At 37.5% G+C, this 60,035-nt stretch overlaps 2 protein-coding genes across 2 annotated transcripts in view; one reads left to right on the forward strand and one right to left on the reverse strand.

Annotated features, from left to right (window-relative positions):
* TENM1 (teneurin transmembrane protein 1) overlaps window positions 1-22,129 on the forward strand; it is a 231,736-nt gene extending 209,607 nt beyond the window's left edge. Inside the window, exons 17-21 of the mRNA XM_019657906.1 lie at window positions 8,631-8,927; window positions 14,062-14,449; window positions 15,575-16,795; window positions 17,360-17,502; window positions 18,973-22,129. Of these exons, the coding sequence (XP_019513451.1) occupies window positions 8,631-8,927; window positions 14,062-14,449; window positions 15,575-16,795; window positions 17,360-17,502; window positions 18,973-19,728 (2,805 nt within the window). The 3' untranslated portion in view covers window positions 19,729-22,129. The remainder of the gene's footprint in view (window positions 1-8,630; window positions 8,928-14,061; window positions 14,450-15,574; window positions 16,796-17,359; window positions 17,503-18,972) is intronic.
* A 14,155-nt stretch (window positions 22,130-36,284) lies between these two features.
* Window positions 36,285-56,017, reverse strand: SH2D1A (SH2 domain containing 1A). The gene is made up of 4 exons (XM_019657908.1): window positions 55,772-56,017; window positions 46,016-46,079; window positions 39,639-39,780; window positions 36,285-38,034 (listed from the first exon to the last, which is right to left on the reverse strand). Exons 1-4 carry the CDS (start codon window positions 55,993-55,995, stop codon window positions 37,994-37,996), a joined length of 471 nt encoding a protein of 156 aa, XP_019513453.1. The 5' UTR covers window positions 55,996-56,017; the 3' UTR covers window positions 36,285-37,993.
* Window positions 56,018-60,035: the final 4,018 nt, after the last annotated feature.

A 60,035-nucleotide genomic window follows, 5' to 3' on the forward strand; every position in this document is an offset into this window, starting at 1 on the left:
TCTGGATGGCCGCTCACGGCAGCTCTTGGCAGCTCATACCATCTGCCAGCTGCTCTCGCTTGCTGCCAGCCACTCATGGTATCTCATGGCAGCCCACTGCAGCTCCACTGCAGCCTACACCATAGCTGGCGACACAAGGCAACCCAGCTCCAGGTCGAGCTGTTGTTCACCATCTTAGCTGTAGAGACCATAGCATCACTGGCCCTAATGTCGAATCTGAACCAGGGCCCTGCTGCTCAGAACTGGTGTCCCAAGCCAAATCTTAACCAATGCGCCACTCGGCCAGCGCAACATGGCCTCTCCTTTAAATCCTTCACTTAAGGGTTCTGTTCATCTAGTGTTCAGGGGACTTCCAAGGTTGAATGTTCTATAAATTATTTGTAATTTTGGTGTGATCCTGGGAGGCAGTTGGCACAGCGTCCATCTATTCTGCCATCTTACCGGAAGTCCCTCAGAAGCTTTTTAGTTTGATATAGACCAAATTATTTAATTTAGCTTTCACTTCCCTTGCCTTTGAGTTCAAATTCATAAAATGCTCTTTGAACCCAAGGTCCATAAGTTTAGTACCTATGTTTTCTTCTATGCAGTTTATTGTTTCAGGTCTTATGTTTAGGTCTTTGATCCATTTTGAGTTAATTTTGGTACATGGTAACAGATAGCAGTCTGGTTTCATTCTTTTGCATGTAGCTTTCCAATTCTCCCACAACCATTTATGAAGAGGCTGTCTCTTCTTTGTCGAAAATTATCTGTCCATGTTTAAGTGGATTTATTTCTGGGTTCTCAATTCTATTCTATTTCTCTGTGTGTCTGTTTTTCTGCCAGTACCATACTGTTTTGATTATTGTTGCCCTGTAGTACAAGTTGAAGTCAGAAGTGTGATACCTCCAATATTGCTTTTTTTTTTGTGGGTTGCTTTGGCTATTTGGGGTCTTTTGTGGTTCCATATAAATCTGATGAATTTTTGTTCTATTTCTTTAAAAAATGCCCCTGGGATTTTGATGGGGATTGCATTAAATCTGTATATTGTTTTGGGTGATATGGTCATTTTAACTATGCTTATTCTTCCAATTCATGAACATGAAATGCCTTTCCATTACTTTGTGTCTTCTTCAATCTCTTTTAAAAATGTCTTATCGTTTTCACTGTATGGTTCTTTCATATCCTTGGTTAAGTTTATTCCTAGCTATTTTATTATTTTTCTTGCAATTGCAAAAATAATTATTTTTTATTTCTTTTTCTGAGATTTCATTGTTAGTATAAAGGAACGAAATGGACTTTTGTATGTTGATTTTGTAACAGGCCACTTTACTGTGTTCATTTATTATTTCTAATAGCTTTGTGATGGAGTGTGTAGGGTTTTCTATATATATCATCATGTCATCTGCAAAAAGTGACAGTTTAAATTCTTCATTCCCTATTTGGATGCCTTTTATTTCTTTCTCTTGCCTGATTGCTCTGGTTAGGACTTCCAATACTCTGTTGAAAAGCAGAGGTGATAGGGGACAGCCCTGTCATGTTCCTGAACATACAGCAAAAGGCTTCAGTTTTTTACCATTAACCTTTATGTTAGCTAAGGGTTTGTCATATATGGCCTTTATTAAACTAAGGTATTTTTCTTCTATACCCATTTTATTAAGTGGTTTAATCATAAATGAATGTTGTATCTTGTCAAAATTTTTTCTGCATCTATTGATATAATCATATGATTTTTGTCCTTTATTTTGTTTATCTGGTACATCACACTTATCAATTTGCATATGTTGAACCATCCTTGTGCCCTTGGGATGAACCCTACTTGGTTGTGATGTATAATCTTTTTAACAACAGTACTCACTTTTCAATCAGTTCTATTGGTGACACTAAGACACAGACTTCAGTGCATGTTTTTCTGAACAGTCACTAAGGTTTTCTACATGCACAAGTCAATTTGTATGTTTTGATTCTATTGACTGGTCTCTAACAGAATATTTACCAGATATGCCACCAAATTGAAAAGTTGAACCAATTCAAATAGCCAGACTTCTCTGTGTGGGCAGCAGTGAGGGTTTCTATCAGAGTTCTAGAAATGGCATCTCCTCAGATGAATCCTGGATGGGGAAGTTAGATGATCTTGTTTTGATACCCAGTTTTACAACTGTCTTAAGAAATGCCTTTATTTTCTTCACCTGTGAAATAAAGATGTTGTACTAGAGAAAAGTAAGAATTATCTACATATGGCTTACCAAGCTCATGGATTCAAAACAGAAATATTTTATCAAATAAGTGATCTCTTCGTAACGCCCCCAACTTATAGCCTTGATAAAACATTAGGAACCAAATCATACACTATGTGACTGGGATTTTCCATATTTTAGGATAATCCATCCTATGCTATGTGACTTTTGGATTTTTCACATTCTGTGATAACCCACCCTGTTTTCTCCCCTCCATATGCACAGATAATGAAGAGAGACTAGAAACTGTAATTTATACCTCATATCCCAAGTTGTTCTTAATGTTGAGAAGCTAATTGTCGTTAAACATTTTGGGGCTCTTTAGAGTTAAGAAGTAAAGTGTTGTTTACTTAATACTATTTATAGTTGGCCCATTTCCCATCCTGTTGTGGAGTTAAGAAGATTTTTTGAATGACATGTTAGGGCAACAAATTCAGGGCCTTCTCCTTGATGTGACACCTAGGATGCTTCCTGAGGTCCTGGGACTGGAAAATGGAGCGTCTTACTGACGAGGTGGTGTTACTGTGCATGTCCTTAGAAATATAACAACAACAATCCTATACTTATGTTTACTGCCTTGGAGTTCACAAAATGCTTTCTTTCAGAGCCAGAATTTTATTTGGTCACCACAACCATCAATTTTTTTTAAAGGTTTTATTGGGGAATTGGGGGAGGGGAACAGACAAGTTGCTGTCCTTTTTATGTTCTTCAGTCTAGTTGTGGAGGACGTTGCTTCACTGGCCCATGTTAGTATTACCATTGCACTCTTCCAGGATGAGGCAAATTGGTCGCCGGCCTCTGGACGGCCGCTCATGGAGGCTCTTGGCAGCTCACACCAGCTGCCAGCCGCTCATGCTGGCTGCCGACCTCTCACGGTAGCTTATGGCAACCCACTGCAGCTCTACTGCAGTCTATGCCATCGCCGGCGACTCACAGCAGCCCAGCTCCAGGTCGAGCTGCTGTTCACCATCTTAGCTGTAGAGGGCAGTGTCACTGACCCTCATGTGGGATTCGAACTGGGGCCCTGCTGCTCAGAGCTGGCGTCCCAAGCCAGCTCTTAACTAACATGTCACTCGGCCGGCCCAACCATCAATTTTTGTTATTCCTAATTTACAGATACAGAAAATAAGGCCCAGAAAGGTTAAGTGATTTGCCCAAAGTCAAACAGCTATTAAGGATCAGAACCAGACTAAAATGCAGGTCTTTGCCTAGCACAGAACGCTTTCCACTATATCGTGCTGTGCTGCCTTACTCCTTAAAATAATTAATCTACAAATTATTGCCCCACTCAGTGGAGCCACCTTAGCAGGACAGGATTCCTTGTTTCAGTTGTTATGAAAAGAAACAAATAATCAAACTCTAATGTACTGAAAAGTGTGGGTGTTGCAGGACAACTGGCTGGCCTCTAGGCAGGGAAAGTGCAGAGGGAGGGAAGAGGCTATTTAAGTGATTCATTCTTACCAGTTCTCCCCATCCTCATGTATTTTTGTTTATACTGCTGTGTCAATTTCCCCAGGTTAGGCATATCCAATTTAATGGAATGAATATGATCCAAAAAGGTAGGTGTGGATCTAGTTTTGACAAGGGAAATTATCTTTCCCTCCTGACTTTATTATTTCACAGAGGGTGCCCCTTCTCTTCTGATAGCTTTCAAGGAATAAACTAACGATACATGAGATGTAACTTTTTCTCTTCCTGGGCCAAATATGCAGTGACCCATTTATAAGCATATATGTACAGAATAAGCCTCTCTGATGTCCTCAAGTACCTCAAGACTTTGGACTGAATCATTTCTTTCTCCCGATGGAATTTCCCTCCCAAGTTTGTCATTCTGGTGGGGTCCTGTGACTTAAACCTATCAGTCAGCTATTAAAATTATTTCTTCTGGCTTTTGTTATGGTTTTCACCCTGATTCCCTCTACCTTGGCCATTTCCCTGACTGCCTATAATTTTCCTATCTTACTGTTATATGAGACTTATCCCAACATTGGAAGCCAGAGCCCTTTATACGATTTTGCAGACTGAGATGTGAGGTTACAGCAAAACTTCAGAACTGCGGCCTCCTTTATCTAAATACATACGTATGTATTTATTAAGAATTATAAAAATTACATATATATATATATATATATATATATGAAGCCTACCATTACAGAGTCATAAAATCAAGTCAGACGATTATGTGTTTATAAGCAAAATGAAAGAAACACCAAACTAAAACCCTCAGAATTGATTTTCTTTTCTATTCACAGATAACTGAGTATGGGGTAGGTGGGTTTTTAAAGGCAACATGTGAATATTCATACATGATCTGAGCTCTGAAAGGGGAAACAAGCCCAGATGAAACAAAGGATCTCGGGCTGACAAATGATGGGGAATTTGGGAGGCAGCCAAGAGGATTACAGCATCTCTCTCCATTCTCAGAAAACGCCTTTGCTGTGACAGGGCACTCAGCTGCAGACTACTCAGAGTTGAAGTTCACATTTACTTCACACTGTCTTAACTTCCTTCTCCCTAGTTTTGCTGGAAGGATGCATTTTGTGGAATTTTAGATAAGGATCCTGCTTGCAGATAGATTAACCTTTTAAAAAAATATGTCTGTGCTTCTCAGTCCTAAGTAACAGTGCATCTACCCCTAAGGAATCGCCTGGAGACTGGTGTATACCTCCTGTATACATGGGAGGTTCCAAGGAAAATTAAGTTATTCTTCTAGCCAACACTTTAAATACTATCTCCAGCTAACAATAAAATAAGCTATGGGGGGAGCAGTTATGAGAGATTATCAGGAAAAGCACAGTAAATGAGTGTGGTTGTTATGCAGATTTAGGTTGCTGCCTTCTCCATCTATAAGAGTTTCTAGAGATTAAAGTCATCCTCCTCTTCCTGGTACAGAGAGGGAGAAACCTTTACAAATGGAGATTTCCCTTATACATGTAAATTGTTCTCACCAAAGGGTACCTTGTACTCAATTTTCAGAGCTTTTCCTATGTTTGCTGTTTCTTAAAAATAATCAGCCTATAATAATCCTTATGCCAAAGAGACATTATTTTGGGATAGCAAATTCTGCTCCCCTTCAGAAGAATGAGTAACATTTTGAGGAAGGATGGGTATGCCCATAATTTTGCAGGATTTTCCCATCTATAAAATGAGGGATGTGGACTATGTAATCTATTATTATCTTTAATCATAATTACAGCAGCTAACATTCAGAGTTCTTATTATGTATATTGTGTCTGGAGGGGGAGAATTCTTCCCCTCTACCCTTTTTAAGTTCTTATGGCTGGACTAATAATAAAATTGACACAAAACCAGATTAACGGGAGAAAAACCAATTTAATACATAGGCCCAAAACAAATATCAGCAGTTGCCTATAGACCAACCTAATATATCTTCATCCTACTAATTGAATGAGTCTCAAATTGGAAGGGCTGAAAAGCAATTGGAACAAACTCTTAGGAAAGAGCCAGAAAAGGCTCAGGGCGGAGCCAAATAATACTTTTATTTGGAGCTTCTTCCTGTAACCGCATTTCACAGACACTTTGATTTCTGCTGACAACACAATCCATGGATCCCCAAGGCACAGTCTCTCCTCTTTCCTTTCTGGTCCAAGTATGAACAAAAAGCAATCCCTTCTGCTTACTTCTCCTTAGCAAAGCTGAAAAAACTTAAAGGAAACCAAAAGATGTATTAAAGAACAGATATTTCTTCCCCTATTAAAAATTATCAAGTCCAGATTTCTTACCCCAATGTACAGCTAACCATTTTCCAAACTCAAAGATCTTGTTCAATGTGCAACCTGTCCAAAAACACCCTTTTTAACTTGGGGCTATTCCAAAATTTCAACCCTTTCTTTGCCCCTCTCTTTTCTGGGGCAAAGACTGGTGTAAGCTGTTCAGAGGAAGAGTGTAAATAAAGATGAACAGCCCACACTTAGATCAAGGCTTATTATTGTCTTTCAGGAAAAACAAGCACTTGTATGAACATGGATCTTCCCCAAACTTGCTCATGACCCCAGCAGTCTGAGGCAATCAGCCTAGTTCAGATTCCTGCCACAGCGACTGGAGGCACATAAGTACTCAAGAAGGAGGTGGGAGACCTCACCTGGAAAAGCCTTCTTCCTAGCTTTCCCACATGTGGTTTCCACAAGAGACGGGGAGTGGGGGAGTGGACTCTGCATCTTCAATTCCTTCATCCCCTTTCAGCTCTTAGCCAAATTTTACATTATCTTCCAAATCTGACTTTGAAACTAGTGTTTCAGCAACATCTGAATATCAGAGTGCATTCTCCAGAAACAGAGAAGTATGGTTGCCAAAGTTTTGACAGGCAGAGTAAGAATTTCAAGCAGAGTTATCCTTTGCTTGCTTTGTAGTGGATTTTAAAAAGTAATCTCTGCTTGTGTAGCTGTAATGGCTTTATTAAGAAATGTGTTCTTGAGTTGTAAACTTAATCTGTCAGACAAATAAAACCACAACTTTAGTTGAACTGAAAATCACTTGTTACTTTGGCTCTTTAACTATCATTATAACATAAGTTGTAACTGTTACAACCATCTCTGGAAGTACATGGATATTTTATAGCTATTGTAAATGAACGGTATTGTGGTTGGAGATATGTGGCTATAAAACCACAGGAAAGGTAGTTGAAGAAAGAACACCTGGTTTCATATAGGTTTCCAAGCCCTGCATATCAACAGACAGAAAATATGTGCTTCTCTATCACCTTTTAGATGACAACAGCAGGTTACTATATATGTATGCCTTACAACATTGCATGCATTGGCTACAGATGGTTTAAAGTGTCATGATTTCCAATCTGTGGCTCTATTACTTAAATGAAACCTATCCCTGAAACTAAGAGCACTTCCTTCTAAATAATTTGAGTATCTAATCGCTAGTCTTCTGGATAGAACCCATGGCACAGAACATTTGCTAGATTCTATTTTTGCAGAAGCTCAAAATTAAGGACAAATATAATTAGCCTCAGCTGGTTGATGAAGAAACTGAAAGCAAAAGAGGTTTTGGAAAGCAAAGTGACACACCCCAATGGAAAAATGGGCCAATGTCATGACCAGACAATTCATACAAGACATTCATATGGCCAATAAACATTAAAAGGAGTTCATTTTCACTAGTAATCAAATACATGCAAATTTAAACCATAGTAACATACTATTTTCCCACTCTCATAGTGGGGAAAGTTTACCAACAATGATAATACTCAATGCTGATAAGAATGGAATGAGATAGACCCTCCCACTACTAGTTAATGGTATCATAAATTTGTACAACCATTTATGTGCACTATAAAGTAATATCTCAAGTTGCATCAGGAGTCATTAGTATGTTCTTATCATTTGCTCCAGTAATTTCACTTATAGTGTTCTGTACTAAGGATATATGTATTTATAAAAGTGTTCAACAAATGAGAAATACAAAAGAAAAACAAAAACTCTAGTTGCCAACAATAAGAGAAATAATAAATAAATGTTGATTATGTAGGAAGATATTATGCAACCATTAAAATGCACATTTTAAAAATATTTAATAACATGAGGAATGCTCAAGATAAAACATTAACTGAAAAAATAGGACATAAAATTTTAAGTACAATTCTAGTTGTCTTCTTTAAATTTATGGACACAGATTATGCAAAAAAAAAGTTGGATAAATGGAATGAAGTGCAGCAAACCATTAGGAGTGATTCACATTGGAGGGTGCAAATCTTCCAAGTTTATTTGTAAACTTGATGTCAAAATTGAATTCTGTGCTTTAACCTCATTTAGTAGCACCACCCTTACAAATACTGTGGGACCTACCAACACCTACCATATTTACCTACTGGTCTCTGAAAATATTGCTGAATGGGGTTCCATCACTAGGGGACAACCTGAGTTTCTATGTTCCCCTGTGATAGATGTGAAGTAGTGTACCTCTGAGCCCAGATGAACAAGGAAGCCAAAGAAGTGAATCTGTATAAATTAGAGGCTGGTCACTATATTCCTTTTTTCTAATTTTTAATTGTGTAAATAGTTCACCATTATATGTTCTAGACACTTCACTGGTAAAAAGGGAAAAAAGGGGAGAAGGAAGTTCTGCTCCTTAGTAGGCATCTGACTCACATAAATGAAAACTGTGTCAGTACCCGTGAGGCTTGAGTTGGGAGAAAACAATCAATAACCTTATACTGAGTATCTAGCACATGCCAGGAGTTGAGACATAACCCCAACCCTCCAGGATTGTACAGTCTGGTGGGAGAATAAAGATAAGTATCATCTGAGGAAGGTAAAAGTCATGTGGATTCAAAGGCAAGAGAGACCCATTGTCGGAGAATCAGAAAAAACTTTGTGATTGTGAATGCACTACATAGGGGGAGCCAAGGCAGTGCTTAAAATGTATTTCATATCTTTTTTTTTGTAGGCCCATAACAGAAACCTGCTCTCTATAGATTTTGATCATATAACTCACACAGGAAAGATCTATGATGACCATCGGAAATTCACCCTTCAAATTCTTTATGACCAAACTGGGAGACCTGTCCTATGGTCTCCCGTAAGCAGATATAATGAAGTGAATATCACATATTCTTCTTCGGGACTGGTGACATTTCTTCAAAGAGGGATGTGGAATGAAAAAATGGAATATGACCAAAGTGGAAAAATAATTTCAAGAACTTGGGCTGATGGGAAAATTTGGAGCTATACCTACTTAGAAAAGGTAAGTATGTAGGGAAAATAAGCTGGCTCTGAATTTCTGACTGAGGATATTGAAAGTGACCCTAAGTACCCAACTTGGGGAGGACCTGTGGGAGAAAAGTCTGTGTTCTGGGTGTTCTGCTGTGTAGAAGTAACCAACCAACCAACCGACCAATAACAAATATATATATATATATATATTATAATAAATATAATAAATATATATATATATTTGTTATAGATATAGATACAGATATATCCTATAAAAATAAGCTGTTTTTCAGCTGAAAAAATTTTCTAACACCACACTCTGCCAGGTACTTCAAACTGAAGTCAAGATAATGGCTTAGCTTTCTCCTCATTTAGGCATATTTGTTCATGCTCTTGAAAAGGTATCTTTATTATTATGAAAGCTCATACTGAGGTAAAATGGGTAGACACATTATAAAATTGTGTGTTAATGTATCTCAGCTCTGGAGAAAGGCCTCTTAAACAGAGGATAAGGATTTCTAATTTTGTTAGGATAGCCAGTGAAATTTTAGTAGTATACACTTGAAAGCCAATTTTCACAATAATCAGTCTGAGGGAATGGCGGCAGCGGGACTTATTGGTAATAGTCCTTTGTGTGCAATGAGTCTCCGGTAGCATCTGTAATGGGAATTTGTAGCCTTTGTCTGTTAGGAATAGACAAGGACTTTAATCGTTCCACCAAAACCATTTGTCAAATATCAGGTTCCACACACCAAAATAGTTTCTGGCCAGATCAGTAGCAGAGGACAATAAGAGAAATTGATCTCTATCTGACTCTCACTTTCTAATGACCTAAGATAGTGTCTCTTGTTTCCCAAATCTATCTATCAAATGAATTTATCAGTCCTGAATTAATTTCTGGGGAAACTGAAAAATGCTTTCCATTGGGAAGTCAAGAGTAATCATTCCAAGGTAACTTCTAGAAGTTCTTAGAAAAGTCATAGAAGCTCATAGCTCACTTGGCAAAATTTCACTATTTTCACCCAACAATGCCAAGCCTTTCTGATATACCCCCCCCAAAGTTTTCTCCTTTTTTAAGTGTGCCAGTGGTTGTATTGTATGTCATTATAAAACTATTGTAGTATTTCTCAGCCAGTCACTGGGAAATTTGCCAAGTTGGAAATGCCTAGGTGATAAAGCAGACCCCACTTGGGAGCCAGGGTAAAGGAGGGAGTCCTCTGCTCTACCCACCATGAGTTCTTTTCTGCTGAATAAATCGATCAAGTTTATAATCTCAAAACACATAAATATGGAATGGTTCTTTCCAAAAATCTTTTATCATGAGATTGATTTTAATAACATTATTATTACCAGTTAGACAACTAATTCACTGAATAAATGTGATGACTAAATGAAATAACATAAAGCTCTCAGCACATCTAGTCATTCAATAAAAGTCAGTTTCTTTCCATTTAAATATAGCACATTATAGTATTTATTTTCAGGCCGAGAACTTAAATGACTTAACTGCTAGCAATTACTGATACTTGAAGATAAATTAAAACAGGAAAGAACAAAAAGAAGGAAGGAGGGGAGGGGAGGGGAAAGATGGGAGGAAATTAAACATCTTTGAAATTGTGATTCCAGAAAAAAAAGGGAAAGAAGATTGAATTTGCCAAATCCAATTTACATGTAACTTTTCCAGTGAAGTGATGAGGTTCTGTGTATTCCTCAGCTTATTTCAGTCTTCTCTTTAACATGGCCTTTGCTGGCATATTTTTTCAAGTGTCTGGGTCAGAGCAAGAACAAAGAGGCTGACTCTTGTAGTATTTTAAAGTAAGAATTCTCAAACTTTGGGGGCCAGCCAACTGGCTCAGTTGGTTAAGAGAACGAGCTCTGAGCAACAGGATCTCCTGTTCGATTCCCATATGGGCCAGTGAGCTGCGCCAGAGCTGAGCTGCCACTGAGCTGCCAACAGGTGGCAGGATGGCTCAGATGGTAAGAGCATGTGCTCCTGAAAACAAGGTTGCCAGTTTGACTCCTGCATGGGATGGTGGGCTATGCCCACCCGCAACTAAGATTGAGCACGGCACCTTGAGCTGAGTGGCCGTGAGCTGCCGACAGGCTGCAGGATAGTGACTGGACTTGGAGCTGAGCTAGCTGCGCTCTTCAAAACTAAGACTGAAGGACAACAACTTGGCTGTTCCCCTTCCCCAAGTCCCCAAAACTTTTCCCCTTCCCCAATTCCCCAATAAAATCTTTTAAAAAAAAGAATTCTCAAGCTTTAAAATGTATACCTTTTATACCTCAAAATACGTCTGGTATTACCTCTGTAAATTTGCTTGCCACCCCTATACCATAATATATTAAAAAGCAACAGCAGGTATTTTACCTTAAAGTGTAGAAATTTCGCAAAAATTGTTTGACTTCCTCTAAAGTGAAAGTTACACGTATCATTTTCATGCACAATGGTTTGTAGCCATTAGGAGAAAAATAATTACTTGGGTAATAGCTGCAGTTGCTTAAATGATCTCTTCTCTATTAAAAAAATCAATTATTGTTTCTTGAGTTTTCTCTATGTGGCTATTAATTCTCTATCCTGATTTATGAGACTTCTCTGAATTAATTGTATTTTGAAGGCTTGTGGGGTTAAGTTTTGTATTACAGTAAATGTAAATCTTCCAGTTTCCTAAAATCATTCTTAAGAACTTTATTTTAAAAATGTATTTAAATATATTTTATAACAATTTAATAAGGTGCTTTAGTCTGATACATTTATACAAAATTGCCTCTTTGAGGCTGAAATTTCAAAGGCAGCCTGGGGGTACAGAGTGCATGCACCTTAGGCTTGAGCTTTCAGGTGGCACCACACTGCCATCTGGTGGTCATTGGAATGCTTTAACTTTTCAAATTTTTACCATGTCTATTCTTGTTCAAATGAGTATACAGTCACAATTGTTCGTTTTTTCTTCTTTACAGTGATCTCACAATCGATTTTTAAAAAAATGTCTTCCACTCTATTGTATGGACTAATAAGAAATAGCTTTTTATCCTGTAGCAGCACGGTGGGTTTTGGATGGACCCATAAGCATTGTTTTTGAAACAAACACATAATAATGCCCACCCAATGTGAAAAAGCAGCCAAGTGAGGGCTAAATGGTATTCTGGCAATACAACGGTTACATTCACAAGATTCCTAATCAGGTCATCCACATTCTTACCATTGGAAGGAACCTTTAAAACAGACTACAGAATTTTCAAGACAGTGCAGCATCAGCACCGCCTAGGAACAGGGTCAGGCAGTGGTTGACTGCAGCATGGAGTATGAGAGCAGGGGAGAGAACACAACGGCGATGTGCTATAAATGTTTGGCAAGGATGGTACTAGATAATGTGTGGGAAGCATATGATGATTGTCCCTGGCCTGCATCAGGTGACAGATGTCAGCTTTTCATGGCCATTTGACAGAAGATAGTGGAAAGTTGCTGGGAAATGTGACATTCAGCATAGAGGTTAACATAAAGGCATTTTCCACCAATTCCCACGAGGTTCTGTTGAGTTATGCCTTTGGTCAAGGAGGAGGTTCTCCTTTTGTGTCCTCATGCATACACAGGAGTGCCAAGTCTCCTGCCCTCAGTTCAGTAGGGTTTTCAGAGCTGCAGGTTGTCCAGAGGTGTTGAGGTGACAGGGTTTGCACCTGCAGCTGTGTGTCCCGCAGCAGAGTACTTGGTAAAAAAGAAAGGATGAGTGAATGAGCAAATAAATGCTGACTTTGACTTCACAGTACTGACATTCAATTCAAAATCAATAATTCTCAGAGGGCAGGGAGGATATGCAATTACGAAGATTTAAATGTACATTATATGTGTTTCTATAATTCATATTCAGTACTTATGTAATTTATATTTAGAAAATAAAAAGATACCTATTGTTTTCATAACAGAAATTTCAGAAAATAAAGCTCAACTAAGTCTTTCTGCTTGATAAGGTAATTCTCAGGAAGGGAAGGGTAAAATTCCCTTGAGGAATTATGTCAGAATTTCCAAGGGTGAGCAATTTATTTTTATTAGAAGATGAGATTTAAGTACTTTTCAATTAGAAATAGAATTGAGTCCTCCCTAAAACAGTGCTCCTTTTATGTCTAGATTTAATATTAAAATAAGATAAACTAATATCATTGAAATATTTAATACGTGCAAGGCATTACACCTCAACAAATAGCTGTTTCTGAAATACAGATTTGGTTGGGGAGAGAGCTTGCATAACCAGAAGCTTCTCCACTTTTAATGGCATGATCCCCTAATATAGTTTATAACATGAATTGCAAAGCAATAATAATAATGTTTAATATACAACTTTTTGGGACGACATCTACTATGTGAAGTCAATAAATACATTTTGGTGACTATAACGTAATACATGTCATGCCCTGCCCCCCATTTACCACACTCCAATCCATCTCCATACTGAAGCAACAATAACCTTTCTGAATTCTGGACTTGATTATTTCTCCCAGCTGTGCAAACTCCCTTTCCTTACCCTGGCTTTCAGTAGTTCCCTGTTGCCAACATGTTTAAGTGCAAACTATTTAGCATGGCTTAGAAAACCCACTATGACCTAGACTTAACCTACCTAACTGGCCTTATCTCTTGCCATTCACCACCACCCCCCTCCTAACATACCCATGCTCTGGCCATACAAAATTTCTCTCGTTCTCTGAAAAAGCCATGCTCTCTTTCTTACCCAGACCCTGATAATGCTGTGCCCTCTGTCAGGAATACTCTTTCCCTACTCCACTCCACCTGCCTCCCCACCACTTGGCCAACCCCTAGTCATCCTTTTGGTCTCAGTTCAGATGTCACTTTATCCCAGAAGCCTTCCCTGACCTTTTAAGTCTGGACTATCTGCTATTCCTCTGCCTCCCAAAAGCATCCTGTACTTCCCCTGTCATAACACATTTCACACTATATTGTAATGGCTTGGTTACTTATCTTTCTTCTACATTAAACTGTAAGCTCCATGAGGATGGATACCACTACTGACCTCTACTGTATCTACTAGGGTGCACCACAACACCTGGCAAGTGCTCGATAAATTTGTGGAATGGATATATGTGTATTCTGTTTATTATAATTTTCTCCACTTCAGTGGTACATGTTATGCTACTTTGCCTTTGTCTCATTTCAGTCCGTGATGCTTCTCTTACATAGCCAGCGCCGTTACATCTTTGAGTATGACCAATCGGATTGTCTGTTCTCAGTCACCATGCCTAGTATGGTGCGCCACAGCTTACAAACCATGCTTTCAGTGGGCTACTACCGGAACATCTATACCCCACCAGACAGTACCACTTCTTTTATCCAGGACTATAGTCAAGATGGCCGACTACTACAGACCCTGCATCTAGGGACAGGGCGCAGAGTTTTATACAAGTACACCAAGCAAGCAAGACTGTCTGAGATTCTGTATGATACCACTCAGGTCACATTAACATATGAAGAGTCTTCTGGAGTGATTAAGACAATACACCTGATGCACGATGGCTTCATTTGCACAATCAGATACAGGCAAACAGGTTTGTTGTGAAAGGGTGGTGATGTTGTGTACATCATATCATGTTTTCTCATGAGATTTTTGCTGCCCACAGTCTGAGATAGAAGCATTACTCTATAGACACTGAATCCAAGAAACTGTCACTTTAGTTATCAAGGTATCTTCCATTAATAATTAAAAACATATTATAGGCTACATAAAAGCTGATTCCTTAAAAACATACAGTGCATTTCTCAGCTCTTAAGAAAGTTGAGATCTAAGTACCTAGTCTAACTGTGTACCTGTTCCTACCTACCACCAAATTGTCCCAAAGTTGCAGCTGCAAGATATGAGTCTCACTTGGGCAGCCGGATGGCTCAGTTGGTTGGAGCGAGTGCTCTTAACAACAAAGTTGCCAGTTCAACTCCCACATGGGATGGTGGGCTGCGCCCCTTCCCTCCCCCTGCCCCAACTAGATTGAAAAAAACGGCGACTGGGCTTGGAGCTGAGCTGCACCCTCCACAACTAAGATTGCAGGACAACAACTTGACTTGGAGCTGATGGGTCCTGGAAAAAACACATTGTTCTGCGAAAAAACCCATTGTTCCCCAATACAGTTTAAAAAAAAGATATGAGTCTCACTGAAATGAGCTCAAGCCCTTTCTAACCTCTATAAGCCTCAGTTGATAGCAAATTATCTTTAAAAGTCAGAACTTTTTATTATATTTCATTCTTGGAGTTTATAAAATGTCCAAATCCAGTTACTTGAATGCTGGACTTTGTCAAAACATGATCCTCTGACTTTGTAGCATGGGTTAAATGAATTGAAAGCTTTTTTGCCACTGATTATAAAAACAAAGCATATTCATAATATCAGTGTCCTCACCTCAGCTAGTGGATGGGTTATTACTTCTATAGTTCCTATAATTAAATTATTCTATAACTATAATATACAGTATTTTTTTTCAAATTTTGTGACCACAACTATGAGAATATATACTATGAGATAATGAGATGATATGCCCAGGCATTAGATATCAGGACAATCTCTAATATTTTATTTAGAAGTAAAAGCATTAATACTAAAGAAAAAAACACTAGACCTTTCTGATTGCTTAACATTAAGCATCTAGTTTTGTTCTCATTATTTTTATTTCGATTCCTTCAGGACCTCTTATTGGACGCCAGATTTTCCGATTCAGTGAAGAAGGTCTTGTGAATGCTCGGTTTGACTACAGCTACAACAACTTCCGTGTCACAAGCATGCAAGCTGTGATAAATGAAACCCCTTTGCCTATAGACCTGTACCGATATATTGATGTATCTGGTAGAACAGAGCAGTTTGGAAAATTCAGTGTGATTAATTACGACTTAAATCAAGTCATCACTACTACAGTGATGAAGCACACTAAGATTTTCAGTGCCAATGGACAAGTTATTGAAGTCCAATATGAAATCCTAAAGGCAATTGCCTACTGGATGACTATTCAATATGATAATATGGGCCGTATGGTAATATGTGATATAAGAGTAGGAGTAGATGCCAATATAACAAGATACTTCTATGAATACGATGCTGATGGGCAACTTCAAACTGTTTCTGTAAATGATAAAACCCAATGGCGTTACAGTTATGATCTGAATGGCAACATCAACCTCTTAAGCCATGGGAATAGTGCTCGTCTTACTCCTCTCCGATATGACCTCCGGGATCGCATCACCAGGCTAGGAGAAATTCAGTATAAAATGGATGAAGATGGCTTTCTGAAGCAGAGAGGAAATGACATCTTTGAATATAATTCTAATGGTCTGCTGCAGAAAGCCTACAATAAGGCTTCTGGCTGGAGTGTGCAATATTACTATGATGGGCTTGGGCGACGTGTTGCCAGTAAGTCCAGCCTACGGCAGCACCTCCAGTTCTTTTATGCAGACCTTGCCAATCCCATAAGAGTTACTCATTTGTACAACCACACAAGCTCAGAGATTACATCCTTGTATTATGATCTCCAAGGTCACCTTATTGCCATGGAGCTAAGCAGTGGTGAAGAATATTATGTAGCCTGTGATAATACAGGCACCCCGCTAGCTGTGTTCAGCAGTCGAGGTCAAGTGATAAAAGAGATATTGTACACACCTTATGGAGATATCTATCATGACACTTACCCTGACTTTCAGGTCATCATTGGTTTTCATGGAGGACTTTATGATTTCCTTACTAAATTAGTGCACCTGGGGCAAAGGGATTATGATGTTGTTGCTGGTAGATGGACGACACCTAATCATCATATATGGAAACAGTTGAACATCCTTCCTAAACCATTCAACCTCTACTCCTTTGAAAATAACTACCCAGTTGGCAAAATTCAAGATGTTGCAAAGTACACTACAGGTATTTAAACAGTATAAAACTTTACGCTAAAGTAAAGAGATAACTCAGTGGTGTGTTTATCACATAATCTCAATGTCTTTGTAAATATGCTTCCTCTTCCTGACAGTTAGCCCACAAGTTGTTCTGCAATCATTCTCTTCCTTAGTCTTCTAGAGTGAGCAAAACTGTGCATCTTTTGCATTCCAGTGCATTTTTCTTCCCTTTTATGCTTTCTGTTTGTAGTTTTCACTCTTAAAAGCTTATACAAATAATTTCATAAAAGAAAAATTCAGGATTCTGTTGCATCAAACAAATCTAACATCACAGTCTGTGTAGCCTTCATACTACTATCACGTTAACAATTCAGTGCAGTAAAATGAGACTATCCTTGTGATTATCCAAGCATCCAAAGGTTTCCCTGTAGAGAGAGAGTCATATGCTTTAGAGTGGGTGATATAAGAGGGAGTTTTATCCCTAATTTCCCATTGGCTAAACCTATTGAAGGCATGAAAGGCATCTTTTAAACTACAAAAGTTGTAAAGTATGGGCTTTAAATTTTTTTCTTTTAAATTTTGTGTCTCACAGACATTGGAAGTTGGTTGGAGCTATTTGGTTTCCAGTTACACAATGTACTACCTGGATTTCCTAAACCAGAATTAGAAAATTTGGAATTAACTTATGAGCTTCTACAGCTTCAGACAAAAACTCAAGAGTGGGATCCTGGAAAGGTTAGTAAAAGTTTTATTATCTCTACTTAGCTGAAAAAAAACAGAAAAGCACCCAACACTATGAAATAGTATTAATATATATTTGCTTACTTATTTTTGAGTTGCCTTCAATGTTTATTAAAATGTTCATGATAAAGGAGGAGGTAGAAAAAAGCTCCCACGAGGAAAGGACCAAGGGATTGGAGCTTTTGGAAAAGGAAAGACTATCATGTGACTTGATGACTGTTGGGGTAGACAAACAACAGGAAAGAGGACCTAGACTTTCAAAATTCTGAAATGGGCTTTGAAGGGTAATTATGGATTCTATATGGAGAAAATTCTTCATTAAAAGAAAGGAATAACATCACATTTCCAGCTGCAAAATAATCTAGGGCATAATGCATTAAGAACATGAAAATAACAGAATTAAATAATTCTGATAAAGAAAAAGTACATATGAGCAATGAAACAACAATAATAAATATTACAGGGATAACATCTCTGGAAAAATAGGAATACCAAAACATTCAAGTTTTAGCAAATGATTGCATTAGGAGTATGAGGTACAAATGAAAACAAGAAGGAACTTTTTCTTTCAATTGAAAGAAATAAGAATACCTGCGTGCAAAAATGTAAAACTGAAATTTGGGTGGGAGGGCTTGAAATTTAAGTGTAAAAAATTGTAAGGGGAATGAAATTCTAAGTAGGTCCTACAGGGTTATCCCTTTTTGTAACTACATATAATATGTAAATGCTTTTTGTAATTAAAAATCCTAAAAAATGTTTAACAAAATATTGAAAATTGCTGAAGCTTTGTAATGGATACTTGGAGGTTCATTATCCTCTCCACTCTATTTCTTAGTATGTTCGAGAATTTCTATAATAAAAAGAGTTTTTATTTTAAGTCCACGTAAAAAGATCGTTGAACTTCTTGCTGATTTGCTGTTATTATTGGGTTGTTGGAAAAGTCAAGATGTATTTTTTTCTATGTTTTTCGTTTCAAAAATTCATCATGACTTTTCCAACAAGCCAATATTTAGAAGGCCATAAGCGGCTGGAAAGCAAGAAGGATGCCATATGCATCTCTTTATACCTGTGCCTAATGTATTACTCTACACAGTCATAACAGCTAGTTGTTGTTAGTTAAATTGGCAAAAAGGAAATGTCTTTGTTTTGGGGGAGCTGGACCCACTTAATTTGAAGTGTCTTCCAGCTCTGAGAGTCTATAATATCAAGTTTGAACAAATTTCCCTATGTTTAACACACCAAGATACCAAGGAATATATGCCAGTTGATCACGTCAACTGTTAGTCTTTTCTTTCCAAATCTCTGATGAAGAGATTCCAAATTTGGCTTGTTTTTAAATCTCAAACCAACAAATTAGAGAGAGAGGGAAGCAACCTTGGAAGCCTTTGCTTTCCACAATCACCAAGCATAAGACAGATGCTAAATTTTCTGCTACATTTGCAATGTGCCTTTCTTCTTTCTTAGACTATCTTGGGTATTCAGTGTGAGCTTCAGAAACAGCTCAGGAATTTCATTTCCTTGGACCAACTTCCTATGACTCCCAGATATAATGAACGGTGCCTTGAAGGAGGGAAACAACCAAGGTTTGCCGCTGTTTCTTCTGTTTTTGGAAAAGGTATAAAATTTGCTATCAAGGATGGCATAGTAACAGCTGACATCATAGGAGTAGCCAATGAAGATAGCAGGCGGCTTGCTGCCATTCTCAATAATGCTCACTACCTGGAAAACCTACATTTTACCATAGATGGGAGGGACACTCACTATTTCATTAAGCTTGGGTCTCTGGAGGAAGACCTGGTGCTCATCGGTAACACTGGGGGGAGGCGGATTCTAGAGAATGGGGTTAATGTCACTGTGTCCCAGATGACTTCTGTGTTGAATGGGAGGACTAGACGGTTTGCAGATATCCAGCTCCAGCATGGAGCTCTCTGCTTCAACATCAGATATGGGACAACTGTCGAAGAGGAGAAGAATCACGTGTTGGAGATCGCCAGACAGCGCGCGGTAGCCCAGGCCTGGACTAAGGAACAAAGAAGGCTGCAAGAAGGGGAGGAGGGGATTCGGGCGTGGACAGAGGGGGAAAAGCAGCAGCTTTTGAGCACTGGGAGGGTACAAGGTTATGATGGGTATTTTGTTTTGTCTGTTGAGCAGTATTTAGAACTTTCTGACAGTGCCAACAATATTCACTTCATGAGACAGAGCGAAATAGGCAAGAGGTAACAAAAAAAATATCTGCCTTTGCGTCACCAAAGACTGCCTGTTTTTAAAACAAAAAATGGCTTATTGTATTGGTTTTCTAGATCAGAACTCTGTATATGTAAATATGGAGGAAAAACATATCCAACTGCCTTTCAATGTGACGGAAGATGGTATTTTAATATTGTTTGTTTAAACTATTTAAGAAATGACCGAGATTTTTAGTTCCTCTGTGCCAGTGTTCAAAGTAACACAAGTAAAATTAAAACAGTAAAAACAAAAAGTTTTCAGAAAGCACCACTTTAAAGTTGTTGAGCCATGCATATTTATGCTCAAGTATACAAAAACAAACCCAACGTTCTGTATCTCTATCGGGACACAAAGTTTCATATTTAACTGTTGGCAGAACTTGCAGGCTATTTGGAAAGGTGGTGCAATAGGATCTGAACCTTGCATTTTGAAAGACTGCCAACCCTTTCACATTTTCCAGATTTGTTATAGGAAACTTAAAAAGAAGTATAAAATGTCCTCAGCCATCCTCTCCTAGAGTCAAGAACCATTTGCCCTTCCTTCCTGATTATTCCTCCTTGCTTGTTAAAGTAAATTCTATGTTGTTGTGCTGTGTTTTGGCGTGTGGTGGCTGGGTTCTGTCTACCATGTTTCTCTGTGGGTGTGGTACCCAGACCGAATTACCACTATTTGCTTGTGTGAACATGATACCAAGGCAGCTGGCCATTGTAATTTCTCCCACACAACCTGTTTTGACTACATTTTTTTACTAAATTGTCCAGCTGTATTGGCATCATGTAAATGCTTTTATTAACCTGGGTAGGAATTTCTCATTTATATATAGGGTGTGTTTTTGTCATAGTTTCACATTAGTGATTCAGCATTTATACACTAATCCAGTGGTTTTGTGCACACAAGAGGTAATTTACTGCAAAGTATGATTCTGGTACAAAAAAAGGAAGCTTTAGCATGCCTACATGTTTGGGATATCAATAAATTACATTCACTACTACTGCAGAACCATAAGAGCCAAAACCTTAAAAAAATAGACCTAGTACTAAGGTTAAAAAGAAAGTACCAAAGGGTAGACCAAACTAAACATCACAGTAGTTGCTCTACATTGTTTCACCCCACTTTGATTTATCTTTCAAATGTACAATTCTCTATTGAACATCTCCCAGCCATAGTCAGGAAATTTAATTAAGCGTGCCCTTTCCAACCTAAAACATTTCAACTAATTGTAGAGAGGCAGACTATTTTTTACCAAAACAATTTATATGATTACTTATTTTAATTCTCTGTCTTTGTCCACTTAGTTTGATTTAATCATCTCTCCTGCCTAGGAAGATAACTGTTTCCCAGGGAGGGTGATTTTATTCTGCAATCATTTAAAATTTGGGAAAAGCGCAGGATTAGCATTAATATCAGCTGCAGTTTCTGAATCTCTATGAATCCTGTAGTAAAAGAAGACTTGGTGAGCTGGGAGATTTGTGCCCAGTGACGAAGAGACAGTTTATAAAATGCTGTGTAATTGTAAGTTACCACAAATGAAAATAAATTACATTTGTTTTCATTTGTGGTAATGAATTTTCTAGAAAATTCCCCTGAGCCACCTTCATCACAGAGTCTGGACATTTGCTATGTCTGAAGGAGAATTTATGTTGGAATGCTGCAGTTTGGATTATTTCCACCTACTACCTAAATGCAGTGTGGAGTCATTACTTTGCTTGTGATGACAGTGTCTTTGAAAAGATGCAAAGTCAGAATCCAGGCTCAGGATAAGGTTTTAAGGAGTCTGGCTCCTTACTACAAAAAGTAGAGTGAAAGAAAGACAAGGACCAGCAGACGGTAGGACAGGGTGTATCCAAACATTTCATTTTCAAAACCTTCAGGTTGGGATTACCACCTTCTTACACATGTATTGAGAGAAGGAGAGAGAGAAAGGATTCATAATGAACTCATCTCTTTTATTTTTAATTGGAAGTGCACCAGTTTAAGAGATGACTAATCCAGGCTACTATCATCATTGTAGATTTCTTTTTTTTTTTCTGAATTAGGCCTGTGTTAATGGTACAGGATGGCATTCAGGACGGGATTCTAAAATGACTAACAAACTTGTTGAAAATTTGGATACCTCCACATCAACCTAAAAATGAACCTTAAGTTCCTAGAACATCTGATGTTCTTTTAAATTAATGAAAAAATTATTTGTGAACTATATACAGAGCACATTCATAAATGTGATGAAGTATTTTATCACTAATGCAAAATGTCAATATTAGTCTATTTTGCTTCTATTTTAAGCTATTATACGTTTTGCAATTCACTGATGATGTATCATTTTCAAACTTCTTTAAATATCCATTAGAAACAAATATTTGAATCTTTTTCTTTTTTTTTTTTAAAGACTTTTTTTATTGGGGAATTGGGGGGATGGGAACAGTGCTGGGGAATTGGGGGAAGGGGAACAGACAAGTTGCTGTCGTTTGTGTTTTTGTTGTTGTTCTTCAGTCTAGTTGTGGAGGACGTTGCTTCACTGGCCCAAGTTGGCACCATCATTGCGCTCTTCCCGGGCGAGTCAGATCAGTCGCCGGCTTCTGGACGGCCGCTCACTGCGGCTGCTGGCCGCTCACGCTGGCTGCTGGCCGCTCACGCTGGCTGCTGGCTACAGACGGTAGCCCATGGCAACCCACTGCCACGGGGGCTGCAGCCCACGCCGTCGCCGGCGACCCACGGCAGCCCAGCTCCAGGTTGAGCTGTTGTTCACCATCTTAGCTGTAGAGGGCAGTGTCACTGGCCCTCATATGTGGGATCCGAACCGGGGCCCTCTGGCATCCCAAGCGAGTTCTTAACCACCGCGCCACTCAGCCGGCCCCTTGAATCTTTTTCTTAATAGTAACTACCTTGAACTGTGCATTTCTAGTTTGTGATACATATTTATTTAGTTTGTGTCTTTACTTTCTTAAAGTTATATTTATAATATATTCAGGAAATGCACTTTTTATCACTTACAGCTGTGGTTTTAATACTGCCTTGAAATATTATTGTTCTCTTTATCACTTCCAAAGATTTTGGGAGGAAAGAGAAAAAAACCCAAAAGGTTAACACTAGTGAGTAGTAAATGTAAGAGAAACATTTTGACATTTCTGAATAAGAATGTGGAGATAGTACATTGCTTCTTATTCAGCTGACTACAAAGAATTCCTTCATTGACTTCTAGTTCTGAAGTTTAAATTAATGAAAGACCAATTCATTTGTATTTCCTGATGAAATTAAAAGCATTTTAAAAAAGAGATATGTGAATTTATCATACCCAGAAGACAGGTAGGTGGCTGACACTGCACAGCCACAGCCCATTCAAGCAACTTAGAGTGAGAGCACATTCTGGGCTGGAGGCAGGGAATATTTGGTAGCTGCTCCTTTTTCCTGGTTAGGCCCATTTTATTTGTGCTTTTTTGTTTCTTTTTTTTTTTTTACTCTTGCACTACAGTGTAAAGATCCAAATGAGCTGACAAGTTCACAGTTTAACAGATATTTAAATACATTTATTTTTAGTTGTCATTCTAATCATTAATTAGAAGTATGATTCCTGAAAGAAAGGGAAATAATGTCCAATTTTAAGCAAAACCCTCACCATATAAATAGGTATATGTTTTATTTTTAACCCAGAAAAATAATTATAAAAAAGTGTGTCCTTTATTGTCAATGTATCTAGAAGATCTATAACCTATAGACTATAATATAATATAATATATACAACATAGCCAAATGTATGAAAACTTGACAATGTATAATTTGGAATTCATATGCTAACTATATAGAGAGGTATAAAATGAAATTTTAATTTTCATAAGATTTTCCTTTTTCATCATGTGGGAATAGTTTCAAGCATTCTATCATGTTATTTCTACTCTTTTTTCCTTTTCTTTCCTTTTCCAAAATATATTTTTAACCAGAACAGGCTCCATAGTATATCGCCTGAGAGAGTCAGGGCAAAGTTTTTGAATTTATAAAGATATGTTCCTGTTAGGGCAATTGTAGTGGAGTTCAGTGGTAATAGAAGCAAAAGTACAGTAATCAAGTACTGAAATAAACTTTTGGAGAGATTGGAGTGTATTATAGCTTGTGGAAAACAGAAGGCTACAGATTGGATGCAACATTCTTGCTTTCTTGGAGAAATACACACACGTATATACCTGATCTGACTAGTACTTCAGATCTAAGACTGCTCTTCCACAGCCTTCTGTAAGGTTCTTTATACTGCACACACACAAAAAAAATAAATAAAAATAAAAAAATTTAAAAACAAAAAAACATTAAAAAAACAAACAACCCCCGCCCCCGAATACAACAAACAACAACAAAAAATAATTCAACCACAAAATAGTGACTGTTATTTCAGTTTGTCCTTCATATGAAACCTATTAAGGACCAAATATACTACTGTGTGTAAGAAGAAATTACTTCCTAAACAGTAACTGAAAATATAGTTAGTTCAACTTGCTGTGGATTTTGTCTTGGCAGTTGTCATCTTACATTATTTGTCAAAAGAAATGTGTTTGGCAGTTAAAAATCTTTCCTTAGATTTAGTGGTGGACTTTAACTTCTTAAATAAATGTTAGTATATCAGATTGTGTCCTTGAAAAATATTTTACTTGTATGAATCATGACAATGTCTAAATATTTACTATTCTTCTGACAAAAGCATCAGTAAAAGAAAAGGTAAAAAAGAGAAGTATAGCCTTTATGTCAGAAAAAATATTCTTTTTTAGCTGCTTACTTTTTCATGGAAAATAATGGTGTTTACAGTGTATGCCAAGATTTTCATTTTCTATATAACAAGAGTTAGAGGTTCTAATTATTGTGTTATAATGGCCTGAGCTGTGTTGCTAGGAAAATATAGGTTCCAATTTTGTATTCCCGCTCTCACTCCTGTGCTGAAAAGTGACTGGATACTGTACAGGTTCATGTTCTCTGGCTGCAGTTAAATGGTCTTTTGCATTTTGCTCTGGTTTTCAGGCCAGAAGCATGCATTTTTCTATAAGAGCATCACAACAACATGCTGTAAATATTTAAAGTTAAACATCATTATGTGTCGATATTTAAAGAAAAAAAAGTACTTTGAATATTTCATTTTTAAAAAATAAAATTGCAAATGAACACTGTGTCCCATTTTATTCACATGCCAAACTGCATTCTCAAGTCGGTCTGGTCGCCTGAGATATGAAAAGTGGCTCCCTTAACAGGGAACAATAAACTCGCGTTATCTTCAAAATGTAAGTGTAGAAATAAAAAAAGGCACTAATCCTAAGTAGACATCTCTTCATTTTTATTTTTCATACATAGAATCTCTGACCATTTAACAAAAAAAGAATAGTAGCTGTTGAAAGTTTAAATGCCTCTCAACTATGACTTTTGAAAAGGTTTATCTCTCCTGTTGATGCCTTTCTTGGTAATATAAAAAAAAATAAAGGATTATAAAATGGGTGGGGGAGAGTTAGGAGAGCAGATCACCCTAATGCATTGGCAAAAAAAATGAATGGGGGGAGAAGCAATCAGGAAAGACTCAAAAAGGACAGCTCTTCTGAGGCCCTAGGTCCTAGACAATTACAATGGCCATTTGGTGCTTACTTTTTTTTTTTAAGATTTTTATTGGGAAATTGGGGGGATGGGAACAGTGCTGGGGAATTGGGGAAAGGGGAACAGACAAGTTGCTGTCGTTTTGTTCTTCAGTCTAGTTGTGGAGGACATTGCTTCACTGGCCCAAGTTGGCACCATCATTGCGCTCTTCTCTGGCGAGGCAGATCAGTCGCCGGCTTCTGGACGGCCGCTCACTGCAGCTGCTGGCCGCTCACGCTGGCTGCTGGCCACACACGGTAGCCCATGGCAATCCACTGCCACAGGGACTGCAGCCCACGCCGTCGCCGGCGACTCACGGCAGCCCAGCTCCAGGTTGAGCTGTTGTTCAGCATCTTAGCTGTAGAGGGCAGTGTCACTGGCCCTCATATGTGGGATCCGAACCGGGGCCCCCTGGCGTCCCAAGCGAGTTCTTAACCATCGCGCCACTCGGCCGGCCCTGGTGCTTACTTTTTTCACAAGACATTTATGAGTGACACTGGGAAAGCTGATCAACAGATCTTCTGAAGTGCAAGTTGATATATGGTCCAAACAGCCTCTGACTGAAACTGGCTTGGAATCCTGGAATTTACAGCACTGTAAAATGCACTGAAGCCTTTTCATTCACAGATACAGTGAAGAGATTCACGAAGCAGAAGACAATCCCAATGTCTCAACACAACCCATCAGCAAAATGCAATGCGGGGCAGTGTGTGTGAGGGTACATATTAGTATTACCTGGATATTTTTTTTCCAAAATAGGCATCCCATCCTCAGAGTACAAAAAGAAAGAGGCAAGCACTCCCAAACTGAGCATTATTAAATAATTAAGAGATATCTCCATATTCCTTCCCCAATCACCCTCATTTTTAGAGATCTTTGAATATCAATGGTATTTAAACACTTAGTAATATTACTACCTTAACTTTATATAATTCTACCACCTCATTAATTCTGTGAGGTAAGCAAGACTTGATTGTTCTTACCTGGCAAATGCAATAATAGTAACAAACTGACCTACCTAAGGTCACACAGATAATCAGTGACAAAGCTAAAAAGAAAATTCAAGTCTCATATGTTATGTTGATGGTCTCTCTACAGTTGATTAGGTTTGTCATATCTTTCTTCATAAAAAATATTCATTTCAGAGAGGAGAGGTCCAAGATGAGAGAATAAGTAAATGCTATGCCTGTCGCCTCCCAGGATCACATTAAAATTACAACTAAATTATAAAACAATCAACCTCGAGAATCATCTGACAACTAGCTGAACAGAACCCCTATAACTAAGGATATAAAGAAGAGGTCACATCCAGACTGAAAAGTAAATAAATAATCTTAAAATAAAAAATACATACAGGGAGTGCCAAACAAATGTATACACATGATTTGTGTTCCTCCTTTGTTATTGATGTATATTGAGTATTACAATTTTAATACCTTTTTTTCATTTCTTAAAATGTGTATACATTTTTGGGACCCTCTGTTCATATTCATTTTAAAAGTAAAATGGCCTAATGATGAAAATTCAGCCTTTCACTACAATGATCCCAAATTATGAAAGTATCCAAACTGAGTAGTTTAACTTCACCCCTAGCTGCAAACTGCAAAATAATGGCATCTCATTTACTGCAAGGGCAAACATAGGCAACAAAGTTGAATTTATTATAGTCCACTAACAGAAATGTTAGGCATCTTGTAACCTTGAAATTGCTCAAGGGTAAATCTGGGTTTTATTATTAATAGACTTTGGATTCTGAATTCAATAAAGTGAATCAAATAAAACATAGCCGATGTCTAAATATTTTAAACACATTTTAAAGCTTTTTTCTCACACTCTAAATCCTCTATCCATTCTACTACAAATACCTTAAATCTAGCCATTTATTTATACCAGAAGACTTAATCAGAGGTGTTCTCTGTAGACTTATTCTACCTATGTGCTACCACCAAGGTTTCTTGCTTATAACAGCCAAACTGACAATTATTTAAGCAATCTCCCTACTAAATTTATCTCTTAAGAACAAATTTAAGAGGAAATAAAAAAGTATTTGATCAACTGTCATGTTCCTTGTGGGCTTCCTGCCACACTTTTTTTCTGAAGAGAGGTGTATGTACATTTGGAAATATACCAGCATTTTTCTATCTTGACTCAGCATCTTACAGGTATATGTTAGCATAACAGTATTTTAGATACAGTAAGGCTATGACCTTTCTGTAAAAGTTCAAGCTATTATGTGCCGGAAAATAGCAAGGAGGCTCATGCTGGGAAGAAAAAGTAAAAATAACTTGATGAATAAAAGGCCAGCAAAAGAAGACAGTGGGTATGCACATCAACTGGAAAGTTTGACAGTAGCAAAATCAGAAAAGCACTTATCTTTTATGGGGATTCTGTCCAATAAGATAAATATAATGGCTTTCATCAGTGCTTTGTTTGTTTGTTGTTTGTTTTTAACAAGAGAAAATAACCAAATTGAGTTACACATGTATGTATGGGAATCCCACATACATGAGAGTCAGAGAACCCATATATATGAGCAGTTCAGAGACAGAAAGGGAAATTGAGGTACATATGACATTTTAAGCTAGGGATGAGGTAACCTGGGATTTAAGTAGGTAACTGCAGGTAGAACAGTTTCTGAGTTTTCAGTAATTATTAGTTTGCCCTGCCATATACATAGGTAAAAAGTCACTTCTGGAGATAACTATCATCATGGGCCAGATCCCTAATTTAAATTCTTCTAGATAGTTGAAGGAGGGGGGCAGAAGTTTCTCTTGAGCCCTGAGGGTCTCAGTTGCCTTTAGCTCAAAATAACCTGCATACCACTGAGGTACATCTTGGGGTAGCTGGTCCTGAACTTGTACAAACGTAATTTGGCTAGTAACACTCATTTTAATATCATCGCATGGTGGTGCATATTATTATTACTACTAACCCATTTTTTGCATATATCTTATCTACACAGCTAAACTATGTTCCTCGAAGCAAAAAGACCATAATTTATGCTGCTTTTTATTCTTATCAGAATTAAACTATGTGGTCTATCTATGAAAGAACTACGTAATGATTTCAAAGTGAGTAATCAAGTTTATTTAATGTGTGTTACTAGCATGTAGCACAGTTTCTGATATAAAAAAGCATTGTAAACATTTGCTGACTAATAAATATGGAATTAATTTATGATTAAGTGTATATTCTGGTATGTCTGCCTGTCTGTGAATTTAAGGGTGTTAATACAAATACACAAATCAGATAACTCAATTTTGGGGGGGGGGTTTATTATTATTTTTTATTGTGAAATACACATTTTTTATAATTAGTTTCAACTGTACAACATAGTGCAATAGTTATACTTTTTACTCCTCGAGGTGACAACCCCCCTCCCCAATCTGCCACCCCACTTCCCCCCCCAATTTCATACATATCTATTACAATTCCCTTGACTCCACTCCCACACTATGCTCCACGTCCCATTATATATATATTCACTTATAGTTGACATACAATATTGTACAACATCAGCTTCAGGTATACAGTGCAGTGGTCAGGCCATCTATGAAGTGGTCTCCCTAACATCACATGAGACCATCTGGCCCCCTAAAAAATATTTACAACATTATTGATTATATTCCCCAAACTGTTTTTTCTATTCCTTTGGCAATATTATAGTTACCAATTTATGTTGTCTCATCCCTTCCCCTTCTCTCTCATCCTCACCCCATCCCATCTAGCAATCATCAGTTTTTCCTCTGTGTCTCTAAGACTATTTCTGTATACATTAATCGTTTATTCAGTTCTTTAGATTCCACATATATGTGAGATCATATGATATTTGTTTTTCTCTGACTGACTTATTTCACTTAACATAATGTTCTCTAGCTCCATCCATATTGTTGCAAATGGTACAATTTCCTTCTTCCTTATAGCTGAGTAATATTCCATTGTGTAAATAAATATACCACAGTTTCTTAATCCAATAATCTACTGATGGACATTTTGATGGTTTCCAAGTCTTGGCCATTGTAAATAGCGCTGCAATGAACATAGGGGTGCATATATTTTTTCGAATTAGTGTCTTGGGATTTTCTGGATAAATACCTAAAAGTGGAATTGCTGGGTCATAAGGTAGTTCCATTTCCTATTTGTCAATGATATATCTGATAAGGGGTTAATGCCAAATTTATAAAACACTCATGCAACTAAACACCAACAAAACAAACAACCCAATTAAAAAATGGGCAGAGGATATGAAGAGATATTTCTCTAAAGAGGACATACAGATGGCCAACAGGCATATGTAAAAATGCTCAACCTCACTAACCATTAGGGGAATGCAATAAAAACCACAATGAGATACCACCTTACCCCAGTCAGAATGGCTATCATCAGTAAATCAACAAACAACAAGTGCTTGTGAGGTTGTGGGGAAAAGGGAACCCTGGTGCCCTTTTGGTGGGATTGCAGATTGGTGCAGTCACTATGGAAACCAGTATGGAGGTATCTCAAGAAACTGGAAATGGACTGTATGTCTTCTTTGGAGAAATGTCTATTCAGGTCCTCTGCCCAATTTTGTATAGAATTGTTTGGTTTTCTGGTGTTGAGTTGCATGACTTTTTAAAAAAATAAATTTTAGATGTTAACCCCTTCTCAGATGTATCATTGGGAAATATCTTCTCCCATTCCATAGGCTGTCTTTTCATTTTGTTGATGATTTACTCTGCTTTACAAAAACTTTTTACTTTGTTTCCCTTGCTGAGGAGATAGATCAGAAAAAAATGTCACTAAGGGCAATGTTAGAGAATTTACTGCCTAAGTTTTCTTCTAGGAGTTTTATGGTTTTGGGTCTTACATTTAAGTATTTATTCCATTTTGAATTTATTTTGTATATGGAATAAGAAGGTGGGCTCATTGCAGTTTTTTTGCATGTATTTGTCCAGTATCCCCAGCACCATTTATTGAATAAACTGTCTTTACCCTCACTATATGTTCTCGCCTCCTTTGTCATAAATTAAATGACCATATAGGTTTGGGTTTATTTCTGAGCTCTCTAATCTGTTCCATTGATCTATATGTCTGTTTTTATTCCAGTACCATGCTGTGTTTTTTAATCATTCAAGTTTATTGGGGTGTTAGTTAAGTTACATAGGTTTTAAGTGTGCAATTCTGTAATACATCATCTGTATATCATTGTGTATTCACCACCCAGAGTCAGTTCTCCTTCTATCACCATGTATTTGATACCTTTTAACCTCATCTACCACTCCCCTCCTCCCTTACTCTCTGGTAACCACTAAACTGTTGTCTGTGTCTATGAGTTTTTGTTTCTTTGTTTGTATTACTCCTTTGTTGTTCTCAGTTTTATATACTACATATCAGTGAAATCACATGGTTCTCGACTTTTTCTGTCTGACTTATTTCGCTTAGCATAATAATCTCAAAATCCATCCATGTTGTCACAAATAGCACTATTTCATCGTTTCTTGTGGCAGTATATTATTCCATTGTATATATATACCACATCTTCTTTATCCAATCATCTGTTGAAGGACTCTTTGGTTGTTTCCATGTCTTGGCCACCGTGAATAAAGCTGCAAAGAACATCAGAGCACATATATTTTTATGAATAAATCTTTTCAGATTTTTGGGGTAGATACCCAGGGGAGTCGTGGTAATTATATTCTTAATTTTTTGAGGAACCTCCACACTGCCTTCCGTAGTGGCTGTACCAATCTGCATTCCCACCAATGGTGTATGAGGGTTCCTTTTTGTCCACAGCCTCTCCAACACTTTTTATTATTTAGCATGCTGTTTTGATTACTATAGCCTGTAGTATAGTTTTATATTAGGCAGCATGATACCTTCAATTTAGTTCTTCTTTCTTAAGATTGTTGTGGCTATTCAGGATCTTTTGTGAGTCCATATACATTTTAAGATTATTTTTTCTAGTTCTGTGGAAAATGCCATTGGTATTTTGATATGGATCGCATTGAATCCATACATTGCTTTGGGCAGTATGGACATTTTCATGATGTTAATTCTTCATATCCATAAGCATGGTATACGCTTCCATTTATTTCTATCTTTGCAATTTCTTTCTTCAATGTCTTATAGTTTTCTGAATACAGCTATTTTACTTCCTTGGTTAAATTTATTCCTACATATTTTATTTTCTTTGATGCAATTGTAAATGGGATTGTTTTCTTAATTTCTTTTTCTGAGAGTTCATTTTCAGTGTATAAAAGTGCAACTGATTTCTGAATATTAATTTTCTATCCTGCTACATTACTGAATTCATTTATCAGTTATAATAGTTTTTTGGCAGGAGCTTTCAAGTTTTCTATATCTAATATCATGTCATTTGTAATTAATAAAAGCTTTATTTTGTCCTTTCTGATTTGGATGCCTTTTTTTTTGTCTGGTCTGACTGCTGTGGTTAGGACATCCAGTAGTATGTTGAATAAAAGTGGTGAAAGTTGGTATCCTTGTCATGCTCCTGATGTTTAGGAGAATGTTTTAAGCTTTTCCCCATTGAGTATGATGTTAGCTGTGGGTTTGTCATATATGACCTTTAGTATGTTGAGGTATGTCCCCTCTATTCCCATTTTGCTGTGAATTCTTATCATAAATTGATGTTGGATTTTCTCAAATGCTTTTGCTGCATCTATTGATATGATCATGATTTTTATCTTTCATTTTGTTTATGTGGTGTATCACATTAATCGATTGCAGATATTGAACTAAAATTGCATCCCAGGAATAACTCCCACTTGGCTGTGGTGTATGATTCTTGCATTGTATTACTGAATTTGGTTTGCTAACATTTTATTGAGGATTTTTGCATCTGTGTTCATCAGGGATATCAGCCTATAATTTTCTTTTTTTGTAATGTCTTTGTCTGGTTTGAGAATCAGAATAATGGTGCTCTCATAAAATGAGGTTGAGAGCTTTCCCTCCTCTTGTATTTTTTGAAATAGCTTGAGAATGATAGGTGTTAATTCTTTTTTGGATGTTTGGTGTAATTCACCTTTGAAGCCATTGGGTTCAGGACTTTTGTTTGTTGGGAATTTTTTTTATTACTCAGTCAATTTTGTTAGTAATAATCAGTCTATTCAAATTTTCTGTTTCTTTTTTATTCTGTCTTGGAAGGTTGTATGTGTCTAGGAATTTATCCATTTCTTCCAGATTGTCTCATTTGTTAGCATATAATTGTTCATAATATTTTTTCATAATCCTTTGTATTTCTGTGGTGTCAGTTGTCACTTCTCCTCTTTCATTTCTGGTTTTATTTATTTAGGCTCTCCCGGTCTCTCTCTCTCTCTCTCTCTCTCTCTCTCTCTCACTCGATCAGTCTAGTTAGAGTTGGTCAATTTTGTTTAACTTTTCAAAGAACCTGCTCTTAGTTTTATTTATTTATTTAATTTTTTTGGACTCTATTTCATTCATTTCCACTCTGATATTTATTATTGCCTTCCTTCTACTCACTTTGGGCTTTGTTTGCCATTTTTTTCTAGTTCTTTTAAGTTTAGATTGCTTATTTGAGATTTTTCTTATTTCTTGAGGTAGACCTATACTGCTATGAAATTCTCTCTTAGGACTGCTTTCACTGTTTTGCACAGATGTTAGGTCTTTGTGTATTCATTTTCATTGGTCTCAACATATGTTTTGATTTTTTCTTTGATCTCATTGTTGACTCACTCATTATTTAGTAGCATGTTATTAGCTTCAATGTGTTTGTGTTTTTAACCTTTTTTTCTTGTAATTGATTTCTAGTTTCATACCATTGTTATCAGAGAAGACTCTTGATATGATTTTAATTTTCTTAAATTTATTGAGACTTGTTTTGTGGCCTAATATGTAGTCTATCTTGGAAAATATTCCATGTGCACTTGAAAAGAATATATATTCTGAGGCTCTGGGGTGAAATGCTCTAAAAATATCAATTAAATTCATCTGGTCTCCTGTGTCGTTTAAGGCCGCTGTTTGTTTGTTGATTTTCTATCTAGTAGATCTGTCCATTGGTGTGAGTGCGGTGCTAAAGTTCCCTACTATGATTGTAGTACTAGCAATCTCTCCCTTTATGTCAGTCAATATTTGCTTTATATACTTAGGTGCTCCTATGTTGGGTGCATAAATGTTTAGAAGGGTTATATCCTTTTGTTGGATTGATCCCTTTGTCATTATGTAATGTTCCTCTTTGTCTTTTATTATAGCCTTCATTTTAAAATCTATTGTGTCTGACATAAGTATTACTACCCCAGCCATTTTTGTTTGTTTGTTTGTTCCCGTTTGCATTAAATATCTTTTTCCATTTCTTTATTTTCAGTCTGTGTGTTTCGATCTCAAGTGGGTCTCTTGTAGACAGCATATGTACTCATATGTATGGGTCTTGTTTTCTTATCTATTCAGCTACCCTATGTCTTTTGATTGGAGCATTTAATCCATTTACATTGAAATTAATTATTGATAAATACATAGTTATTGCCATTTTGTTATTTATCTTTATGTTCTTTCATTTTCCCCTCCTTTTTCTTCTTAAAGAAGTCCCTTTAACATTTATTGTAATACTGGGTTGGTAGTGATGAACTCCTTTAGCTTTTTCTTATCTGGGAAGCTCATGATCTCTTCTTCAATTTTAAATAATAGTCTTGCTGGGTAGAGTATGCTTGGTTGTAGATCTTTACTTTTCATCACTTTGAATATTTCTTCTCAATCCCTTCTTGCCTGCAAAGTTTCTATTGAGAAATCAGCCGGAAATCTTATGGGAGCTCCCTTGTAAGTAACAAGTTCACGTTCTCTTGCTGCTTTTAGGATTCTCTCTTTATCTTTAAACTTTGCCATTTTAATGATAATGTGTCTTGGTGTGGGCCTGTTTAGGGTCATCTTGTTTGAGATTCTGTGCTTCCTAGACTTGAATGTTTATTTCCTTCATCATGTTAGGAAAACTTTCAGTCATTATTTCTTCAAATATATTCTCAATCCCATGCTTTCCCTCTTCTCCTTCTGGTACCCCTATGATAGAAATGTTACACTTAATGTTGTATCAAAGGTCTCTTAAACTATCCTCATTGTTTTAAATCATTGTTTTTCTTTTTGCTGTTAGAACTGGGTGTTTTTCATTACTTTATCTTTTAAATTTCGGATTCAGTCTTCCTATTCATTTAGTCTGTTGGTGAATTCCTTCTAGTGCATTCTTCATTTCAGTTGTAATCTTCATTTCTGACTGCTTCTCTTTTATTATTTCTATGTTCTTTTTTATGCTTACTGCCTCTTTGTTGAAGTTCTTTTTGAGTTCATCTATTTTTACTCTCAGTTCCTTGAGCATTCTTATAACCATTGTTTTGAACTCTGTATCTAGTAGGTTGACTGCCTTCTTTTTGTTTAGTTCTTTTTCTGGAGTTTTCTCCTGTTCTTTCATTTGGGACACATTTTGTTTTTTTCTTATTTTGGCAGCCTCTCTATGTTTGCTTCTAGGTATTAGGTAGGGCTCCTATGTTTTCCAGTCTTGGCCTTAAGTAGTAAATGCCTTGTGGGGCCCAGTGACACTGTCTCCATGGTCGCCTTCACTGGGTGCTCCAGGAATGTCCCTTGTGAGGGTTATGTGTGCCCACCTGTTATAGTTGAGCTTTGATTTCTATTGGCATGTCAGTGGGTGGAATTGACCCTCAGGCTTACTGACTGTGGAGTTTCGCCATGTACACAGCTTACAAGCAGCTGTGTGGGGGGCTTACCCCATGAACTGAGGTTTGCTCTAGTGGGCTTTGATGCCTGCTGAGACTGCCCTTTGGGTTTGCAGCTAGTGGGGCTAATTGGATGGTGCTCTCTTTTTGTCTGAGGACAACCTCCAAATATTTTGATTCTGGCGACTCTTAGGAATGGCTCCAGTGCAGGCCCAGGTCAGCCATTTCCTGTGACTGGTCAGGAACTACTTAGTAGGAGCTACAAAGCAACCCACAACTGGTCACTGCCTGTGCTAGACCAGGTGGTGCATGGGAGAGGCCAGGCTGGGAACCGAGGATGGCTGCCACCAGTATTGGAACTGGAGTAGCTTTGAAAAATCCCAGGACTCCCTGAGGCCTGCTGCCACCTGCTGGCTCCCATGAGACTCAGCTGCTGATAGAGCATCATGTGATACACGAGTTGGGTGAGGTGGGGTCTGAGAGAGTCACCAGAGTGGAGAGAATGGAGCTCACCAGGCCAATTTAGATTTAGATGTGGCTGTGTGGGGAGTGCTCAGCACAGGAAAGACGGTGCCCACCTGCCAGCTTCAGCGGAGGAAGATTTTACACAGGTACTGTCCCTCTAGTCCTTGCCTTGAAGCCACACAACTCAGTCTCTCCCCATTTGTCTCTGACACTTTCCAAGTCACTGGCCCTCAGCCAGATCCCAGCACAAGTACCTGTGATCAGGTGAGTGTGTGTATAGGCCTTTTCAGAGTATGTCTGAGTTTCCTCCAGCCTTCTGTTCCACCCAGATGATCAGAATCTTCACTGTTTTTCATAGCCAAATATTGTGGGGGCTCCTCTTACTGGCATTGATGCAGTGTGAGGCTGGCGTCCCTCGCTCCTCTAGGCGGGGGATGGTTCTGTGGCTGAGGTATCCCTCCCAATTCTCAACCACCACTAGGAGGTGTGGGGCCAGCCCTTCTTGCATCTCTGCCCCTCCTACCAGTCTCAATGAAGCTTATTCTTTATATCCTCAGGTATAAAACTTCTATTCACCTACAGTTTCATATGTGTATCCAGGTTAATTATTCTATAATTTAGTTGTAATTTTAATGTGATCAGTGGAGGAGGCCAGCACAGAATGTCTCTATTCTGCCATCTTGGATCCTCCTTCATCAATGTTTTATTTAATATATGCGTAGCTTCTATCTAAATATTTTAAAGGAATATTTTGAGACAAATTAGGTAAATAAAGCTTTCAAACTTTATTAAAGTATGAAAGACCATTGATGATTCAAAAAAGCTTTATCAAAAAAGGCTCTGATAAAGGAACAGGCAAACATAATTCATATGTTTAGGATTTTTCCAGAATGAACAAATTGGAGTAAAAAAAATAGATACACCTATTAAAATTTAAACCCAAACTACAAATCATCTAAAAATATCTAAACATATACATTTTATTTTAAAAGTTAACTTTGTGACTTCCTTTACAAGTTAAAGTGATTCCTTAACTTCTAGAAATGGTAAACAGCCCACAGTACATTATTACATAGCATCCATGTTAAATGCTAAGAAATCACATCTTGCCAGCACATGGAGAGTAGCTCTATCTCTTAGCAGTTCACTAATTATTAACTAAGTTCACCACCATTCATGTACAATCCAGAATTCCAATTTAATAGTTTACAATAAAACTCAACCTTTTCCTCTGAACCATGGACCAGAGCAATTGTGTTGACTCACTCTGCCTCTAAAGACAGATGTGCCGACACATTGGGAACCTCACCTACCACATACTTATCACCCTTTATTGTTATTTTCTTGTTACTGTTTTATGTCTTTTATTGTTACTATTTTCTTGTCCAACTAGCAGTAAGCTGCTTGAGTACAGGGACCAGGTGTATTTTTACTTTTCTAACCCAGTGCCTATTCTGTGTGTTGAGTAAATAAATTCTATGAGCCCTGAAGCAACTTGACATATCATCAAATCACAAGAGTCATGAAAACATAAACTATGAGAAGAAAATACAAATTTAAATGACTGTGTAAAATCTTAGTTCTCACTTAGGTTGCAATCACATGGAATTGTTAAAAGTTAGCGTAACCAAAGGGAAAAAAATTAACGTAACCATAAGCTTTCCTTCCAGTGGTCTGTAGAGTTACCTAATAGGGAGACTGCTCATAAGTCAGCTACCCCTGAGCCACAGCTGAGGAGCTGCAGCTGCTGAAACTTCCCCTTCAAAATGAGGTTTTGCATGGAATAGAAAAAATTGGGGCAGACAGAAGTAAATAAGAAGTCGAGTCCACTTAATCAGATTCACAATATAATTTCAAATTCTGTAGCATCAACTGTAATAAACATGTAGAGCATATTTAAAATTATGGGATTTTTTAAACTCCAGATTGGTCTGTGGATTTTACTCTCCAACTTCAGAACAATGGCAAGAAGGTTGCTTTCAGAATTAAACAGAAGTTCTTCACTCTTTATCTAGCACTTGTTTTAGCACACAATGGACAGCTTCACAAACCCCAAAACAGTCTACAACACCCGTAGCTAGTGGAAAGCATAATGTCTAATGTAGAACCGCACATGACAAAGGTGAGCAACACGAACCAGCTATCCACCATATAAGACATTTAAAAATCAGTGCTATCAAATAGCGTTTCACTAAAAGTGGTCCTTTAAAAAAAACTGAAGATTGTTTTTATTTATATTTCACAAGAATTAACATTAATCCTTTATAAAGTATCACTGTGTTTTTAAACCATTTTCCCACTTGTAAATATAACTGAAAATAACTTGTGGCATTATTTTTTCCTGCTCCTCATTATCTGCACAGTCCATTTCAGCTTGTACATCATGCTAGATGTTTCCATCGCAGGACTGTGATGGTTTTAGAAATGCATTTGTAGCTCATTGAACTGTATTATCTATAATATATAAGACTTAGCATGTATTTAAATTATTGAAAATAAAGTACAAAGTGTTTTATTTTTCTTCATGGTGCTTTCAGGAAGACATCAGGATCTTCTCTTCTCCCTAAACAAAAATAATAACAAAAATCAAGAGAAGATAAACTTACAAACTCTTAAAATTACAGGCTAACTTGAACTTACAATCATTAAATTTCCAACTGCATAAAGTTCACAGAGCTACAACCCAATGGTATAGCTCAAGCATCTAGTGTTTAAAACTGAATTATAAAGAAAGGAATAGAAAGCAGAAAATAACAATTAGCTAATTTGTAAATTGGTGTTCTATTTCTATTTCTATTATAAAAGTCAACTATTCATTTATTTAATTTACCACTTGAGTCTGTCAGTTTATGCCTGAGCCTGGGTCCCTGTCCAAAAATAATATAGCAACTCATTTTCTTTTATCATAAATATTTATTGTTTCAATCAGGCATATCCTCTTACTCCAAACAAATGATTCACCTATTTCAATAGATGAGTAAACAACTGCATATCTAATAGCTGCAGACATTGTCTAGTACTTAGTCGTTAACTTGATACATACACTAAAATAAATTTGTTCAGGAGATGTAACAATTTGTGCCTATGGAATAATAAAGTCTACTAATTTTATTTCCTTTGCCACAATAAAATTTCATTAATTCAAGCACTACCTATTCATAAATCAGGATCACATGGGCCAGACTAACAGCTTTTCCATCCCTGAAGGGAAAATACAGTTTACTAAGCAAAGGTAAAAACACACAGGTGTTCTTTCAGTTGTCCCATCTTTCAAATTATTTGTGCCTAATTATTGAAGTGAAATGGTACTTAAGTATTGACAAAAGGGACGTGGGAGGACAAGATGGAACAAGAGAGGTTAAATGTTATGGGCCAGGGGTCGGCAAACTTCTGAGACAGAAGAGCCACCAAGGGTCAGAAAACTGACTCGTGAGCCGCAGGCTCTGAAGTAAAATTGAAAATGAAAATAAAACGATCATAGTTTCACTTATAAAATTTTGAAAGGATATTATTCACATAATGGTGATTATGTAAAAATGTATTTATGGCTCCCAAATAAATTTTAAATTGTTGTGAGGGACAGGATTGGCTCTTCCAGAGGTTGGCAATCTTTTGAGATGGAACGTACCCAAAGAGCCGCCATGTGGCTCACGAGCCACAGTTCGCTAACCCCTGTTATGGGCTAAGAGATTTTTAAAATATTTTTGCAGTGTTTTCTTAAAAGTTTATAGCATAGCATATTGAAATCATAGCATATGACTAATCCCCTCTCACTTGATTTGCTAGCTACATCTACTTTCTCATTGCATTTTTCTTATAGAGCTTCCTACAACTATGTTTATGAATAGGTTGACTCATAACCCTGAGCTTCCAAACGCTGTCAAAAATTAACAGTGGGTGGTGGTCTCTGCAGAAAAGGAAGGGGATGAAGAAGTAGAAACTTCCAGTTATAAAATAAGTCACAGGGATGGAATGTACAGCATATGGAATATAGTCAATAATGTTGCAATATCTATGTATGGTCATTGATGGTTACTAGACTTACAGTGATCACTTCATAAGATATATAAATGTTGAATCATCTATGTTGTACACCTGAAACTAGTATAATATTATATGTAAACTGTAATTAAAAATAAATTTTAAAAAATTAACAATAAACCATACCTGTAGTACCTTGTGTACTTCTAGCTGAGGACTTCTCAACTGGATACTGCAGAGGTATTACAATACCTTGATCTGGCTTCTGAAATGCTGAAATGAGATTTTTTATTTTCCGGAAAAATCTTTTATGTACCCCAGGAGCTGTCTGGAAAATAAAAGTCCAAGCAAATTATTCACTGACCTTATAATGATACAAAAAGGTCTACAAAATGTGCAAGGGATGTTTAGAGAGGTAACATTTGTGTAACTTGTTTAAATATTTGAAAACATAAGGAAGAATTAAAAACAACATTCCAGAAGAGCTTACTTTGGTTGGCTGAATTTCCCTGCAAGAGGAGCTAATGAGCTGTCATTTCAGTTCTCCCAAGGGTGGTATTAGTTTGCACAAGCTCTTGCTCATTGCTTTTCCTTTCCTGCCTGCTACACATCATACATCCTGAACCTCCAAGGGTGTACAGGCCATTACCCACAATAAATTCACCAACAGAGAAGATGCAGTTAAACACAGAAAAAAACAGAGATCCTACAGGTCATTAACAGAAAGACTAAATAACCAAAACCAAACAACCAACCAACCAAACAAACAACGCATCATCCCACAGTATAAAATGCTACACAGGAAATTAAAATTGACTGTTATGATACACACAATGTGTGGCTGGTTACCCCTTATACACTCACCTCACAATATGTCCTGCCTCATCCTTCACATTATTTTTTTTCCTCCTTGGGAAACTTCCATATCCTCCCCCAAATAACTCTCTCCATCAACACTTCACTGTGACAAGGTTTTGTCTATGACACGAAAATAAAAGACTATATAAGGTCACCTTTATTTGTTTGTTTGTTTGCTTGTTTGATTTTGAAGAGATCATTATTTGCAGGTGACTATTAAAATGTATTCCTTTCCTGACATCAATTCTCTTGCCAAGACACAGCTTGAAAGCAACAACAATTTCCTGCATAAGCTTAGGAGCCAAGCTTTAGGCATTAGCTCAAATCTGTCATTTTACAATTGTATTGCTATAAGCAATTGAACAATGACTAGTTTTTCTAGAAAGCTGTTTTTCAGATATTCCACCTGGAAGATTTTTGAGGTGGGAGCTATTTATTAGCCTTTAATAAGAAAATATGAAGACTGGCATGCAGACTTCTGCCAACTAGACTAAAAGCTGAAAATAGCACATTGTCCATAGTAACTCTCGGTCATTTTCTACATTGGGGTAATTTTTCATTGAAAGCACAGGGAAAGTTCTTTTGAGTTCTAAATTAGTGTCCACGCATAGGCTCACACAGCTAGGAGTGTCAGTAGGTGTAGAACACTCTTGCACTCATCTCCACCCTTATGTTCAAAACACCTTTCTAGAGTTCTACCTCATCCAAAGTAACATGGCCATTATTTCGGGGATCTAGACAATTATTTGGCTCCAAGATAGAATCTCCAAATTGCAAAAGCAAGTTATAAGTACAAAATACCTCCTTATATTTTCCTTAAAGGACTTTCATTTTCAAAGCACTTTTCTATATTTTGCCCCCACTAGATCCTCAGAGATTGACAGTTATTGGCTGATTTGGTTTTTCCTATTTGACAGATTAAAAAATGGAAGTACAAAGAGATAGTTTAACCTGCCCAAGGTCCCACAGATGACCAGAGGCAGAATTGGCTCTAGATCCCAGGACCTAGTCTCTTGCCTTTCAGATCAGGACTAGATCAGATTCTGGTGAAGTTAGAGTAACCAACCTAAAAGAAGCTCTCTGGGTGTGGAAAGATTTGAAACCACACATCTTTTTAGCTGTTCTTGTGGCTTGTAAAACCATTTGTCAACAGAAGCATCTTTTTTTCTGGGGACTTATACATAGTTAACACTTGATTATCCATGCTAACAGAGAGAAATAATAGCACTGGATATATAAAAGCAATTTGGATTTGGGATGACTGTTTCTTCGGCAAATAACTGACCTCATTTATAGTGCTTTGCTTTGGTTAATAAATAAAATTATTTAGTATCTACTGATCTACTGACGATCAAATATCCAGAAAAATCTAAAGGCACTGAAGTCAGCAAGGGGAGGTTAGTACAGTTTTTACAATGTACTTCTGTCAATGCACATATTAATAAATGATAGGTGACTGTATGTAGAATTCTCTGAATTAATAATTTAGCAAAATTTTAGCCTAAATCACATGAAAAAAGTTAATACACTAGAAAATAAATTGACATAATATTTGTCATTCATAATTCGGTGAATCCAGGATTCAATTTTATTCCACTCTTTGAAACAAATCTCAGACTTACCTAGAATTTACATAATCTTTGCACAGAGGATGAAGTGCTACTGCCCTGATTTTTTCTGCAGTGTAGAAAAGTAAAGCATTGTTCCAAAAGCCATGTAAATATCTGTCATTTACCCAATTTTGAAAATATGTTTACCACAAGAATTTTACCACTTACTGACAACTCCCATCCTGTCACTGAACTCAGCTATTATTCAAATTTGCACATTTCCAATGTTTTCATCTCTTAATTATCCATGGAAACATGTTTTAGATCACAGCTGGTCTTCAATAAGCTCTAGAGAAAAATTTTCCAGTCAGGTTATATGAGCTCTGAGAATACACACTAGTTTAATATTCGCCTTAGCAAAAACATAACTAAGAAGGCAAATTTGGCAAATAGAAAATATGCAGTGTGCATTTCAAAAATAAATCTAAAGAGTTTTAACGGTTTACTTTTTGGAGAAAACATGCCAATCTTCTGCTCTCTTTGTGCAGAAAATTACAAAATTATTATAAAACAGGGTGAGACCAAACAGAATGAGAGAGTATTTATGTTCAATAAGTCCTCTCTTCCTTAATATGATCACAAGCATGTAATAATCTGCATATGATGTTATACTTGAAATGGAAGAAAACAAGTTTAAAGGCAGGGTTAGCTAAACCTTAATAACTTAAGATCCTTCCATAAAGAATATTCTTCAACAACTGAAGTCTACTTCTCTAGGAAAAACAGCTATTTCTGGTCAAACTACATGCAAATATATGTGTATATATCATACAAAACCATCCTTCATAATAAACGAAATTTAATTTCTTATTTAATCATCTCTACAGCAATGCAGAGAATTTTTAAAAATAAACAAGTATAAGTAGTTTTATTTAGAAATGGTACTGCATTTCCTGTCATTAATACTGCAGTATTAATTATACTGATATAAATAAAGCAACAGCATGTTTGAAAATTTGCCCTAATTCATCTCAGTGGTTCAAAACATTTGCAGTTAGCAATTTGTGCTTTCTAGTTTACTGATGAATTTGTAAAAGTTAGAGCTGTTTTAATTTTTTACATCTAAGCTTCAGAATTTCATAAATGCATAGGTTGATTGAGTTATTAATAGAGGTGTATTAGCATTTATGAAGTATGACAGTTAAGTTCACAAACTCACCCTAGAAAAAGTGCTACGTATACCTCATTGCTGAATATCACTACAGTCACCTTAAAAGTACTTCCCTTGGGAAGCTATGCACCTATGCCAGCACCTAGTCCACCCTTCAGAGCAATTTTGGAACTTTATTTCTGGAATGGCCATCAGAACTGTTGTCATATTACCCTTGAAGTCCTGGATGTCATCAAAATGTCTTTCTTTCAATATTTCCTTTATCTTCAGGTAAACAAAAGAGTCATTAGGGGCCAGATAAGGTGAGTAGGGAGGGTGTTCCAATATAATTATTTGTTTACTGTCTAAAAACTCTCTCACAGACCTTGTCATGGGAGCTGGTGTACTGTCATGATGCAAGAGCCATAAATTGTTGGTGAAAAGTTCAGGTCTTTTTCTTTTCTTTTTTTTTTTTTAAAGATTTTATTGGGGAATCAGGGAAGGGGAGAAGACAAGCTGCTATCCTTTTTTTCTTCAGTCTAGTTGTGGAGTACATCGCTTCACTAGCCCATGATGGTATTATCATTGCGCTCTTCCCGGGTGAGGCAGTTGCCCGCTGGCCATTGGACAGCTGTTCACGGTGGCTCACAGCAACTCTTGCTGGCTGCCGGCCACTCACACTGGCTGCCATCCACTCACAGTAGCTCATGGCACCCCACTGCATCAGGGGCTGCAGCCTACACCGTCTCTGGTGACTCACGGCAGCCCAGTTCCAGGTTGAGCTGTTGTTCACCATCTTAGCTATAGAAAGCGCAGTCAGTGTCAATGGCCCTCATGTGGGATCCGAACCAGGGCCCTGCTGCTCAGAGCTGGTGTCCCAAGCCAATTCTTAACCAACACGCCACTTGGCCGGCCCTGGTCGCTTTCATCTAACTTTTTTACACAGCCTTTTCAGCACTTCCAAATAGTAAACTTGGTTAACAGTTTGTCCAGTTTGTATGGCAATTAAGTTCGAGAACTTGCCACTCTATGCTTACATTGGCAGCACTGTAAAACAGCTTGGTAAAGTTCCATAACCTTGGTATATCAGTGTCTCATGGCTGTGTTCATGTGACATGTGGCGGTGTCTTGCTGAGTGGCGCTCATTATTGTTGTTGCATGTTTTTGTGTGCAGTCGCAAGAACGTCTGAGCTTAAATTAGAGCAATAAAAAAACATTGAATTTCTTGTTAAATTTGGCAAGAGTAAAAGTGAAATCAGGGACATGTTAGTCCAAGTTTATGGGAATAATGACTTGAAGAAAACGGCAGTGTACAAATGGATTAAACATTTTTCTGAGGGGAGAGAATGCATCACTGATGAAGAGAGGTCAGGGCGGCCAGTAACAAGCAGAGCTGACGAAAACATTGCAAAAATTCATTGAATTGTGCACCAAAATCATTGGTTGACAGTGAGAAGCATAGCAGACAAAGTAAACATTGATAGAGAAACAGGAAAATCTTAACTGAAATCTTCGCATGAGAAAGGTTTGTGCAAAAATGGTCCCAAAGGAGTTCACTGATGAACAAAAGCAAAGGAGAGTCGAAGTTTGCCAAGATCTTTTGCAGAAGCAAAACAATGTTTTGGGCCGTGTTATCACTGGTGATGAATCACGGGTGTATCAATACGACCCTGAAACAAATTGTAAAAGTGCACAATGGAAGTCAGCTAATTCTCCATGACCAAAAAAGTTCTGTCACTCCAAATCAAGAGTCAAAACAATACTGCTAATTTTTTTTTATATCATAGGCTACTCATTATAAATTGTAGCAACTGGACAAACAGCTAACCATACTTACTATTTAGAAGTGCTGAAAAGGCTGCATGAAAAAAATTAAACGGCCTGAACTTTTCACCAATAATTTATGGCTCTTGCATCATGACAATGCACCAACTCACACACCACTGTCTGTGAGGGAGTTTTTGGCCAGTAAACAAATAACTGTATTGGAACACCCTTCCTGCTCACCTGATCTGGCCCCCAGTGACTTATTTCTTTACATGAAAGCAAAGGAAACACTGAAAGAAAGATATCTTGATGATTCAGGACATCAAGGGTAATATGATGACAGCTCTGATGGTTATTCCAGAAAAAGAATTTCAAAATTGCTTTGAAGGGTGGACTAGGCACTGGCATCAGTGCATAGCTTCCCAATGGGAGTACTTTGAAGGTGACTATAGTGATATCCATCAATGAGGTATGTAGCACTTTTTCTCGGATGAGTTCATGAACATAATTGTCAGTTCTCGTACAGTCATATTGTTAGCAATTTGGGTGAGTTCGTATTTTTTAGGGCTTACTAGGTATTAGGCTCGTGTGGCTAAGAGCTTTCTGTATATGCATAATTTAATTTAATCTTCAAAATGAGCCCTATGAGTAAGACACGATTTTTAGTCGCATTCTACAGAAGAAACTGGTGGAAAAAAAAGTTTAGTAACCTGCCCAAAGTCATAGACCTCTCAGAGAGGAGGGGGCACTTGACTTGGAACTCAGGTCCACCTGACAGCAAAGCGGGCCCTCACATTGCTACTTAATTTGTGTTGTATCTCCCCAAGGGTATTATAAGCTTTTAGAAAACTGGAGTCATGTTGTTTAATACCCCCATACTACCAACACTCATATTAGTATCGTTAGGTAAATCATTGCTGATTTAATTATTTTACAAATTTTTATATGTTTTCTAAAATTTTGCATAGGCACTGAAAGTTTGACACAATTCTTTGACTTTTTAAAAAATCCTTCCCCCCAAGTGAGACCACTCCATACAATGGTGGTTGAACTAAGACCAAAACTCTCTCAAGGCTTCTAAATGATCTATGAACAATTTTGGATTGGAGCTTTAGTGACTTGAATCTGATGAATATTTTGGGAATGTAGGATTTGACAGCTTTTTAATAAAACCAGCCAAAATTGCAAACACGTCCCTGATACCCACAGAAGTAAAAATAAATAAAAGAGCTATATACCTCAGCACTCCAAGAACCTGTTTCTGTCTGGGACACTCGGTATGTATAAATGTAACCTTGATACCTGTGAAAGAATAAACTATATTACTGGAAATTCCAAAAGAACAGTGGATGCTCTAAACTTGAGCTTAACTAATAGAAATAAATGTTACATATACTGGGATATACATATGTGGCATCATGGCATTCATAGGAAGAAAATTCTGTGAATCTAATTTGCTTGCATATTATATCTGGCTAATCAGTTTCCAGTAAATCTTCTTTATCTTTTCTTTTTTTTAAAAATTGTGGGTGCTCACACTTTTAAAGATTTGTCTAGTTGAGAGTAAGTTTGGACAGAAAGAAACTAGAGATCTGTTGTAACTGGTAAAAATTATGAATTATTAAATAGATTTAACAAAGTTCAGTGTTATTATTTTAAGTACATATAGAGCCTTAAGGCGAAAACATTTCACTGGGCTAAGGTATTATCAGGCCCACTTAACATAATAATAATAATAAGATTAATTATAAATATAATATTATATTCCTATATTACTGTTATGTTACTATATAACATATTATAAAATAGTAGTAAGAGCAATTTGAATTAAAAAGGAGTCCTGCTAAAGTACTTGAAAGCACCTTGTCCTTTCAGATGGGATAAACATTCTTCCTCATTACTCAGTGTGTATGCATATCGTATACCTATATAGTTGATTTCTACTACATACCAAGAGTTTTATATGCTGTATTACTTTGCTCAGGCTGCTATAGCAAAGTACTTAGACTGGGTAGCTTAAACAAAAGAAATTTATTTTCTCACAGTTCTAGAGTCTAGAAGTCCAAGATCAAGATGCCAGCAACAGAGATTTCATTATGAGGCCCCTTCTCTTGGCTTGTAGGTGGCTGCCTTCTTTCTGTGTACTCATGTAACCTCTTCTTTGTAAGCATGCATGGAGAGAGATTGTTCTCTCTCTTTTTCTTCTTTTTATAAGACCACCCATCTTATTGGATTAGGGCCCCAACATTATGACCTCATTTAATATTAAATGCATCCTAACGACCAATCTCCAAATACAGCCAAATTTGGGGTTAGGTTTCAACATATGAATTTGAGGGGAGCAATATTCAGTCCAAATCATTCCACCACTGCCGCAAAATTCACATCCTTCTTGCATTCAAAATACTTTAATTAAATCCCAACAGCCCCCAAAGTCTTAACTCGTTCCAGCATCAAATCTAAAGTCCAAAGTTTCATCTAAATATGATCTAATCAGATTTGGGTGAGACTTGGGGTGTGATTCATCATGAGGCAAAATTCTTGTTCAGCTGTGAACTTGTGAAACTAGACAAATTGTGTGCTTCCAAAAATACAATGGTGAGCCAGGCACAGAACAGACATTTCCATTCCAAGAGGGAGAAATAGGAAGGGAAAAAAGGATGATCATTCCCAAGCAAGTCTAAAACCTCATAAGGCCAATTTCTTAATGCTTGGAAACAATTCTCTTTGGATCGATGCTCTGCCCTTCAAGAACACTGGGTGACACTGTCACCCTATCAGCACTGCGGGGGGGGGGGGCTGGCCCCACTCACTCAGCTCTGTTGGGCTCTGATCCGACCTTTGAAACCTAGGTGGAGGCAGACTTTCCCCCCTGGGCCTGTGAACTCTGGTCCTGTGGTGGAAGTGGCATCCCTGATTATCTCTGAATCACTTTCAGGGCCATTCTTCCCTTTTCTTGAAAGATAAACATGTTTGCAGACAAACAGCTTTATTGTTGTATCCTGTTCCCTTTGATTCAAACTGACAGTGTCTCTGATGCTTTGGTCCAAACTATTTCTGGCTTCTGCTGAGATGGCTAGTTAATATCATGGGTAATCTCTGTAAGGAGTGATTGTCCAGCCATACAATTGGTGTTTTCTCCACTTTTTGCCATATGAATAGGCTAAGAATTTGCTAAATCTTTAAGTTCTAATATCTTTTTGCTTAAGAATTCTTTCTTTCTTTCTTTCTTTCTTTCTTTCTTTCTTTCTTTCTTTCTTTCTTTCTTTCTTTCTTTCTTTCTTTCTTTATTTTAGCTGAGCCATCCTGCCACCCGTTAGCAGCTCAGCAACAGCTCAGCTCGGGTGGGACTTGAACCGCTGTTGCTCAGAACTCACACTCTTGAGCGAGCTTTTAACCAACTAAGCCACTTGGCCAGCCCAAAAATTCCTTCTTGAATTCATCTCTTCCCCTTTGCATTTTACTATAAGCAGTCAGGAAGAACAAAGCAGCTCCATCATTACTTCATTTAGAAAATTCTCCTGTTAAATATCTAATTTGCAAGTTCTACCTTCCACAAAATACTAGAACACAGTTCAGCTAAGTCCTTTGCCATTTATAACAAGGTTGACCTTTCCCCCAGTTTCCAATGACATGTTCCTTATTTCCTTCTGAGACCTCACCAGAATGACCTTTAACATTCACAGTTTTACCAACATTGTGTTCATGGCAATGGAGGCTTTTCCCAGCATGCACCTCCAAACTCTACCAATTACCCAGTTCCAAACCACTTCCATGTTTTTAGGTGTTACAGCAGCGCTGTGCTTCTTGTTACCAAAATCTGTATTAGTCTGTTTAGGCAGCCACAGCAAAATACCATAGACTGGGTGGCTTAAACAAAAGAAATGTATTTTCTTACAGCTCTGGAGTCTGGAAGCTCAAGATCAAAGTGCCAGCAAAGTTAAGTTTCATTCTGAGGCCTCTTCTTTTTGCTTTTAGGCAGTCACCTTGCTGTGTGCTCAGATGACCTCTCCTTTGTGTCCATACATGGAGAGAGATCTCTCTCTCTTTCTCTTCTTCTTCTAAAACCACCCATCCTCTTGGATTAGGGACCTACTCTTATGATCTTATTTAACCTTCATTACCTCCTAAATATACTATCCCTAAATACAGTCACATTGGGAGTTAGGACTTCGGGAGTACAACTTAGTCGATAGCATATGCATTATCTCTTTTGAATCCCACAACAATCTCATGAGCTTTATATTGTGAAATTCATTTTATAGATGAGGAAACTGAAACTTTGAGAAGTTAAGTAACCAAAGCCACACTAAAGATCAAGCAGCAAAGATGGATTTGAATCAGGCCTATTTGACTCTAGAGTCCCAGGTCTTCATCCCCACACTATAATAGATATAGATTATTTATTGCATTTTAGTGTATATGGTAATGCTACTTAACTTGCCTAATAAATTTCTACTTCATAGAAAAGTAAGATAAACTTTTTTTCTGAATTATTTCAAATTATGAATCTGACTCTGGATCAACAGTTTTATTTAAGACACTTTTTGATTGTTATTCTTTGGCACAAATTTAGGTCAATATAGATCTTTGATTAGAATACATGCTAAACTCAAGTAAAAAATAAGTGTGTTTAAACTTAAAAGAGATGATTCTAAAGCATTCCAAGCAGGAGGTCATCCTTGAGTAACTGACCTCATTCACCATCAACACCCTTTAGAACTCTTTAAATATGTGGATTAAATTACTATATATTTAATCAATATTCATCATTACTGATCACCTAAGGCACCAAAGATAAAAAAGAAAGAAAAAGAAAACATCTAAAACACTCTAATCAGGTTCATTTAGTTCATGAAACCAAAAAAACCAAAAAGATCAATTTAATTGCCCTTATGATTACAAGAATTTTTTCATTTTTGTTATGAAGGTTTGCAGGAATATTTAGATCATATATAAAATAAGTTAATATATGCATATGTATAATATGTTAAATAAATATAAAACATATTGTTCAAGTCTTGTGTTTTTTTAAGCAATTTAAATCTACCTCAAAGCCCACTGATTTTGGTAAATACTCTACAGGGAACAAGGCAAGAGCTTTGATTTCCATTTTTTACCATGGGAACTTAAAATATAGGCTTGAAATTATTTTCTTAAAGTCTCAGCAAATTGGAGATACAAACAGGGAAATAGCATAGATCCTTTGTTCTATTTTCCCTGTGGTAAGTGATTAATACCAATAATTCAGTACCATTAAAATGTGATGTGGAAAAGCATTATTTAAAAATCTCAGCAACAATGCAAGCAAAAATTTAAGTAACTGGTTTTCCACTTTCTAAAACAGTGGGTCTCTAAAAATACAATGAATCTTTCTTCCTACTACCATTCAGCCTCATTTAGTCAAAATAAATGAGTCTGTTTTGAATATTGTTTCCTAACGAATCTGATCTTATCTCACTTTCAGTTAAGCAGCAGGAACCTGAGTACCACTTCAAAAGTCCTTACCTCCTTCAGTCTCTAACAATCTGGTGTCAGTGACATAAAACTTCTCATGATTAACCCATCTAATATTAACAATTTCCTACTCCCCAACCCCTCAAATTTCTGAATGAGCAAAAATTGTTTCACCCCTCAGATAAGCCAGCAGTTCATCTCTTCTTCTTTAAAGTCGCTGAAGAAACTGACCAAGGAAGGATCCCCTGTAGTCAACTCTCACTATCATATGTCATGGATGAAAGAGATCTAAAAGATCGCAATTAAAATTATGTTCCCAGGGTAATAACATTGGCATCATCTGGGAGCTTGTTAGAACTGCAGAATCTCAAGCCCCATCCCAGAAATGCTGAATCAGAATCTGCATTTTAACAAGATTTCCAGAGGATCTCTAAGAACACTAAAGTGATTCAAATGCAAAGAGAATACCCACATTTCACTGGGAATATTGAAGAAAATGTCCCCCGAGTCAAGCTGGCTTCTTTCACTCACCCAGGAGACTTCTGTGTCATCTTCCCCAGGGTCAATCAGTCTTTGCTTTAAGAATGCAATTTTATTTAAATATAAGCTGAAGCTTTTTCAATTGTTTCAGTCTTCAGAGAGCAGTGTTTCTGAAACATTTTCTCCCTCTTTCCCAACAAGATTTTATAGTTTTGTTTTCTGTAGCTTTTATTATGAAACAATAACTTTATAATATAAAATTAAGGTAAAATAAAATAAATAAATAAAAAATTAAGGTAAAATATTGAATTTTTTTTCAAACTAAGCATACTCATTCTCTCTCCCCGTCCACTGAAAAAATCACTGTTCTAGCAAATAAACTGGAAAGCTATAAAAAGAGCCATAAAATCATGCATATTTTTTACCTATTGACCTTGCTTATCTTCATACACTCCAAGGAATCAAAAGGCAAAAGCAATTTGACAAAGATTCTCATAGTAGTTCTATTTTAATATTGAAAATAAATGGAATTAACTTAAGTATCCCTAAATAAGGAATGTTACTCGAAATAAGGAAATGATAGCAGAAACAATGTTTCAAACTCATACCAAAATTCCAAGGTACTAGAGTCTTATATCTTTAAAAAAAATTAAGCACATGGGCTATGCTGATATAAAATGATTGTATGTAAAAAAAAGTGAACGTAGGAGAAGTCACTCTGATTACAACTGTTCAAAACTGTCTGTCCCTGTATGTATATAAACTAGAAATACATTTAAACTAATATAAATTCATCACTGCATATTAGTTTTCCCTATAAAGTTATATAAGTGACTAAAAAACATTTTTTTAGGAAAAGAAGCGAATTAGATCCTTTCTCCACATTAAAATAATGTGGAGAAATGGAATTCAACAGTTAAATGTAAACTACCCAAATTTAAAACAAAAACTGAAGTGAAGTTTTATGACATCTCTGGAAGACAAATAACTTCCTAAGCTGGGAAGAAATCAAACAAGAAAATGTGTAATGGGTTTGACTACTAAAAATGTCAATTTTTTTGTGCATCAAAGAAAAGTAATGGCAAACACCAAACTGAGAAAAGATATTTGCAACAGATTAAGGATTAGTCAATAAAATCCCATAATGTGTTAAGAAAAATAAAAAAAGATCCAAGTGGTTAAATGGGCAAAGTACACAAAAAGCCAATTCATGAACAAGGAACTACAACGGCTTACGACCATATAAAAGACACTCAATCATTAATCAAAGAATTATGAAATAAAGAGTGAGACACCAAATTTCAAGGAGAAAGTTTTTAACAAGAACACCCATTTCCAAGCAGGGTTCAGTGAAACAGACACTCTCATGCATTACCAGTGACAGTACATATAAAGTGGAAGAACTATTTAGGAAAAAATATTTGGTGACCATGTATATATAAAGAACCCTAAGCTGTGCATGTTTCCTGGCCTAGAAATTGCACATCTTTAAAATTCATTATAAAGAAGTAGTCACAAATACAAAGAAATTTTATGGACTGAAATATGAATCATAATACAATTTATAATAGCAAAAAGAATGGAATTATTCAAATGTCTAAAAATAGATGACTGGTTAAGGAAAATATAGTACATTCACTAGCTACACTATATGCAACCATTAAAATAATGTTTAAAAATCATTTGTAAGAGCATTATATATGAATGGTTTTTTTTTTCATGTTAAGTGGAAAACACATCAGAATAAAATATTGTAAGAGCATATGTGTGTTTACAAAGCAATTCTTATATTAATATATAGAGGAAAATCCATGTAATTTTCAATAACAATTGTCTTTAGGTTATAAACCTATAGATGCTTTTCCCCTCATTTGCATTATCTACATTTTTCAAATTTTCTATAATATGAATAATCAGGAACTATTTTATATATAATGTATTACAGAATTTTACACCTTAAATCTATGTAACTTTGCTAACAGTTGTCATCCTAATAAATTTGAATTAAAAAAAATAGACTTATTATACAAAAATCTAGATTTACTTACTGAAAATAGAAGAACAACTTCTCATTTTAAATAAAGGTGAGCAATCCTATAAGTGGAAAACTTACTCAGTACTTTATGAGATTCAGTTTCCCAAAACTGAACAGAGAAAAAGGCCATACCTAAGGGCCATGACTGGGGTTCAGAACTTGGGAAAGAAGCAAGCATATTTTGAAAGTATTGTTTACAGTTTGAAGGCATATGCAATGTGTTATTTCTACAATAAAATACAGAAACTAAAGCTCAACCAAACCTTCTTGGGTAATGGGAGTAATCAAAAGATAGAATGAGAAACTATTCTGAGCAAACCCTACAATTAGTCCATGTGTGTTAACGATACCTTCTTATTCATGTGTATATGACACCATTTACATTGTTATTCCCACTGCACATCATAAGCATATGCATTTTGGGTTAAAATGAGTACACGGTTTATTTCAAAATAGAATATGATTTTGTTACTACAGCATAGTACTGAAATGGGGGAATGGAAAGTTTATGTATATCAAAAGGGACTTTTGGCTCAAAAAAGTTGAGAGCTTATAAAAGGCAATGTATCCATGTGTCTTGACTCTGCAGCACAGTCTGACAGTCACCCTCTAAGACATGGAGGCCCCAGTATGTCCATCAAAAGATGCTCGGGGACTCCCAATTTGCCTGCTATTTTATGCTACTTCCTAAGGAGGTTTGCATGGAGAACCAAGAGTCATAAAAACTGCATTTATGCAAGATTCACTTTAGGTGAAAACGTAAATGTTTAAGAATTCCCCACCTGCCTAAATTAATTCCATATGTGATCTTGGCCTAAATGGGCAAAAGTCTAAAGTTGCCTTTATATGTTGCATATTTTACCATAAGCAATCTTATGCAGAAGGCAGGGCACACATTACTATTCTTGCTTTACAAATATGGAAACCAAGACCCAGAGAAATTGAGTGACTTCCCCCAGAGTCCACACGCTGGCCTGAGATCAGTCCCTAACTCTTTGTAGTAAAGAACAGTATTTGCTTTGACAGTTCATTTATTAATTCAAAAAATATATATTAGGTGACTACTATGTGCCTCATGATGCTTTTTATGTGCCAATCTATGTTCCTGCTGCACACGACAATGCCCCCATTTTCAGAACATTACATTTTAGCAGGAGAGCCCAACAATAAATAAGTAAATGAGCAAATGTCAGATAGTCTAAAGTTCCTTAAAAAATAGAGTATAACAAGGACAAGGAGAGGGTACTTATGTTAGATAAGGTGGTCAAGAAAGTCCTCTCTGAGGAAAGAAGCAGGAGCAACAATAAGGATGAAGGCCCTAGCGGGCAGCACACTTGGCAAGCTTGAGAAACAACAAAGAGGCCAGTGTGGTTGAAGCCTTAGGCACATCTTGCTACACACTGTCCTCTTCTCTCCCTCCCTTGCCCAGGTTTTTTTTGTACCTTATCTTTTACCTCTAACTTAAGGGACCCTCCTTTGTCAGCTTTCCTAAAGAAGCCCCTTTCATGGCCTACTCACGCCTCCATCTTATTTTGATAATAACAAGGCCTAAGAATACTACTTGGCTTCCATTGACCTTCCAGTTTCTGCTTGGGAAAAACAATAATATAAGCAAAAAGTAAAGATCTGAGCCTAAGAGATTCAATAGCTCCCATTTATTTCCTTTGAAGCCTTTATAATAAATGTATTTAGCATGGCCTGAGAGTTACCAGACACATGGCTTGACCATTAAAAAATAAATGAAATAAAACAAACAATGAAAATCCTCTATTACCAGCCTCAGTATAATCTTTCTTTACTGACCCAAAAGGTACTTCAAAACCTTGCAGTACATCATTGGGTACCAAAATTACTACCAAGCATTTTCCCTCATTTTGTTCCTGTCTAGAACTTACTGTGCAGAGCAGGTGTTTCCATGGGTATTTTTATTATGTTGACAAAATGTAATTTAGCTAGTTACTTTCTTAGAAATGCCCAATGAGTACTGACATAAATTCACTGAAAAAAAAATCTAATAATAACAGTAGCTTACATTTACTGAATGTTTACTATGTCTCAAGTCCAGTGCCAAATCTTTTACCTGCATTATGGGATTTAACCCTCACAATCTTATAAGGTAGGTAGCACTATTATACTCATTTTATGGATAAGAAAACTGAGAGACTGAGACGTTAATTTGCTGAGGTCACAAACCTATCATTGGATTAGTACAGGATTAGGTGTCAGTTCTGTCTGACTCTGGAGCTCTAGAGCAAAGATGAAGTTGCATCTGATTAAAAATAGTACATTAGACAAAAACATGCCTAGGTAAAGGGCAAAAGTGATTCATAACAAGGGTGTTTTCCCACCATGTCCTTTACAATTATTGTCTGTCCTAACTTTTATTTAGGAAAGGGTCCTGTTCCCCACACAACTCCTCTAAAGGAAGCTAAATAAGCAAATCCAGAGAGGCAGTTTTACTCACAAACATCTTCCTCTCCTCCTACCTAACTGGCATTACATTCTTCAAGTAAAGTATTCAGTTTTTTAGTCTTCTTCTTCTCCCTGAATTTGATGGTCTTCCTTTGGGATGACACCTCCAAATCCATTTAAATAGAGGTGGAGAGAAGCCTTTTCTTTCATCAGGAGCTACTGGCCCTAAATCTGGCCACTCCACTATCCCAGGGCACTATCTTGCTGGCCTCCACTAGAGGTCAAAACGGAAATCAGGAGCCTGGGTCTTTCTCCGAGCAAAGTTAAATTCTAGGCTGTATTTCCCTACCCAAAGTGGCATTCACTGCCCCCCAAAGTTACTTGGGAGGCCTTTCTGGAGAGCGAAATCCCCAGTGAGTGGCCTAAGCCAAAGCATGGTCCACCATGGTCCTAGGTTGGACCTGAAGAAGCCCGAGGGGCCATTGGGTGGGCAGTGGAAGAGGCTGCAACAAGCTTCTGTGGCCCTCACATTGCCTGCCCCTGCCACTCATGCCCACTGCCCATGCTCACCCTCTGCAGGCCCTGGGCCCAGCCACCGCGACATACTCACAGCACACAAAGGCAGTACACGCCTGGGACACTTTCGCTGTCCCTCAGCAAATAGCTGCCGTCTAGACCGGTGGCAAGCAGAAGCTTCTCCCCTGTCTCCCGGCTGATTTTGCCATGATACACAGCCACTGCATCCATGGTCTGGTGGGCTCTTGAGTGGGCTGTGGCGTGGGACAGCAGAACAGATGCTGCTGCTGCTGCTGCTGCTGCTGCTGCTACTACCATGCACGAGTCAGCCACCTGGCTCCCAGTTAAGCCAGATGTGCAAAAAAGAGAGAGGTGCACCAGAACAACAGGATGTTGTGTACCTGCCTTAAAACCTCCTTCTCACACTTCAATTAAAACCAGCTCAGCAATTTAGCAGCTTGGTTATTGCCACAGGGTTCGATCTCCTACCTGCCCTACCCCCACAACACAGGGTTCATGTGGAGAGGGGAGGACAATGGGAAGAAGGTCCTTGCAAGATTTGGGCTACCAAAGTGCACACAGAGGAATGCTTGGTAATACTTTGGTTATAGCAGTTTTCCCAGAGGTTCTCAGGGATGACTTAGCTTAAGTAGTTCCTAAATAGGTTGATGATAGAGGCAAGTTGTACATGGCCTTCATGGGGGTCACAAAAGCACTGACAGAGAATGAAAGTACCAAAAATCTCTGAGACCAAAACACAGAAACTATGACTACTGTCACTGTGTAATCACTATTGACCATAGTCAGGAAGCTCCTACAGAATCAGAGTAGTAGTAGAACAAGAGACTTAGGGCAAGTGCCCCCTCTCCCTTGCCTACTACTCCTTATTTTCTTCTTGAGCAATCTTAATCCTGAGCAAATACTGACTTTTTCTCCTTTCTTGTCCAATATCCCAAAGTCCTGGTTGAGGTTCAAAAATCAGTCTATGGAGACATCTGGTAAGATGTCGGAATAGACAGATGCTGTGCCGACTGCCTCCCAGGATCACACCAAAATTACAAATAATTTATAAGATATTCAACCTCAGAAGTTCCCTGGACACTAGATGAGCAGAACCTCTAAATGAAGGACTTAAAGAGGCCACATCAAGTTTGGTAGGAGGGGTGGAGATGAGAGACGGCGAGCCCCATGAGGGACACCTCAGCAGTGGGGAGGCTTCTCAGGTTGGGGGAGAGACCCTCTGGCCCCACACCGCACTCACCAGCCCAGAGTTACTTTGCCAGGAATAGGAGTTCTACAATAGCTGGAAGTAGAAATTAGTGAGGACTCTCTTTACTCAACACAGTGAGGCTGAGGGCAGCTGGAGAACCAGTGGAGCCGGCAAACTGACTCGCTCGCTGGTGAGCACTCACCCAGTACCAGGTAGAGGGAGTAGCTTTATGAGCGGGGCCCAGGAGCCTCCAGGAAGGACTGAACTGAGTGCCTTTGGCACGGGAGCTTGAGGATTTTGGGACCATTGTTCCCCTGGTGTGGAGTTTGCACATGAGTAGTGCACAGGAGGCCACCATTTTTTCAGGGCTGGGCCCTCCCGCAGAGGCTCAGGTCTGGGACTGCATTGGTTTGCTGGAATTGGCACAGGAGTGCGTGTGTGCATAAGAGCGTGCATGCGTACGCGTGCACACATGCAGCCTTGGATCCCCACCCTCCACATTGTTTGTGCTGCGTCGCCAGGGAAACACCTGGCAGGCGCGCTCCGACTCCAACAGACTGCTTATTGAGACCCGGTAGTGCGCAAATCGCCTTAGGGCCCCAATTTCCGCACTGAATGTGCAGAGTTGCCAGGGTGTTGATTGGCTGTCGGGCTGCTCGGCCTGATTTTCAAGCGACTGATTGGGACAGGCTGAGACTGGGAGTTTTCCTGGGAGTGTAGGGCCACGAGCTGTGCGCCTGCATGATTCAGCCGGGGCTTTCCAGGCGAGTGTGTGTGGGTTGGCTGCTGATGCAGGAGTGCATGCTGCTCTGACTTGGTGGGGGCCACTGACCATACCCTGTGGTGCCTTGGGGGCCTGCCCCGCCCACCTTGAGCTGTGTTGCTAGGGACACCCTGAGCCCCTGGTCCCTGGCCCATACCTCCGCAGGCCACAGAGGGTTTTTGCAGCAGCAGACAGCCCGCAACAACCTATGAGGATTTTTGGTGTTGAGCGTGGTTCCAGAGCACACAGCTACTAATTGTGGGAAGCTTACTTCAAGTCTAGAGGGAGGTCAGCACATGACGCACTGAGCCCTTCCCCCCACCAGCTGCTGCTGAGTCGCCCAGAGTCTCTCTATTGCTGAGAAAGTGGTCTGCAGATTAAAGCGGATGAAGAAACCCTCCCTTTTTTTTCATTTTTCTTCTTTTTTTTTCTTGTTTTCCCTCTATTTCTATTTTTTCTTTTTCTTCTTTTTCCTTTCTTTTTAGGTGATCTAATACATCGAAGCGAAAGACGACCCTAACTAATAAAATCAGAAATGAAAGAGGGGAAGTGACAACAGTTGCCACAGAAATACAGGAAATTGTAAGAAAACACTACAAGTAACTATATGCCAACAAATTTGACAATCTGGAAGAAATGGATAAATTACTAGAAGCTTACAATCTACCAAGTCTGAAGCAAGAAGAAACAGAAACTCTGAACAGACTGACTATTACCAAAGAAACTGAGTCAGTAATCAACAAACTTCCAACAAACAAAAGTCCTGGAACAGATGGCTTCACAGGTGAATTTTACAAAACATTCAAAAAAGAATTAATACCTATTCTCCTCAAACTATTCCAAAAAATACAGAAGGAGGGAAGGCTCCCAAGCACATTTTATGAGGCCACTATTACTATGATCCCAAAATCAGGCAAATATATTACAAAAAAAGAAAACTACAGGCTGATATCCCTAATGAACATAGATGCAAAAATCCTCAACAAAGTACTAGCAAACCAAATTCAGCATCACATTAAAAAGATCATACACCATGATCAAGTGGGATTCATTCCTGGTATGCAAGGTTGGTTCAATGTCTGCAAATCAATTAATGTAATACATCACATTAACAAAATGATAAATAAAAATCATATGATCATATCAATAGATGCAGAAAAAGCATTTGACAAAATCCAGCAACCATTTATGATAAAAACTCTTAGCAAAGTGGGAACAGTGGGATAATATCTCAACAAAATAAAGGCCATATATGATTAACCCACAGCAAACATTGTACTCAATGGGGAAAAGCTAAAACTTTCCCTTAAAATCAGGAACAAGACTGCCCACTTTCACCACTTCTATTCAACATAGTTCTGGAAGTTCTGGCCACAGCAATCAGAAATGAAAGTAAAATAAAAGGCATCCAAGTTGGAAAGGAGGAAGTAAAATTGTCATTATATGCAGAAGACATGATGCTATGTATAGAGAATCCCAAAGACTCCACCAAAAAAACTGTTAGAACTCATAAACGAATTTAGTAGGGTAGCAGGATACAAAATTAGCATTCAGAAATCAGTTGCATTTGTACACACCAATAGTAAACTATCAGAAGAAGAAATCAGGAAATCAATCCCATTTACAATTACTTCAAAAACAATAAAATACCTAGGAAAAAATTTAACCAAAGAAGTAAAATACCTGTACTCAGAAAATTATAAGATGCTGAAAAGAGAAATCAAAGAAGATACAAATAAATGGAAATACATACCATGTTCATGGATAGGAAGAATTAGTATAGTTAAAATGTCAATACTACCTAAGGCAATATATAGATTCAATGCAATTCCTATCAAACTACCAAGAACATTTTTGTCAGAAATAGAACAGATAATCCAAAAATTTATATGGAGTCATAAAAGACCCCAAATAGCCACAGCAATCTTGAGAAATAAGAACAAAGCAGGAGGTATCATGCTACCTGACATCAAATCATACTACAAGTCTACAGTAATCAAAACAATATGGTACTAGCATAAAAACAGACACATAGATCAATGGAACAGAATAGAGAGCCCAGAAATAAGCCCATCCATATATGGTCACTTAATCTATGACAATAGAAGCAAAAATGTACATTGGAGTAAAGATAGTCTATTTAATAAATGGTGCTGGGAAAATTGGACTGAGATGTGCAAAACAATGAAAATGGACCACCTACTTACACCATAGACAAGAACAAATTCAAAATGGATTAAAGACTTAAATGTAAGACCTGAAACCATAAAACTTCTAGAAGAAAAAAAGAAAGTAAATTTGCAGACATTACCTTGAGTAATATTTTTACTGAGATATCCCCTTGGGCAAGGGAAATAAAAGAACAAATTAACATATGGGATTACA

The sequence above is a fragment of the Hipposideros armiger genome, unplaced genomic scaffold (genome assembly GCF_001890085.2).
Source record: "Hipposideros armiger isolate ML-2016 unplaced genomic scaffold, ASM189008v1 scaffold_281, whole genome shotgun sequence".
Classification (NCBI taxonomy): Eukaryota; Metazoa; Chordata; class Mammalia; order Chiroptera; family Hipposideridae; genus Hipposideros; species Hipposideros armiger.

Excerpts from the sequence above, each read along its gene's own strand:
- SH2D1A (XM_019657908.1), bottom strand. The coding sequence starts at position 55,995 with ATGGTAGTAGCAGCAGCAGCAGCAGCAGCAGCAGCAGCATCTGTTCTG. Across the intron at positions 46,080-55,771 it reads GTGTACTGCCTTTGTGTGCT|GTATCAAGGTTACATTTATA; the intron begins GTGAGTATGTCG and ends ATTCTTTCACAG. Across the intron at positions 38,035-39,638 it reads AAGTACACAAGGTACTACAG|GGAGAAGAGAAGATCCTGAT; the intron begins GTATGGTTTATT and ends ATTTTTGTTTAG.